General features: G+C 34.7%; 2 protein-coding genes and 2 long non-coding RNA genes across 5 annotated transcripts; 1 reads left to right on the top strand and 3 right to left on the bottom strand.

Moving 5' to 3' along the window:
* Positions 1–21,514: 21,514 nt before the first annotated feature.
* Positions 21,515–25,295, bottom strand: LOC110692905 (ankyrin repeat-containing protein ITN1-like). The gene is made up of 2 exons (XM_021869978.1): positions 24,462–25,295; positions 21,515–22,415 (listed from the first exon to the last, which is right to left on the bottom strand). The coding sequence occupies exons 1-2, from the start codon at positions 25,134–25,136 to the stop codon at positions 21,657–21,659; spliced, it is 1,434 nt and encodes a 477-aa protein (XP_021725670.1). The 5' UTR covers positions 25,137–25,295; the 3' UTR covers positions 21,515–21,656.
* A 3,036-nt stretch (positions 25,296–28,331) lies between these two features.
* Positions 28,332–30,571, bottom strand: LOC110692904. Of its 2 annotated transcripts, none has more exons than XR_002505540.1 (3): positions 29,834–30,571; positions 29,480–29,660; positions 28,332–28,677 (listed from the first exon to the last, which is right to left on the bottom strand). It is a non-coding gene; the product is annotated as an uncharacterized LOC110692904 (long non-coding RNA). The 2 variants fall into 2 exon arrangements; XR_002505541.1 differs by having other exon boundaries at positions 29,843–30,570.
* A 7,193-nt stretch (positions 30,572–37,764) lies between these two features.
* Positions 37,765–40,098, bottom strand: LOC110692906. Its single transcript, XM_021869979.1, has one exon. It carries the CDS (start codon positions 40,096–40,098, stop codon positions 37,765–37,767), a length of 2,334 nt encoding a protein of 777 aa, XP_021725671.1.
* A 5,427-nt stretch (positions 40,099–45,525) lies between these two features.
* Positions 45,526–46,624, top strand: LOC110692907. Its single transcript, XR_002505542.1, has 4 exons — positions 45,526–45,810; positions 46,067–46,175; positions 46,360–46,462; positions 46,602–46,624. It is a non-coding gene; the product is annotated as an uncharacterized LOC110692907 (long non-coding RNA).
* Positions 46,625–55,701: the final 9,077 nt, after the last annotated feature.

Genomic DNA, 55,701 nt, shown 5'->3' with positions numbered 1-55,701 from the left:
TAACAAAAATTTAAGACTTTGTAGTCTTTTTATCTACAAAAAAAAAATTTGATTTTAAAGTCTTTTTCAGTATGTAAGCAATAAAAAGACATCTAACATTTTTGCTAATTCTTATTTTCAATGAAGCAGACCCTGGGGGAAAAAAAAATTACAAGGGCGATAATTTTGAAATGTATTTCCTTACTAGTTCTTGTCAAAGAGAGCTCAATTAAAGAGTGGCGTAATATTTAGGGTTGTACACCGGTCCAAAATCGGACTGGACCTGGACCGGATCTGTTGGGACCGGGACCTGAATTAGTGAATTTTGAGGACCGGAGACCCGACCTGATTCAACAGGTCCGGTTTCGGGTCAGACCTGAACAATCAGGTCCGGTCCGGGTTTGGACCTGAACAGACCTGTTTTGTATTTTTTTCGTTTTTTTAATAACTAACCTGTTGGACCTGCATATGGACTTGTTATGATAATTTTAAACCTGTTGCATAATTTAATAATTACATAATCTCAAATTATCAATCACAAAATTACATAAATTCTATAAAATCCCAATTCTCAAACACAAAAAAATACTAAAAAATTAACAAATAATTCATAATTACATACTCTAAGTCTCAAATACTAGAAATACATAAATTCTCCAAAGACAACTTGAATTTTTACGAGTTGATTTCCCTTCTGTGTGATCCACACTAATATGAGTCCACGAAAACAACTTCATCGTATACATCGTTAGATTCGTCACGTTGCACCTCCAAATAAAAAACAATATAGGATATACTAGAATTTATTAATGAATGATAACAATGAAAATAAATTTGTACATAAAATTAATACTACCTTTCTCTATTTCCTCTAACTCTTTCAAAGTTAAAAACATCAACGATTGGCACTCCCTTAGCTCTAAGCCAATCTTGTGTGCAAAGTAGCGTTTGAACCATCTTCAATACAAAAGTATTACATAAATATGTATAAACAAAGTCATATTTAGATATAAACAAACTTGATTTTATAAAATAAAAAGATAAAGATGCATTACCTTAGGAGTTAAAGAACTCCGAAATGGATCTAGAGTACGACCTCCCGTACTAAAAGCAGATTCCGATGCAACGGTCGACAATGGGATGGCTAGTATGTCATGTGCCATGCGATTAACAATCAGATAACGCTGACCATTCTTACCCCACCAAGTCAATACATCTTGTTCTTCCTCCTCCGGCACTAATTGATCATTTAAGTACCTATCCAACTCACTTATCGCATACCCACTTGTCCCCTTCAATCGTTTTGCTCCTTCTTTTAGTTTTTTCACATAATTGGAACGCACTCCTATACTATTATCAACATCCATTGACATATTATCTCCACATTCTCTAGATTGGGTACTTTGAGGAATATTTAGAAGCATACATTTTTCTATATTCCTCAAATAAAGTGTAAGTGAACTCCTTCACATCATTAGCAAGTTTCACACCCTTTTCTGGTCTATGCATATCCGTAAATGTCAATTCAACAATGACCATCTTAGAGTGAGGGTCGAGAAGAAGAGCAACGTAAATGAACTTATTCATTTTATCCACATTCCCCCAATACTTATCAAACTTTTTTTTCATTGCAATGGCCATAGCTTGAAAATTCAAGTCCCTACTTTGTTCCCAATTATTCAACATATCATACATAGAAGCAATTTCACCTAAACCTTTATTAGCTGTCACATAATGGGAACCAGAAATTTGTTTAGTCAACACATAAAACCCCTCTAGAAACAATACCAACCTCTCCACTTTTTCCCAATCTTCGGGTTTAGGAGGCCTTTCATTGTCATTCAAATCCTCTCCATCAGGAAGAGATAACCCACTAAAAACATGTTGAAACTTCAAAGCCGTTTCTAACATTATGTATGTGGAGTTCCAACGAGTGGGGACATCAAAGGATAAAGAAGATTTTGAATCTATGTTCGCTTTTGCACAAGATCTTTGAATCCAAGTATTCTTGATGGGGAACTCTTAACATATTTCAAAGCATTTCTAACTCTATCAATGCACACACCATGCTGTCTAATACCATCCCACACAATTAAATTAATGGTATGAGCAATGCATCTAACATGAAGATTTTTTCCATCATTAACACATCCTGTTCTTCTAACCATTCTATTCAAGTGTGCACAAGCAACATCATTTGAAGAAGAATTATCAACAGTGACAGTAAAAAGTTTATCATCAATACCCCAATACTCTAAACATGCCTCAACTGCTTTTCCAATAGCCTCTCCTTTATGACTAGAAATTGGACAAAAATTTATGATCTTTTTATTCAATTTCTAGTTATTATCAATGAAATGAGCCGTAAGACACATACAATTAATTCTTTGTATTGAAGTCCAAGTATCAGTGGTCACATAAATTCTTTGACATGTCTTAAACATTTCTCTCAATTTCACTTTTTCACTATAATACAACTTTAAACAATCACGAGCAATGGTAACACGAGATGGAATGTGAAATTGTGGACATGCAACTTGCACAAAGTGCCTAAAACCAGATTTTTCCACATGCTTAAATGGTAACTCATCAACAATAATCATGTGAATCAATGTCTCTCTAACATCATTCAAGTTAATAATCCTACTCCCACGCTTTAATTCACCACTCTCATGTTCTTGATCAAAATACAATTTAGTTTGCTTTTCTTTGCCCTTTTCTTTCTCTATATTAACATGATTACCAAGAACATGATTCAGCATGGTTTTTAACATTTTTTGAACCATTAAGATTACCATCAGCAGCAAAAGTTTTAGGATAAAACTTACATTCAGCTCGTAGTTTTCCATTCTCGACATACTCTAAGTAATATTTCTAATACTCAGCTTTCCTCTTATTACTTTTTTTGCTCCATGTATATTCTCGCCCCGCTTTAGCTTCTAGTCGAGGCAAAGTAGATTGCAATTCTTCCATATCCTTTTCAAAAAGTGGCTGTGACATTTGTTGAGAAAAAGCAACAGACCTTTTAGATTGAGAGCTCTCCATCTACAATATAATTGTATACAATATAAGTAATTTTTAAGTAACAATTATAAACACATACCATTTTATAAAAAATTTGAGATCAACTTACATTGCAAGAATAAGAATCCGTGGTTCCTTGTTGATCCTAAACATATAAAAACAATAGAATTCAATAAACAATTCAAAAAAAAAAAAAATACATACACTGTAAAAAAAATAAAAACAGAAAAATCTTTCTTTTGAGGTTAATTATTTGTGATACATGACAATGAACAACAGGTTAAATTATTATATATATATATATATACAAGTTAAATTATTTACATCAAGTTAAATTATTATAAAAAAAAATTGATACAATGTAAAAAAAATAAAAACAGAAAAAACGGAAATTAAACTCACAATTCGAAAGAAACCAAAATTCAACAAGAATTCGAAACAAATGAACTAAAAGAATTCGAAAACAGTTATTTAAACTCAAAAAAAACCAAAAAAAAAAAAAATGAATTAGAAAGAAATGAACTAAAAAAAAAATAATTCAACATGCAAACATCAAACAATCATTATAAGCAATTAAAACATGAATAAACATATAAATTCTCACACTTAATTCATTAATTTCGAATACAAAAATACCCAAACATAATTAGATTTACATTAAAAAAAAAAAAAAAAAAAAAACAAACTTACAATGCCCGGAGTTTTCGCGCGCGGTGGCTGATGCAGCATGCAGAAAGGGTTTTCGCACTGGTGGGCGGTGGGCATCTGGTGTCTGGTGGTCGCCTGAGGGGAGCGTGCAGCCGGTGCAGGTGCAGGGTGCAACGTGAGGGTGTCGGCTGAAAGAGTGAGGGGTTAGGGTTAGAAATGAAAACTGATTACTTGTTTTGATTTTTGAAAAAAAAAAAAAAGCCACACAATTTTACCGGGTTTCAGGTCCGGACCTGAAAATCCCCGGTTTTAGACCGGATCTGGATTAGAACCGGAATCCCTGAATTTCATAGACCGGGACCGAACCTGAATCTACAGATCCGCTCCCAATAGGTCCGGTTTGGGTCGATTTTCAGGTCCGATCCTGTTTATGTACACCCCTAGTAATATTGATGAGTTTATTGACTGAGTCCCTAATACTATTAGCATTAGTTTAGACCTTGTAGTACTCTACTGTTGTCCTGCACTAAAAGTCTAAAATAAAATATTTTATTGTAATACAAAGGTTTTTTTACTTGCTATTTGGGCTTTATTAAAGGCTTTACTCTTAAATGGACCTGGTTCACACTAATTTATTGTAGACCACTAACATTAGAGACAATGTGGTTGTTTTATTAATAAAAACAGTCACAACATTAAAGTAAAAGTTATTATGTTCAAATAAAAGTCATTTTGTATTATAAAGGCTATAAGAGGGTTTTTTTAATGAAATATTTTATATACTGATTAATATGAATAATAAAAGTCATTGTGTTTTAAAATTAAGATCACCGTGTTAAAATTAAGATCATTATATTCAACGTAATGTCGTACTTCAGGTTTACAATAATATTAAGGATTTTTTGCAAAATAACACCACAAAATTGTCACGATTAGGATTATAACACCACAAAAAAAAAAAAACAAAAAAAACCTTTTATTATAACACCACAAAAAAAAAAAAAAATAAATAAAAAAAGAAATCCAAAAATTGATTCCACCACCACTTAACGGATTTTTGGATGGCTCCATTAGTCGGACCCACCACGTACACATGTCAGTATTGCATTGGTTTAAAAAAAATTAAAAAAAAAAAAAAGAAAAATATCCTAAAACCCTAACCCAGCTCCAACCTCAGTGCCACCACCGGCAACCCTTGACCCCCATCGTTAGCAGCCCCCGTCCCCAACCATCGGCACTTGTGAAACCCACCTGAGCCGACCAGCAGCATGAAGCACCACCCTAGCCCAACCTGAGACGCCACAATCCCAGCTAGTACCGAAAATCCGGCAACCTAAACCCATTTGACCCACCCCAAAAAACCACCCTCTGTTACCTTTTACCCTTAAAACGACCGAAATCGACCATGGCAGCCCTCGATTGGTCAATTCGGCCGCCGATTTCAATGGTCATTTAAGGGTTGGGGAAATGGGGGGTATATTTCGCGGCGGTTTTTGCGGCGGGCTGAATGGGTTTGAAGGGTTGAGTGGTTTTTGCGGTGGTTTGAAGGGCTTGGGGTGGTTTGAAGGGAGGGGGAAGGGGGGAAGAAGTGGAGTCGGCAGTTATAAGGGTGGTAGGTAGGCTGCTTTCGCCGGTTTTTGTGGAGGCAGGGATGCCGGCGGCAGTCGGACGGCTGGGGCAGGTGGTGCTGGTGGTGATGGGGCTGGCTGGTTAGGGGTTATGATTTTTTTTTTTTCTTATTTTTTTAATTTCTCTTTTTCTTTTTATTAATTTATTTATTCAAACCAATATACACTTGACACGTGTCTTCTAGGGGCCCCACTAACGGATTCCATCCAGGAATCAATTAAGTGATGGTGAAATCAGTTTTTGGAATTTTTTTGGGGTGTTATAATAAAAGTTTTTTTTTGTGGTGTTATAATCCAAATCGTGACAATTTTTTGGTGTTATTTTGCAAAATTCCATAATATTAAAGGCAGCACAAGTTTTAATAAAGGTTATTATGTTAAAAATAAGGTTACTATGTTAAAATTAATGTCAATATAATGTCAGTTGCGTGCGTATAAGCCTCAGGTTTACAATAATATTATTGTGAACCAGGTCCACGCAAGATTTTGAAGCTCAAGTAGGGGGAAATGAAAATGATAGATAATTATTTATTATAAACGCAAACCGTTTGACTACCAAACATAACCTCAAAGAATATTCTAAAATGGATGAAAAACGTAAAGTGTTAAAAAATTTTCAAATCCGAAGATAGTATACCTATAATCATTCATGCTCAAAATGAAGATATGAATAGTGCTAAAAGTCACAGATACAAAAATGAGCTTGGGCCACACCGTACCCATAACAACAAGAGTTCACTGAATTCATAAGTTTAACGGGCTTGGACACAACTTTTTTGATTGTTTTATTAATATGGGATACCCTCCCAACATTTCCCCCTCCCCCTACTTTTACATTCGATAACACTTCTACTCGCATGTGAGCACAACTATAGCTGGGTCAGGGCAGTCGGGGCGGTTGCGCAGGGCCCCAAATCAAAATCTCAGTTTCATTGAAAAATATTTAAGCTATATAAATAAATCTTCTCATATGTTAGACAAATTAATAAACTAGCTCAATGGTCATAGCAGGTTGTTATAGTGGAATTTTAGTTAGCTTTCTTGTTTTGGGCCTGGGTTGTCATTCATGTTTTTGTTTCATTTTTAGTTTTTTTTTTTTTTTTTTTTTTTTTTTTTTTTTTTGAAGCAATTTTTAGTTCTTTTCTTCTTCTTTCTCTATTTTTAACCTATTCTTCTTTCTAATTTAACCATTAGCATCTTTTTTTTTTTTTTTTTTTTTTTTTTTGGAAAATTTAAAAGAACATATAATTTCCTTATTTTGACCAAGTGCTTAATATTCTACTTTAATGAAGGGGTGGATGAAATTCAAACTTGTGACCTTTGTGTCACGTTGGCATCGATATCACATTAAAGAACCAATTCAAACAAAAACTTAAACTGATGGTTGAAGCTCATGATTGGTTTATTTGCTCTTATTTTAATTTTATAATTTTTTACGCCGCCATAGATATTAATGGAAACTTAAATTCCTAATTATATTCAATACATTTCTTGCAAGTGTTAAGACCTTTTCTTCATCCAAAATAATCCTTTTAGCTTTTAAAGCCCGAAATCTATACTTATCTATATCTATACTTTATATATTAAATAGCGTTCCTAAAGACGTTTATATGCCACATCATTCCCTATTTTTTGCAATAGCATTGTGTCATATCATCTAACTCTCAACAAGCATTGTGTCACATTATCACTTAACAATACGTCATCATCACTTAACATAGCATTCCAATTATTATTGATAAAAAAAAAAAAAAAAAAAAAAAAAAAAAACAAAAAAAAAATCCATGTCATGGGCTTTGAACACTAAACCTCAGGAAAACAAGATCAAACCCCTTACCATCTTAGCCAATAATAAATCATGTCATCGATATAAATAAATACAATTATAAATGACACGCACAAAATAAAAGGGAAAAACTAGATTTGCTACTCTACTTGGAAAAAAAAATTAAGTGGAAGAGATTCAACCTTTCCAAACAATAGATAGTTAAAAATTGTCTTTCTATACTCTTTGTTAATTAGTAACATTATGGTTAACATTTGTACACAACATACTCAAATAACCTATGTTTTATCAACTTATAATACCACAATTATAATACATAGTTGATGTCGTAAGTAAAAATAAAAAATAAAAAAATCAGGATGATAAAAAAAATCATATAAAAAAATTTAATCAAAGCGGTAACCCGATGGAACGCTCGGGCCGCACACTAGTTAAGAACTTAAAAAGAAATTGGAGAGAAAGAGGGGGTTGTCATTCTATTCAGCCAATAACTAGTTTAAGGCCCAGGCGATGCCCCAGGTTTTGTTTAAATTAAAATGAAAAAAATTACCTTAAGTTATAATAGTATCCTGAAACTTTATCTTACGTTAAAATAATAAAATAAAAGGTAGAAAAAAAATGGGGATAGAAAGAGAGATGCAGTAGTATATGTTTTACAATTAAGTAGGGAATTGCATAATATGTTTAAAAACATTTGGACTCCAATTTAATGAAAAGTTACAACTCATAAATGTTAATTAAGTGATAGAATGATATTAATTGTGGAGTACAATAAAGTAAAAAAATGAATTTATTTACGGGGAATCAATGTCGTTGTCCACTTGATAGAACAATAATGTTATAAAAGTTGGAAATTCTAAGGAATGTGAGGGATTAAATATGGTCCAAATATTTACATGTGGCGCCATGTCATCATCCATGTAGTGCCAGGTAATAAATCTCATTAAATTATGACATGGAGTAATACATGTCATCAACATGTTGTCCCTATGAGATTGAATAATATTATAGATTATTTGAGTTTATTGCAACTTATAAGTAAATTTTAATTTGTTGTCACACCTAAAAAAAGTGATAGCGCGTTTTTTGCGCGACTGACAACACTGTGTGACCGTTTGTAAAAAAAAAAAAAGGAAGTAACTTTTTAACACTGACAGATTAATCCTTATTATACTAACAGAGTAACCCCTTATTATACTTTTTTTTTACATGCCCTTATTATACTTATTAAGTAACCCTTATATAATAATAACAAAGTAACCCCTACAACACTGACAGATCAACCCCTATATTACTCACTAAGTAAACCGACCTATAATTGTAACAAGGTAACCCTTATAACACCAACTGGGTAATCCAATAGTGGTTGGCCATACCTTGTTGCTAGCCACATAAAAGTTAGTGTTTTTTTTATTAGTTTAACTGTTTTAAGGTTTTTTTTTTTATTTTTTTTTATATAAAATAAAGTGACTAAGGGGTGATTTGAGTAGTCTATAATTTAGACACCAACATTTCACTCCTCTCCTCCTTTGGTAACAATGGTACTAACGGCTATGTTGAGATAATATGGTTTTGATGATCATAAAACAAATGATGCTTATTAACTAACTTGTGTGTTGATGTGCATATTAAATAAGTCATGGAGGATTGATCCTTGTATATCATGAAGATGATTAGAGCAACAATCAGTGAAGTTCCCATGAGGGTACTTCTAAAGAGAAGCTCCTAATAAATATGGAACAAGTATTTAAAGTTATATTATTACTAATTTATTATTATTACTTAATTATGTTAGTTTAAGAACTTTATTTATATACTTCACTTCTGTTTGATGAAAGTGTGTTAAGTGTACAGGTTTTTAGCTTAGGCACGTTCTTGAAAAAGGAACAAGTTCTAGAGTTGAAACAAAAGGAAGTCCTTGATCTCTACATGAAATACAATACAGACTAATCAAAGGAAGAAAATAGAGAAGTTCAATATTCCTTTAGGAGTCTATATACAAGATCCTATGGGAAGCACTATCAAGTTCCGTAAGAGGAACAATCAACATGCAGAGTAGCATGGAGCATGAAGACAGAAGATATGAGTTTGTTTTCTAGGATTCATGTACGTATGTAGAAACTTGAAAGGTATTGGAACTCACGGTACTAAATGGAACGTGAAGGAAGTACAAAATTGATCTTCTCTAAATAAGCGTTCAATTATATTGAATTCTTATTTAGATATTTTTTCTTAGGAAAATACTTTTGGAAGAAAAGATTTTATTTCGTTTTTGGAAAATAAACCTAGGATATTATTTTACAAAAACTTATCTTTTTTCTAAAAATATCTTTTATTAATCATGTTATTTTGACCGGCTTTTTCAAGGAAAATCAGTTGAGATACTTTAGTACCGACTATCCAAAGGAACTTATAAAAGTTTGTAATTGGAATAAGTATTCTTATTACGTTTAAGTTGAAAATTATTTTACTGGAAATTATTCTTCTGATTAAATTGATTAAAGAAATATTTTGAAAAATAAATATCTTGGATACCTTATTTTACAAAACGTTTTCTTTTTCTCCAAGGATTGATTTAAGCACTCCCTATAATTTCTCTCCAAGAAAACAATTTTCAACTACTTACCCATATGTCACATTCATCACTTCATCCCCACGTTCATTCTCCACTAAACTGATCATATTGGTTGTTCCTAAAGTTTAGGAGCACTAACTGTTAGTTGTAGAGAATATGGAGAAAGTGGGTATGCTTGGGTACATTATAAATAAGAGGCTTTATCTTCACTTTCAAATTGTCTGGCTTTAGTGAGTCATTCCAAATGGGTCTAACTTAAGTGGAAAAGATTTTCATATAATATATATTTTGTTTTCACGTAAGTACTACAAGTTCCAAGTTCCTAAATGTTCTTGAGTTTCTATGTATTAAAGTTAAATCTATTATTGAGTTGTAATTTGAGAAAAAAGTTGAGTTATCTTTTGTAGAGACTTAGAATTGAGTCTTGAGTTTTCAAGTTTCGGGGTTGAAGCTGCAAAGACAGTGGCGGAGCCAGGATTTTCAAATTGGGGGGACAAAAAGCTTAACTTGACAATAAGCTTAATTAAAAAAAAAACAAAAAAAAAACTCAAAAACACAAATTGGTTTCATGTACTACGTCGTTTTTGCTGGAATGAGTGATGGGACCTGGATAGCAGAATGAATCAATAAGAATGATTTTGACACAAATGTGGAACATAAGAAATAGGACCAAAGATTTAAATTCTGCTATGGCAATCCCAAATTGTAAAATGATTTATATTTATCAAACATTCTTATAGGAACACTAGTTTTAAAGGCAATATGTTGCAAGGACAACCATTAAATGTTTCTCAGGCAAATTTGGTCCTAGCTAATATTTTTGATGAGGGACCAAAGGAGGCATTGTATTTTTCGGGAATTCCATAAGATCAAAATGAAAGTAGTGCCTATTTGCTACATTCTATGTCCAACAAACCTAGTATAATAAAACACTTGAAAGTTACTTTGACTATATGCAATTGTGTGAGCATTTATACCTCAACTTTAAAGGGTATTAATATTGCTGGTTTAGAAAAGAAAGGGATAGGCAGAGTAGAGATGAATGAACCTTTTCCTTTTCATGTCATTCTATATGTTCTTTTCTGGTTTCTTTGTGCTGTTCATCAATTTCCACAATCCACATCATTACATAATAAAAAAACCTAAGATTCTAAATTTCTAATTCAACTTACATTTCAATAATTTAAATTCACAAAAACAGGGGAAAAATTTATAAACTATAAAACAAATCTTCAATACCAATAATTCAGAGATTAAACATTTCAATTTTCAATAAGTTCAATACTTCAAAGTTCAAAACTTTAATACCCACAAATGACAAATCCACAATAAGAGTATAAACTATAAAACAATTAAACAAGTAATAAACTAATAATTCAGAGATGAAATTCAGATTTACATACCTCCATTGATTTGGGTGAATTGGATCTAGCGAAGACCGGAAGATCGAAGACAGCAAGACACGAACTGTTGAACTTCAAGAGTCCAAGTCTCCAACTTTCGAAGAATCGAAGAGATCGATAACGAACCGGCGACGGGAGAAGACGCGAACGGCGAACGAACCGACGAAGTGCCGCCGACGAGCCTGATAACAGAGAACTCCAACTTTCGAACTTCGAAGAGAGAGAAACTGAGAAAGTTAGGGTTTAGTTTTGCAATTTCTTTTCTTCTTCTTTCTGTCTCAACAGCGTGTTTCTTTCCCTTTTTTTTAAAAAAGATTTTTTTTTTTTTTTTTTTGAAAATGGGGGGACAAGTGTCCCCACATGTCCCCTTCTAGCTCAGCGAGCATTTAGGGTAGATTTAGGTTCTAAAGGAACTTAAATTCTTATCGAGTTCCTATAGGTTGTAATAGTATTGTCTATATAGTGAAGTCGATTTAGAAAATCCCAAGTGGTCGTGGTTTTTCTTCTTGTTGGGCACAAGAAGTTTCCACGCTAAAATCTCTCTTGCACTTTTATTTGATCCATAACATTAAACGTTTTTAATTTTCGCAAAATGTTGGAACACTACTTCCTACACAATTCACCCCCTTCTTGTGTGCTCCATCCAAATAACATGTGGTATCAGAGCGGGAACTCAATATGAAGCAGGCAACCCTGTTGAGTTATGTTCCTGGTGAAGAAAGAGCACCTACGAGAAACTTGAAGATTAGAACTCAATCAAATACTATCTTTAGGAATTGAACATATGAGGCTGACTATTCCTTGATTTTAAAAAGTCGTACAAAGATCAAAGATTATATTTTTGAGGTAAGTTCCTAATCGTTTGGATCTTTATATATATGCATGCATGACTTATTTATATTTAATACATGTTCTCTTGTAGTATTTCTATTTCATATGTTTAAATTTATTTGAATTTTTTTATCGATTTTGGATGTTCTTTAATCTGTTTTGTTTTACAAGACAAATTTTTAATTTTTGAAATGGATTTTATAAACAGTTAAATAGAATTTTTTTTAGGGAACATATCTTGTAGAACAATACACATATACAACTTTGGAACTTGAAAATGAATTCTTTTGGCAAAGATATTATTTCTTAATTTTATGTTGCCAACAAATTGATTTTAATTACATGCATTATGATCATTCTACATATTTATTTTGTATAGATGCATGTTGTTTCTTGTTAGTAATAATTGTATACATTTTGTTTGATTAAAAAAATGTTTATTTGTCTACTCTTACTAACAAGAAGGAACTCAAATTAATTTGGGTTCCCAAGACCAAGAAATGTTTAAATGAGCAGGCTATATGAGAAGAGACAACCTAATGGATAACGCATATTGATTGTTAGTATGTATTTTCAAAGTATATACGAGCCCTTTTCATTAAAAGTCTATATAAGATGCTTGTAGAAGGTTACTTATTTGTAAATATAAATGGGTAAGTCACTTTTACATCCTTATGCTAATCTTTCTCATATTATTATATACAGTGTGTATATAGTTTAATCTTTTCATTGATGCTACATACTTTTCTTGTGAGCACTAATGCATAATTGTAGAAGAGATGATTTACAGGTTTATGATTGGGTCAATATTTGAAGCAATGGTCAACATCAAATTTACACCAAGAAAAGAAGAGATGAAAACATCCTAGATTCGTTATATAAGAAAAGGAAATAACATTGGAACCAAGCTAATATGTTTATTAAGTTCCAATTCCATCAACAGGTATGTATACGTATGCTCCTTTCAAAGATATGTATGTTCCTTTCAAAGATAACAGTACATATCAACGAATCAACTCATATGGAATATATTAGTAGAAGTTCTTTAAGCATTTTATAGGAATTTTATCTTGTGTGATATGAGTAAGGATATGTGTAGACACCTGATTGTGTCTCCCCGAAAACCAAACCCAGTGATGAGTATCTTTCACATCTTTTTTTATCGAGTTAGGTGAAAAGTTGAAGAGTCTCGTGAATTTCCCATTAGAATTAACCATTTCTAACCATTTCTAAAGAGTTTTAATCCAAAATCATTTATTTCGTGCCTTTAAACCCAAAATCATTCATTTCGTGTCCTTAAAATCATTCTTTTCGTGTCCACTTTATAAAAACGTCCAAACCAGTTTATTTTGATTCATAATCATGGTTTAATTATTGCTTAGTTGGATGGGGCTTGAAAAGAGCTTTCCAACGATATATTATAAGCCCAAATCCGACTTAAAACGAATAAGTTATGGCCAAAATACTAAACTAAGCCCAAACCGAACCTAGGTCCACCTTACCTACGACCCAATGATCGTGTGGAGGGTCCAATACCTTAATCTCAATCCTAAACCAATTAGGATTCATTAGGAAATTCTGTAAGCCTCTAGAAGGTTCTAATCTATCCTTTTTGAAAGATAAAGATAAAGAGTTTGAAATTGAATAAAACTCCTCCTTTTGAAAGTGCTTCTTCTACTCGAATTCAAAGATATTCAGATATGATTTTCGTGTCTCATAATTTTTATTCAAATCTTAGATTTTTGTATAGCCCTTGAAATTATCTTTCCAACGGTATATCATAATCCTAATTCCAAGCTATAACAAAAAAGATATGAAAGAAATACCAAACTCTATCCAAAACTGACACCGTCCCACTATTTCGGCCATATCTTTTAATCTACAAAAGATTTTAATTTGATTCTAATTGGGTTGGAAAGAAGACTTCAAGAGCTTTTTAACGACATACTTCCTCCGTTTCTTTTTAGTTGACACGTTTCTTTAGTCACGTTTGCCAATGCACAACTTCAACCATTAATATCTTTAATTACTGGTAAATAAAAATTATGAAAAGTTGATATTTTGAAAATATATATCGCGACGAATCTAACAAGATCCCACATGACTATATTTTTCATTAGGTATAAAGCACAAAACACAGTCAAAGGGGAGTGAGTGAATAGTGCTAAAATCAAAACGTGTCAACTAAAAAAAACGGAGGTAATATTATTTATCTTATTCCGATATCTGGATCAAAAGATATGATAAAAACAAAAACCACAAAAACTATTGTCCATCGAAGGAGTTTTATTCCTATTCGAATTCAGATCTTTTGCTAATCCTTCAACCCTCTTTTTTCCTTATAAATAGAGGTCATGTCACCCCTTTTTCAATCATCAACAAGCTTGATCACCAACAATCATCATCTAATTTCTCTTTGAGCTTTTCTTTAAGGTTGTAATAGTATTGCCTATATAGTGAAGTCGATTTAGAAAATCTCAAGTGGTCGTGGTTTTTCTTCTTGTTGGGCACAAGAAATTTCCACGCTAAAGTCTCTCTTGCACTTTTATTTGATCCATATCATTAAACATTTTTAATTTCCGCAAAATGTTGGAACACTAGTTCCTACACAATTCACCCCCCCCCCCTTGTGTGCTCCATCCAAATAACAGGCTAGCCATCGATAAATGGTCATGAAATTTGCTCGTCGAAAATTACGAAATTACTGTTGGCTTGGCCTTTAGTAGCATTGTAACCAACACTTTTTTTATTTCTAGCGTTGACAATTTCCGACGTCTTTGGACATCCATCAGCCAATGTTGTCGGAAATTACTGACTGACAGGTCGTTTGTACTCATAAGAAAAAAAATCAATAACTACATATTAAAAGACTCGTTAACACTGACACGTGTCATCTTTTGGTGTGTCTTTTTTTTTTCAAAATAAAATTCTATTAAAACAATAAATCTTATACAAAAATAATTCCCTAATCTTATACAATATAATTACTTAAAATCTTATACAAAATTACTTAAAATAAAATATTTCACATATCTTGGACAAAAATATTTATAGCTTTAAAGTAAAAATTCTTAACATAAATTTGCAATTCATTCTACTACAAGAAAATATTCATATTTTTTTGCCTAATAAAATATATTTAGATATTTATTTATGTATTAAAAAAATTAGAATGATAATTTAATAATGGTTATTGAAAATTACCGTGCATGGCATGGGAACTAACCTATTTTAAATAATAAACCCTCCCCCCCACCAGTCTACCGCTCCCTATCCTTCACCACATCACCAATCCACACCGCTAGCCACCACCACACCAACAAACCCCCACTACCTCTACAACACCTCTTCCCCGGTTTACCCCTCACCCCTACCCCCCTCCCCCCCCACTGCATGCACCCATCACCTCAAACCGATTAAACCAACTGTGATTCACCCCCACCCACAACCAAATAACCCGAAACCACCCACAAAAACCATAACAAACAACACATTCTTCCAATTTAAAAGCTCTTTATGCTTATAAATGCACAAACATCAAGACATATTTATTTGCAAATACATAATATTGAAAATTTTATAGTGGTCGTTTACAATATGACTATCATATTGTTTTCATACTTATATACTCCTGTCGTTTTTTTAAGTGTCCCACTTCAATTCTCAAAAATGGCCGTTTTTTTTTAAGTGCCCCATTACCAAATTTAGAAACCTTACTCAACTTATATATTATTTCTCTCTTCCTTTTGACCCCACCATCATTTTATAATATTTCTCCCTCTCACATTATACCTAGTGGTCCCCCATTTATAATTTTTTTTTTTATCTTACTTTTCCAAATTTTTTTTATTTCTAACCATACTTATTATTTTACTCTTTTGCCTAAAAACTCCGCACACACCCCAATGGGGCCGGGCACTTAAATAATGGAGGGAGTAATTTATAGTTGACATAAATTATATTTTAGTATAAAATAGTATTATCAACATTTTTTTTTATTTATCAAATTTTTAGTTTCATTTATGTAATTTATATTCTTATTTTATAGTTTATCGAAAAATATTTATTTTATATTGGATTAAAATTTTCAAAAATTATATTTGCATTGTAGATATTAGAAGACTAATCATGTCCATATAATCATTGGCGGAGCCAGCGTGGGTCCTGGTGGGTCACGTGACCCACCAAGTCCAAAAATGAAAGTTGGTTATGTAACCCTAAGTGCATAACAATTCCAAATAAATCTCGTAGCTCAGTTGGTAATTCATGCGTATAGGGTTGTCTCCTTGTTAGGTCGTGGGTTCGATTCCCACGTTCAGCATTTTACCTTTTTAAACTTTTCTATCTCTTCCTCTTTTCTTTTACATTTGTTTTAAGTCTTTCATACAATACTTCCCTATGTTTCTAGTTGTTGTGCTTGCTTTTCTATTTTTCCCCCTATTCTTTTTCAATATTTTTTAATATTTCACACTTTCGTATATTTTTATTTTCGATCTATTTGTTTATTTAATTTCAACCCCTTTTTCTTTTAATTTCACTTCCCTATATTTCTATTTTGCCATTATGGACTTATGGTACATAGCCATTGTGAATTTGTGATTGGCTTCTTATTCAATCTTCTCCTTCTTTTCTTATCATTCGACCTTTTTACTTTTCCCTTTTTCTATAATTCTAGTTTCTATATTAATTAAATTTTAATTTTCAAGATTTTGTTGATAAAAGAATAACAACTTTTATAATACATTTCTAAACAAACAAAATTTTCACAATGCAATGGTTCCCTTGAATTATTGGTTATAATTGTAACTTGAATTATGACATTAAATTTTATCATACATAGTCATAATTGTCGTACATTTGAAGTTTTCAAACCCATATGTTAATATTTACAATTATAATTGTACGTTCAAATTATTTAAAACTTAGGAAATAAATTGCTCTTTAAAACATTATTCGCTATAATAGATGGTGACCCACCAACTTTGAATTTCTGGATCCGCCATTGCATATAATGTGAAAAAAATTCTTTATTCAAAAAAAAAAAAAATTTGGTAAATCGTAAAAGCACGTCAGGTATGGTCCAATTCTTAGGCTCTTGCATGGTTTCTTGGAGTTCCAAGAAACAAAACACTGTTGCTCTATCCACTGCCGAAGCAGAATATGTGGCTGCTGCTGCATGTTGCTCCCAATTGCTATGGATAAAACAACAGTTGCGTGACTATGGCATTATTTTAGAGTGCGTCCCTATTTATTGTGATAACACAAGTGCTATTTGCATCTCTAAAGATCCAGTACAACACTCTAAAGTTAAGCATATACATGTAAGGCATCACTTTTTGAAAGATAATGTGGAAAAGGGCTTAATTAAGCTAGAATTTATTTCTACTGAATGTCAAATTGCTGATATATTAACTAAGCCTTTAAGCAGAGACAAGTTTGAAAAGATGCGTGTGGAATTGGGGATGCTACGGCTCAAGTGATTTTTGTTTGAAACCCCTAAGGTAAAATCGGATGGAAATAACAATGCTATGCTCAATCTTGTGTGCATAACACAGCTGAAATTACCCAGGGGAAAGATTTGTGAAGTATTGAAAAGTCACTTATACATACTTTTAATATGTTAAAAATATTGAGCCATGTTGTTTCAAGTTCCCTTTTCATCATTCTTTATTCTCTGTATTATGATCACATAAATTATCATCATAATTTACGATCAATTTGCACTTATCTACTTTTTCAATTTTTTTTTTTTCTGTTTCCGTTTTGTTATTATCTTTTTTTTTTTTTCTATAATTTTATCTTTTATTCTTTATCTTTTATTCTTATCTTTTATTTTTTTCCCTCCTAACTTTTATTTCTCTATGATTTTTTTTTCTATTCCTCATATAATTCAAAAATACAAAAAGATTTGCTTTCGTAAGATAAGGAGCCAGTATATTTTCTACTCCTTACTTTTTGTATATTCCTAATCTTTTAAATTTTATCTATCACTGTGTCAAGTTTGAAGTTTGCAATTAAACCATCCTACTAAATCCTACTACTAGTAAAACTACCCCACTACCTCACCCTATAAACCGTCACTTTTTCTCACCCTTCCCAATTAAATTTTTTACACTCCACCCTCATCAATCACATCACATTAACCTTCCCATACACCCTCATAATAACCGGCCTCACTCTCTCTCCTTCCTATTCACACTATTCATCTTCTCCTTCCTTTCAACTCACCTTCATAACCATGAAAACCAACCTCAACTCCACACCGAAACCACAAAAAACCCGGACACCTTCATCCACCGAAACCACCAAACCCTCCTCTGCTGCCGGCTCCCCTGAACCAGTCCCAATTGCCGTCGTTCACCCACAAGCTCCACCAAAAAGAAAGGCTACAAACGTGAAAGGAGGCGACAGGAAGAGGCGAAGCTCTCAAAAGTTTCCATCTTGGAACTACACTCACGGCTATCACATCAATTATGACTGGTGTACGGCAAGTAAGTTCTCTGAATTCACCTCCTTAATTGATTATCAAGAATGGGTGCATTTGTTCCAAAATTGTTCTCACTACCCAATTTACCCTAAGCTTTTGTTTGAATTTAAAAATACCTTCAAACACAACAATGGTGTATGCACGGCTACAGTCAAAGATACTCACATTCATTTTGATGTTGCATATTTAGGGAACTTGTTTAAAGTCCCCACCTCTGGCTATAGTTCGTACCTAAAACACAAACAAATTGTACAAATTGGGCATTATGATGAGAATAGGATAATCAAATTTATAGGTGGAAACCCGAAAAGCAAGACCTCACATCATAACATACTCACTCCTCTTCACAAATTACTGTTCAATTTCACATGGAGAGGCATTGTTCCCCGTTTGCAAAAACGAAGCACAGTATCTCTACTAGATGCAACCATCATCTTTTGTCTTGCTCGAAAAATAAAAATAAACTTTCCAAAACTGATGATTGAACATTTGGTTTTCTATGCTGCTAAAACTACTATCCCATATGGATCTCTCCTTACCGTGTTATTTAAATCCTTTGGGATTGATGTTGAAAGTGAGTCACCCACTTATATTAAACCTGAAAACATTCTTTCGGAACAATCTTTACTTCGATTGAGCCTTAAACTTGAGAGTGGGATAATTACTTTCTTGACTAAAGGAGGAGAGGAGAAACATAGTGGCAAAGGGAAAGCACAGGTTGTAGAAGGTGATACGAGTGAGTCAGAAGAGGAGGAATGTGAGTCTGAAAAAGAAGAAAGTAAAGAAAAAGGAGAGGAAGACAAAGAGGGGGAAGAAATTTCTGAGGGGGAAACACAAGTGGCAGAATCTGAGAAAGAAGAGGAGACTCAGAGTGAGGGGGAAACTAGTACAGAAAGTGAGAGTCTTGACCTTCCTTATTTTAAAGGGGAACTCAGGAGGAGTAAGAGAAAAATTGCTCAACCCACTACTTCTACTCTAAAGCCTGTGATTATTGAAGACACTAGTTCTTCAGATCACTCTGACCCTGACTTTACCCCTACACAAGTTCCTTTTGCTTCGGAACCATCTTCTGTTCATGACTCACCCCCAAAACACACTAAACAGAACTCTCCTGTTCATGCCTCACCCCCAAAACCCTCTTCCCCTCCTGTCTCACCTCCAAAACAGAATTCTCCCTCTCCCTTCCCAGCTTTTCCTACATCACAGCCCACAGGCTTTGCTGCCTTCTCTGGAACAAATGTTTCTGTCTCTGATATTCAACAGGTGAAAACAGCAATGGAGCAGCTGACAAAGATAGTGAGCACAAAGCTGGAGGAAATGGCAAAGCAGTTGAATTCTCTTCAACGACAAGTGCAGGCTGTGGTAGATACTCAGGCAACTAGTTTTACTGGGATGGAGAACAAGGTTGATGCTGCTGAGAAGAACATACTGCACAGCACTCAGGAGATATTGGAGACGATTAACAGGGTAGCTTTTGAAGAAGTGGAGGAAGCCTCCAATGACCCCATAAACCCAGCTGATGAACCTACCTATTCCCCATGATTGCAATTTCGAACTTGTCACTTTTAATTTCTTTTGCTTGTTTCTTTTGGATTTCAGTTTGTAACTCTTAACTCTTGCTACTCTTTCATTTTGGATTTCAGTTTGGATTTCCTGCTTTTGATTTTCGTCTATGGGAACTTGGCTCGTATTTTTCATATGATTGTGTGTGTTTGTTGACAATTTAGTACCTAACTTATTTTTGCCTTGCATTATTTGAGTTCACTATTCCCTACGTAGTCTAGTGGGAGTATAGCAAAATGTTTTTTTCTTTTGATAATGCCAAAAGGGGGAAAAGACAAACTTCATGACGGCTAAGGTGTTTACCAAGGAACTCACACATCGAAGGTACAAACTTCTGCTAAGTTCCTTCTGCTAAGTCCAGTCAACTCAATAAAATACTAGTAGTCTAAGTGTCTCTTTAAAGTTTTCTTTTGCTCAGTCCTTTTAGTTTGTTTAATTAAATTCACTTAAGTATTTTTTTTTGTTTTGTTTTTTAATTACTCTGTTTTTTTTAAGTTCTCATGTTCTGTGTTAAGTTTTTGTTGCATGCTTGGATGATTTTATTTACCTAAGTTTGTCAATGTTTGTCATCATCAAAAAGGGGGAATTTGTTGACCCTTTTGGTTTTGATGGACAAATTGACAAACTCGACTAATGAACGTTTTAAGTCTTTGGTGAATAAAGGGTTCAAGCAAAGATCGTTCCGGAGTAGGAACTTGGATGCGGAGTAGCATTCTGTAAAAAGCCTCATGCAAATCTCACGTTCTAGTTTTAATTGTGAGCACTCAATAATATAAAGTCGGAAAGGAACTCAATGACTTATGTTATCAAAAGACTACTGGAATAAAAGTTAGTTTTAAAAAGATAATTTCTTAAGGAAAAAGATAATTTATAAAAGTTTTAACTAGTCATCCATTTTCGAATAAAGATAATTATCTAAGATAATTATCTAGTTGTTTTAATAATTAATTTATCTTTTCAAATAAAATCCTTTTAAATAAAATCTTTTTAAACAACTTTTGATAAAGTTAATAAAATAGTTTCTTTGTTGTAAATATCTCTGAGTATACGGTTTTACAAAAGATAATGGGTATCAAGTTGTTGAGATTATGGATTAATGAGATAAGGCTAGGAAACCTCCTTCATGATCACCATCTGTCAAGATAACTCCACAAGTTATTAGTGGAGTGTTGACATGTGGACGTGATAATAGTGGAGGTTAATGACTAAGCCTTCTCTATAAATACTCATGCAAACTATCTCAGCGAAATAGAACTCTTGAGCATAAAAATTCCAGTAGTCAACTAACAACATAAAGAGAGTTATTATCCTTCATATATTCTTGAGTGCAATAGGTATTTGTAATCTCTGATTGTATTCAAGTACTCTGGGTTTGGGATTGTGAGTTTGTATAAGGTGAGGTTAAGGAAGCTTCGTTGCTGAAGTCTTCTGTGAGAGTTGGGAACAAGTTCCTAACATGTGGAACTTGTTAACGGGTTTGAATCTTCACTTGTAAAGAGTTTGATTACATAGTGGAAATTTAGAAAAGCCTATATCTTCTCTTGTCATTATTTCATTTAGTTAAATTCCGCAAAAAGTTTTTAGATTTCACCTCAAATACAATTCACCCCCCCTCTTGTATTAGCCAGTTAGACTTTCACATAAACAGAATGCTCTCATTGCTATTCAAACACATACATAATTGGAAATCTAAACATGAATACCGAAATGTAACTAGTTCTTATGACAACCACTAAACTGGTGGGGGTCTTGTGCTCCTTCCATTGCTCGTATCCCACATATTTATCGCTGCTTGTACCATTTCCTTGACGAGCTTGATTATGGTGCGCATAAAATGTGCAAGGACCAAAATTACTAAAAAGCAGACCCAAATTATAACAGATATATTTAATACTTTAATAACTGGTTTGTATTTCTTTGGGTCCAGGTCGTTTTGATTATAATCAGTCAAAAAAAGAAGATCACCAACATTTGCTTGAAAGATTATTGAGATAGAGTAAGTCAATGCTGTTGCTATTACGGCAATCCACATGGTTATCATCAAAATACCCACAGAAAGTCGCTTACAAGGAAGGCCGCTTATAAGGAGAAGAATGACAAATAGAGATGAAAACAGTCCGATTGTGTTATAAATTAGCATTCTATTATACCTCTGACTATCCTTGTCTTGCATTATGGAATTGCCTGCTTTGTAGTTATTTTCATTATCATCCTCTTGCCAAACACCTCCTGGAGGATTCACTCCGGTTTGAAAAGCCATTGTTGCTATCAGGGAGGCTACCACCATTAGAGCATTACGCTGCTTCTCTAACCAATCTCGGTGTCTATTTACTGTATTCTTTCTTCTTGATGCTTTGGCACGCTTTAGGGATTTCCAAATCTTAATATCAACCTCTTCTTTCGTACTCCGACTACAAAGATCCTTCGCTGTAAAGCCATTTCTATTGATAGCATTTTTATCCATCTTTGTTTCTAGTAAGATGTCTACTACCTGCATGCATAACAATGAGGAGAAAACATAAGAGAGGGCATGTTAACATTCTTATGCAATCAAACTATTTTTTTGTATGTCCCTGGTTAGGATTTTACAAAGACTCTTTCCGTGTTTTTATAGGTGTTACAATTTGACCAAACACGTATGTTGAGACACGATTTTTTAACCATAATTTTATCTTACTATATGCTAGGAAAATTATTAATACGGAGTATTATGAACGTATACATTGTAACGAATCCAACAATGTATTATACTCCCTCCGTGTTTTAATAAGTGTTACACTTGCTAAATCCGGCCGTTTTTTAATAAGTGTTACACTTCCATTTTTGGCAAAAAACTACATTTAAATATTATATCCCTCTCCTCATGGTCCCCACCTAAACCTACAACTACTTTTTTTATTATATATTTCTTCTCACATCCATTATTTTTCAATAAACTATTAACCCCACTATCTTTCTTTTATAATTTTTTAATACTCTAACTACCCCACTTATCTCTTATTTAATTTAAGTCAATTAAATCACCTAAAACTATGTGCCGGTCAAACTGTAACACTTATTAAAACACGGAGGGAGTACAATTGTTTTTTTTTTTTTTTTTTTTTTTTAATAATTAGTAAAATAATCAAGTCAAAATCATTATATAAATATTGGAAAAAGTCAAAGTGTAACATTTATTAAAACAAGGAGGAAGTATTCACTACGAGTATATAAAGATTTGAAAGATTTGGGAAAATGATTTCCTTGATGAGTTGTATTCACAGTAAGCAGGAGTAACATAAACATAGGTGTAACACACACACACGCCTAAGCCCACAATTAGAAGACTAATTACACAAAATAAATCAAGCCAATAGAGTACATCATTATACATGAAATACTCTTAACAAAATATTATAGAAAATAAAATAGGCATGTGGAACCTTGTTGGATTAGTCTCAATTATGGATGCCAATGTGTTGAATCCAGTTTGGGTCTAATAAGATTTGGGTGAAGACCTATATCTTAGGAGGTGGATCCGAACCTAAATTTGTTCGGTCTAGAAAAATTAAACCTACATTTAGATCCATTAAGTATAAAGTTTGAAATGGGTCATAAAGGTTGTTGACATGATTATAATCTTCAATTTTCAAATTTTCATCCTTTGTATATTTTTACATATCAAGCTAGATCGGGTTAGGTGGAAACCATATATATATTTTTTTTTAATTTATAGATCGGATCTGGGGTTGTAATTGTAATTATTATACCTAACTAAGAGCAAATAGACCGATTTGATGACCTAGATTCATTGGGTCTTAAATTTTTGGATCCAAATCTAGGATCGGCTCTAGAACTCCTTGTCATCCCTACTCTCAACAATTGATGTAAGAGTGTCATATTTTAATAATATGTAATTAGAACGTTAAGAGTCAAATATGTGTATGTATTAATAGATCTGCATGGTCAAACTAGAATACTAGATTCATTAAACGGAAACACTTGGAGTACATGCTTTTCAACATTATTTTGCTTTAACAATGGTCATAATAACCTTAAGTAAATAATTTTTAAATAAACTGATAATTGTTTGAAAGCACATATTTCACAACCGTATGTTTCTTGTTTCTTTTTTTTTTTTTTATTATTTATTTAAACACTTAGAAAATTTTGTTAGATTCATCTCGATCACAATGTTTACTTCAACTTATAGTACCTCCGATCCTGAAAGTTCGACTCACTTACTATTCATATAAAATAAAATAACTTTAACCACATTTTATGAGCTATACAATATAAATGAATTAGCATGTGAGACTTTATTAGATTCCCCTTATTATAAATAATCCAAATATCAACTTTTTATAATTTTTACTTATACACAACTCGAGTTATTCATGGTCAAAAATGTTCATTGGAGACCGCACAATTGCAAAGTGAGTCGAATTTTCAGAAACGGAGGTAGTATTTATAGTAAAATAACTGTGTCCGGAAATTGTAAAAATAAAATGATGCAATGATAAACAGGAAGAATGAAGTAGAAAGAATTTATGAGTACCCCATGTTGTTTAGCAGCCACTGCTAAGTGTAAGACGGTATTGTCACCACTGTCCTTGGAGTTGAGCAGTTTATCATTATCTGTGAAAGCTATCAAAAACTGAAGAGCCTCTGGCCGATTGTGTTTCACACACAAGTGAAAAACAGTTTCGCCGGCATTAGTCAGCTCCAAAGCTGTCTGTGGCTTCGCCCGAAGAAGCACTGCAAGAACACCAGTATGTCCATATATGGCGGAAATATGGACTGCGTTCCTACCATCAATATCCCGAGCAAAACACATTTTAGGATTTGCTTCTAACAACACATTGACTATCTCCAAGTGCCCTTTTGCCGAGGCCATGTGTAGTGGTGACCATCGTTTTGATTGATCAAGCTCTTCTGCTAAATCTGGCTTGTGTTGTAGAATCATTTGCACAAATCCTAGGTGACCAGCTTTTGCGGATACATGTAATGGAGAGCAACCATTTTGAGCCATGTACCGGTTGCGATCTAGGATGTGTGGATCTTCTAGGAGCAAATCGTTCAACAAAGTTACTTCTCCTTCGAGTGCAGCATCTTGTAATCGTATATCACGATTAGCAGCTTCATGTAATGGGGTTACCTTGTCTGTTAACTTTTTAATCATGTAAGAGGGTAGGTTTTCCTGAAGAACACTCTGTTTAGGTTGTCCTTCCATCTTAACTTTGTTTGGTTTTTTGAAAGGTTAAGGGGTTGAAATTTTAAAATGAGATTGAAGAGATAAATTATCTTGAACTTTATGAATATGTACATATATATAAACACTCAAGTTGCAAGATAGTTGTCTCTGTACAACTAACCTTGTACTCTTCACCATTAATTATACCACTCTTTTAAGTGCATCAGTGTGACATCTACATAATTTTAAAAAGACGAGCTGAATAGAGTAAAATAAATGTGTGACTGGGATACCTGAAATATTGAAAAATACTCCGTAATTAAAAAAAAAAAAAAAAAAAAAAGGTGAGATATTGAGTAAATAATAATAATAAAAAAAAAAAGTAGTGAAAGTGGGGTTGGTAGGAGAGAGAAATAAAAAGTAGTAGTAGGTCCTTACTAAATGAGGAAATGTTGTAATTATTTTGAAAATTTTTGTCCAATATAAAATAATAATATCTACAATGCATACATAATTTTGGAAATTTTTATTCAATATAAAATAATTATATTTTGTGAAACTAGAAAATAAAAAAAATTATGCAAATGAAACTAAAAATATAATAAATAAAAATAAATGTTTATTATACTATTTTATACCCAAAATAAAGTAATATAATTTATTACTTGGAGGAAAAAATATATAATTATTAAAAATTATGATAGTCATATTTCAAACTATTACTATAAAATATTAAAGAGATAATAGTTTATTGAATGTTAATATAAATGTAATGAATGTGGATGGAAAGAAATACAAGTACTTTGTAATAATAATAATAATAATAATAATAAAAAAGTTGTAGTAGATTTGACTAGGAACCTAAGAGAAGAGATATATATAATATTAAAATGTAACCTCAACAAATAAGTTTAACACTTAAAATATGGCTGCGTTTGAGAAGTGTAATAATTAAAAAAACACAATATGTATTACGGAGTACCCGTTGTTTTGTTTGGAGCATGCGGTATTGTGGTGTACGGAGATATACATGCATCATGACTTGGTGGTTGTAGTACGTTCGTCCGGTAGGGACATGTATTAATGTAATAATACAAACAAACAAAGCAGCCAATGTAGAAACATTGGACTGATCAACTAAATTTTCGGGATAAATGGTGGACGTACTGTCTTTTGGAGTGAGTGGTCGGTCTATCACTCATGAATTATAAATTACAGTACTGATCGTTGGACTCAACTTATCCCATGCGTATGGTGGTCACTGGTTCAAGGTCAAACCACTTTAGATCAGATCGTAGACAAAAAAATTACGAGCCTATATTACTTGAGAGTGTCTTCAGGCCACTACATTTTTGTTGCACACTTGCACAAAATATGAAATGAAGGTAGTAATCCTGTAATTTTCTTTTCTTCCTACAAGATGATATGGAGTAGTGGAGTACCATGCTATCAATTCACAAGTTTTAAGATGTATGAAATGAATACGTTGATGATAGAGCTTCCGACAGGCAATTAGTGCGTAGTAGTATAGTACGCATCTTAGTCGATGGTGGAGCCTTGTTCATACAGGTCAAAGTCGTCTTATTTGCTGAGGAACAATTGCTCTTTGTACATAGTACGTCTCATTTATAAATGCAAGGGAGTGTCTGTTAAACGTCTCATTTAGCAATATGGAGTGTCGTTACGTTGAAAGGTCTTGGATAATAATATAGCAGTATGGAGTGTCGTCAGGGGCGGAACTAGCTTAGGTCCAAAAAAAATAGAAAAAAAAATTCAAAATCTGGTTTTTTTACTTAAATAAATCAATATAAAGTGTAAAACTATATTTTAGTTTATAAATTCTTAAATAGACCTGGTTCACAATAATTTATTGTGGATCACTAACATTAGAGACACTATGATGTTTATTAATAAATAAAAAAAAGTCACTATTTTAAATTAAAGGATACAATATTGAAATAAAAGTCATTGTGACATTATAAAAGTTATATGAGGTTACTTTTTTTATGAAATTTTTAATATATTGGTCAATATGAATAATAGAGGTCAATATGTTAAAATTTAGGTCACTATTGTTCAACATAACTCGCAATTTAGGTTCACAATAACATTAAAGGTCACACAAGTTTTAATATAGGTTACTATTTTAAAAATAAGTAATATATATGTGTATATATATATATATATATATATATATATATATATATATATATATATATATATATATATATATATATATATATATATATATATATATATATATATATATATATATATATATATATATATATATATATATAAAGGTCACATAAGTTTTAAAAATAAGTAATAACATTAAAAGTCACACAAGTAATAATAAGTAATAACAAGTTTTAAAAATAAGTAATAACATTAAAGGTCACACAAGTTTTAATATAGGTTACTATTTTAAAAATAAGTAATAATATTAAAGGTCACACAAGTTTTAATATATATACATGAAGAATGTAAAGCAACAAACTTGCTAAAGCTAAGGATATAAAGATTGGACGACACACATTAGTGAGTTTTGACTATAATACATGATTGCTTGTATTTGATACATTTGTAGTGGTTTTTGACCATGGATAGCACCTCTTGAAAAACTTTATTATTGATTGCCTCTTTCGCCAACTAATCTTCTTCCATATAAATTGCACAACATGTCCAACGAGTATAAACACCATCACTAGTAGAGAAATGGTCATTTGCGTCGCACTTTTAGAGTGTATTTGCGTCGGTTCTAGGTGCGAAGCAAGTGTTCGCGACGCAAATGACTTTTAAGTCATTTGCGTCGCACATTGGTGCGACGCAAATAACTCTTATTTGCTCCGCACTTTTATAAAAGTGCGACGCAAATAACTCTTATTTGCTTCACACATTTATAAAAGTGCGACGCAAATGATTGTTATTTGCGTTGCTTATTTACAAAAAAGCGACGCAAAGGAGTGTTATTTGCGTCGTTTATTTATAAATTAGCGACGCAAATGATATTTATTTGCGTCTTTTTTTAATAAAAACGCGACGCAAATAGTGTTAAATGGTGAAGCGAATTCTAGTTATTTGCATCGCTTTTTTACAATATTGTGACGCAAATGAATCTTGTTTGACAATTCAAACAGCGAATTATTTGCGTTGCTTGTTTGTTTAATGATCAGCGATGCAAATGATATATAAACATATATATAATACAAAATAAAAAGTAAGAAGCAATAATAAAGAATTCAAATATAAATTTTGGCAGAGTTTCCTTTGTAATTTGGCCTACCCATAAAATTGGGAATGACGGCATCATATCAAAAACCTGTCCAATAAATTTACAACTCAATTCCATTGACATTATAGTCATCATTCAACACAATCACCAACACCAACCCAAATTGTTGGTAAACAAAATACATACATTCATGTCAATCCTAACAAATAGAACAAGAGTCTAACAAGTAAATGGAGTTTTGTAAGTGTAGATCTAAAGTTCAACATTGCATACAAAATAGTCTGCCCAAATATCTCAAACCTCGTTTATCTCCTCATTTGTGTACGGTGTAGATCTTGAAAAATCCTATTAGCACAACACAAACAAAAGATCAAAAGTTTAATCCAAGTGTAAGTACTTCAAATTGTATTTATTAAGTTAAAATGAAATTTTTGACACCTCATACCGTAATAAGGTCCTCACTATTATGATGATATTGCATTATTTCGAGGGCACATAAGTTTCTTAGATCCAAAAACACTTCAAGTAGTTACAACCTAAATGAGATAGAACATTCAAGAACAGTCCCAAATCGGGGACTATTCAGAACTTACTCCTAATGAGTAAGCCCTGAACGGGTATCTAAGCCAATGATGCAAACATTATTACAATTTCAATCAATTATATCACAATTAGAAATCCACTATAATTCACAATCATTATTCCAACCACAAAAAGTAAGTTAAAACTACATAATAAAATGGTTAGAGTATATACCACAAGTGAAGACAATATCGTATGTGTACTATCGCCTCAAACTAGGCAAAATTAACAAGAACTCACTTGAATATATTTTTAGTTATATACTATTGTTAATGAATAACTTTATACCAGGAAAAATTAACAAGAGGGTATTATGAAAAACAGTGGTCAAATTCAATAATTATAACACCCAAACTTTTTGAACATCAATTGGAAATACCTCTTCACTAATTAAGAGGTAAGGCAACATACCTATCAAAAAAAATATATATATTTAGCAATCTCTCCAAATCACTTATCCCAAAAGCCAAAAGCATTATGAATTCTATTTTAATTTCACTTGCTTGAATATATAGCAAATAAAACATGGACAAAGCATCCTATCAATGGCAACATTAATAATTACCTCGAGTTTCTCGAGCAGATGATGTATGGTGGAATCCGCTAGCCGATGAAACTCGTCTTCCTGAAGCACAGAACTATTCACGGGGCGGATGGTCTGGGTAACCAAAACTTTTCTCCTCCAAATGGAAAGGCAATTGAGCAATCAGCAGCTGCTTTTCTTGTTGATCAGGCTAGCAAGTATCCTGGACAAAGCATCAGGCACATATCACCCAAAAGTAAAAACTAAACAAAGCTAAAAATAAAAAAATTAAGGTTGCTAGTGAATTTAGTCCAGAGATGAATTATCAGTCAGTTCAAGCACCTTGTGCTGACTTTTCAATTCCTGACTGTCCAAAAAATCTGAAGTTGAAAATACCAGCTATACCTTGTCCCTTTGCTAGCTTCTCAATTTCTACGAGTTTGTGCTTAAGTTGCTCCACTTCCTTATACAGAGCTTCGTTTTTTTGTCTCAATGCCTGTAAAATTAACCAAAAAATATCCTGAGAAGCTTGAACAATGAGTGCAACATAGTGGAAGCAATGAGAGAAGAGACAAGGAAATTTACAAGGGCTTCTGAAAATAAATAATCTCAAAATGCTTAAGCAACGCCCAAATCATAAAATTTGGTCTCAGGAAAGGAAGATGCAATCTAATTAAAAAAAATATGTGCAGATTTTTGCCAGCATTTCTGTACAAAGAAACTTCATCTTAATTAGAAGTAACAAAGCTGTAAAGCAGCCATCACAGAACTTTAATCTTAGCAGTTCCATGGTAGCACATTTGCGCTAAAAAAAAAAAAAAAACAATAAAAACAAACAAACAAACAAGCTTATGTATCCAAATCTTTTCCTCATCTTTTTGCTCTATTGATAATAAAATTGATTTTTAAGCTAATACATACTCGGTTTCAGGTCTATCGTCATGTGTCAATGGTTAAGGAAGTTTCCTTAATGCCTTAACCATTCAATCATGCAGATTTATCACAAACTATGACCAATAAAGAAAGAACCTAAACCATCCCTTTGTATCATATAATCAAGGCCAAGCAAACCAGTATAAGAAACGAATAAAGAGTCCCCCCCCTCTCCCCCCACTAAATAGAATCACATTATTCTCTATTCTTCTTCGACACACCGATTCGTAATTAGAATTTTAAGTTGTATGCCCATCATTCAGTATACTTCGTACTATGACAATGTATACGCTATTTGTCACTTACTCACATATATGTCGGATTTAGTTCTCTAATCAAACTATGACCAATAATTCATCAAAAAGTAAGTTCCTCTGACCCTCATGGCAACAGATAATTCAATTTACAAGGGGCAACTCTCTGAATTCCATTTCACACTACACTTTTTCCTCAAGCACTATGAATGAATTGGGAGGCACAGTCCTAGCACTACATATCAAGTAAAACCTCAGTGTTAGCGTGTAGCAATATCAAGCTAATGGATACAATAAGGTTAACAGAGAAAGCATAAGAAACAAAAACAATGAAATAATCGCAAACTTATAACTCAAATCAAACCGCCGGTGAATGGCAACAATGAAAAGGGTTTCAAATTCAAACTAACCCAAATCAAAATTCTAAACCAGCAACTTCCTAATTCACTTAAAATTCAAAAACAATACCCAATTCAATTCTCCCCAATTCCAGACTAATTAACTAGATTTGGCCCCAAAAAAACCTAAATTCTGAAGCAAATTGAACAAAACAAAAATAACAATCAATTAAAAACGGAAAAAAAAACCAAGAAAAAAGAATACCTCAAAATAAACCTTCGAATTTGCTCGTTTATGCTCTAAATTAGGGTTCAAATTAAACCTTCGAATTTGCTGCATAAATTTACATACATTAACCAACAAAATCAATACATGTTGCTCGAAAATTAGGGTTCGAATACGCTGCACTAGTTTAGGGTTCGTTACCTGTGCGTTTGTTGCTCGAAAATTTGTCTTATGCTGCTGCTGGGAACGAATAAGGAGGTAGCTTAATTACCTTCGAATTTTTGCTCGAATTCAGTTGCTGGGAACGAATTGTTGCGGGGAACGAATTGTTGCTGAGAAGAACGAATGAAGAAAAGTTTTGGGAACGAATGAAGAAAAGTTTTGGGAACGTTGATGATAAATTCTAGCGAAAAGAAGAAAAGTTAGAAAGGTTTTTTTTATTTTTTTTTAGTTTTGGAATAGTTATTTGCGTCTCACTTTTAGTAACAAGTGACGCAAATAATTACGCAAATAATTCACAAAATCATTTGCGTCACTTGTTACTAAAAGAGAGACGCAAATGACTTAATTATTTGCGTCGCTTATTTATTAAAAAGCGACGCAAATAACCAATATCAGTGTTCTGCGTCACACTTTTAATAAATAAGCGACGCAAATAACGTAAACTGAACTTAAATTATATCATTTGCTTCGTTTGTTTCTACAAGCGACGCAAATAAGGCGACGCAAATGAGCATTTCTCTACTAGTGCATTAACCCTAGCCATGCTAAGAGAGAGATCGTTATAGCAGCCTAAATTCCGCCGTCATCGTGAGTTAGATTAGATACCGAGAACATGTATGTAAATGTTGTTGCCGTGACAGAAATCCACAAGGTTATCCTTAAAAATGTCAAGAAATTTCGCTTGCATGGAAGGCCGCTGATAAGGAGGAGGATGACACTTAGCGATGATATTAGTCCTATTGTGTTACTAATTAGTGCAAAACTATAAGCAGTATATTTACTACTAGAAAACAGTCAATCAACGACGGAAAAAATACGTCGGAAAACCCTGAAATTCTGTCGGAAATGCCCATTTCCGACGGAATTTCGTCGGAACGCACCCTCGGAATACACTTTGTAGGAATATCGTGATATTCCTTCGGAAATTCCGTCGGAAAGGTCTATTCCGACGAATTATGTTCTCTCGGCGCTTTTGTTGACTTTAAGTGAAAATCCGTCGTAAGGTTCCGACGGAATTTCCCGTCGGAGTGGAGTATGTTCCGACGGAAATTTTCCGTCGAACGAGGAATATTCCGACGGAAAAATTTCGTCGGAAAAGTAAATAAAAAAAATTTAAAAAAAACCACCACTTTCCCCACCCAGATCCACCCCGCCACCAACCCACACCAGCCCACACCACCCACCACCCATTTTCCCACACCTAGATACCTAACCCCACCCAGACACCCCACCCAGACCCAGACCCACCAAACCAAACCCAGACCCATCTCCCCACCCAGACACCCTACCCAACCTAGACACCCCACCCAACCCAGACACCTAATCCTACCCAGACACCCCACCCAACCCAGACACCCCACCCAGACACCCTACCCCACCCTCACCTCACGGACCCTACACCACCTATACCCCCCTTCCAAACCTCCCATATCCACCAGTCCAAACCTCCCCCACGCCACCCACCCACCCTGTCTAGCCACCAGCAACAGCCCAACCCAAATAAAATAAAAAAATCAATTCGAAAAATAAAAATCGAAAAAATACAAATCGATTCGAAAAAATGAAATCGAAAAATACAAATAAAAAAAGTACAAATTGTGATCCAAAAAAAATACAAATAAAAAAATGAAATCAAATAAAACAACTATGTAAACATTTAAATTATCTTCTGAAATTAATAAAGATCCGAAAAAAATATTAAAAAAAACCTAGATCTTGATGTCGGTCGTTGTCGCTGGTTATCGTTGATGTTGGCCTTTGCTGCTGGTTGTCATTGATGTCGGTCGAAGAAGACGAAGATGTTGTTGGTGTCGTTGATGTGGTGGCAATCGTGTTGTTGCGCCGTTCTTGATGTCGTTGAGAAGGGAAAGAGAAGGAAGGAATGAAGGAGATAAGGAGAGAGAAAGAAAAAGGGGATGTTACGGGAAAGAGAAGGAGATAAGAAGAAGGGAAAGAGAAGGAGAAAGGGAAGATGCAGGGAAGATGCAGGAAAGAGAAAAGGGGAAAGACAGAGAAGGAAGGAAGGAGATAAGGGGAGAGAAAGAAAAAGGGGAAAGAGAAGGAAGTTACTAGAAAAGAGGCGGAATTTAGAAGGAAGGAGATTAGGGTTTCAATGTTTAAGGATTTTTTTTTTCTTTGAATAAGGTTTCGACGGAAATTTCCGACGGAATATTAATCCGTCGGCATGATTGGGATTTCCTAAGGAATATTCCGTCGAAATTTAATTCCGTTGATAACTTAACTTTCCAACGGAATATTCCGTTGGAAGCCTATTTTTCCGAGGGAATTAATTTTCGTCGCAAGTATTCCGACGGATTTTCCGTCGTAACGTACGGAAATTTCTGACAGATCCTAATTCCATCGAAAATTACAAATATTCCGATGGAATATAGGTCCGTCGGAACGATTCCATCGGAAAACGGCCTATTTCTAGTAGTAACCTGCATCATGGCCAATATACATTCCTGTCCTTTTATCGAATGTACCTGAATAGGCTAAATCATCCTGCCAAACGCCTCCTAGGGGATTAATTCCGGCTTAGAAGGCCATGGTTGCGATCAAGGATGCCACCACCATTAGGGATGTCCGCTGGTCCTCCAACCAAGCGCGATCTTTCTTGGGTTTTAGTGCTTCCTTTGCGGGTTATGCATTGGCGCGATTGAGGTGTTGCCATATCTTGTCATCTTATATCACATCCTTCCGACTTCGCTTATGAATATCCATAGCTGACAATCCTTTTTTGCTTATAGCATATTTGTTTTTTTTTTTGGGTGTCCAAGTAAAAATTCTACCATCTGCATATCAAATTGATAAGCTTTAAATTGTATCAATTTACTTCCTCCGTTGAATATTATCTGCAACTAAAGTACATTTCACGGTTACCAAAGCAATTTTTAAAGGGCAAAGATTAGAGGGAGTGGGGGAAGATAATTAAAGGTAACTAGGAGAGAGAAAGTAGGAACCCCACACAAAATTTCTGGTGGGAAATTTAGGAAGTGGAGGGCCCTAACATTTTCCCTCCCAAAAATTCACCAAAATTTGTATTTTGGTGCATTTGAATTGTCAGCCAAAAAACAGAAAGCTGCCAAGGGGGAATGTACAACTCCCCTATTTCATTTATGAGGCCTTTAAAACCAGCCTCCATAACATTTTGCAATTAAAGCTTACATCCGAAATGTTTTTTCCAAAAACCGACAAAGTTTAACCACATATTCAAGCACTTCCTAATCTGAATTGTTCACGAAAAATTTCCCTAAACTACAATTAGTGTTGCACAGCTTGAATCTTCATTAGCCACCACCCACCACTGACTTCATATGCACACAAGACAACATGTTCTCCTATAAAAAAACTAGAGTCTGTCCTTTTGCATCTTCTAAAATCTGAACACACACATACAACACAGAAAAAATGGCTCATTCTGATGAAGACTTTTTAGATGTTGACCAACAACTTATATCAGAGGAAGCACTGACAAAACTTTACTATGATGAACATGAAGAAATGCAAGATGCTGATTTCGAGGAATATGAATCAGAAAATGAAACAATGCAAGAAGAAGAACCACAACCAGACAATGGACAACAGGGCACATATGGAAATGATCCAAACCAGAACATTGAACATGGGGCACAACAAGGGACTCCAGCTGCCAGTAGAAAGCAGCTTACTTTGCAAAAGAAAAGGCAAATTGTTGATGCAATGCTTGTCACAATGCAAAATGGCATGTTACCTAAGGGATTCATGAAACATTTATTAATGCCATTCAGTGTACACAAGTCAACAATCACCAAAGTTTTTGCTGACATTACAAAACAGATGGCAATGGGGAATACAATTGATGTCAGGACTAAGAAGTATGGCAGAACAGGTCCTAAGCCAAGGGAATTTTCAAACGCATTCCTACAATCAATCCCTTTGTATCTTAGGCAGACAGAGAGGAGTTATGCAGCTTCCCTGAAGATTTCTCATGTAACTCTACACAATCTACAGAAAAAGGGAAGGCTAAGAACACATACATGCAGCACCAAGCCTGCACTCACATCAGACCACAAGGTTGCTAGACTGAAATAGGTGCTATCACATATAAATCCAGTCACAGCCAATGAGGACCCCAATTTTGTTAGTATGAACCATGTCATACGCATAGATGAGAAATGGTTCTATCTCAATCCTGACAGGAGAAGATTTTATCTCCTGCCAGGTGAGGAAGACCCACATATGGCATAACAGTAAAAAAGATTCAAGTTAATGGCTTTGTTTATGGCTATAATTGGGAAGTCATTATATGACACGGATGGGGGACTCATACATGATGGGGAGTATGGGATATTCCCATTCACTGTGAAAGAGGTAGCAAAGAAATCAAGCAAAAACAGAGCAGCAGGCACTTTGGTCACCAAGGCACTGCAGAATGTGAATAGAGATGTTATTAGGGAGATGCTGCTGACAAAAGTCATTCCAGCAATTCAGCCAAAATGGCCAGAAACTCTGCCCAAAAATGTTATCATATAAATGGACAATGCAAGGCCTCACCAAGTTCCTCAAGATGAAGAGTTCATGGCAGCAACCACAACAAATGGGTTTAATATTGAACTTGTATTCCAACCAGCACAATCACCTGATCTAAATGTGTTGGATCTAGGCTTATTTAGGCCAATGTAGTCATTATAACCATGAATCACAAGGGAGGAGAAAGACAACTTCTCAAACCATCATAATGTGCTATCAATTTGAAATTACGAGGAAAACAAAAATAAGAGTCAATATGCATAAAACCACCATAAACCTCTTAAACTTGGAATCGACAAACATCTTACCACACATCTCCCCATACCAACTCACACAAACATAAATAGCTCTCACTTTAGTTGTGAAAAATAAAAACAATAAACGCTCATGTGTTTATGGGGTGAAATATGATATCACTCAACCTAAGCATAGAATGCATGTCAACTTCACATAAATCGGCCTCTTTAGGCTTGCAATGTGACTTTCTCCACTTCTAATGATTGATGCAATTACGAAAATCATGAAATCCATTAGGGGTAAGCTCGGTAAATAAGGGTTGGACGACGTAATTTGGGAATGTGGTGCTCAAAGTATAACAAATCCTAATCCCACTACACATTCAAATGTCGGGTTCAAGCCAACCTTATTTCCTCCAACTTCATACAATATAAACATAGCCCTTTTATTTCTTTCTTTCTTTTTTTTTTTTTTTTTCATACTCTTTTTTTTTTCTTTTCTTTTTTTTTTCTTTTTTTTTCACAAAAAGAAAGGGACTCATAGCAAACTAGGAATTAGGAAGACCCTTAAAGGCTTTTAAAACTCTTTTTCTTTCTTTCTTTCTTTTCCTTTCTTCCTTCCTTGCTTCTAATAAATCAATTCCCTTCTTTCTCTTTTTCTTTTTCTTTTTTTTTTCAAATTTTTTTTTTCCTTTTTTTTTCATATATCACTCATAGGGCTTTAACAAGTGTAATGCTCCTTCAAAATAAACCTAGGAAAATAGCTCTATGGCTTTAAACGTAGGGTATCAAGAAGGGGTTAAAACACGGCTCAAATTGGCTCAACCTACGGGTGAATGAAAAATAAAAAAAATTATGTAGGCCTAGAATGTGGAGGCTCTATTCTCTACAAGGAAATTTCAATCATTTTTTCGCAACATGCATCATTCAAGTCTCAAACAGTCAAAGAGCAAGACCAAGAATTCGATTATGTGAAGGACAACTAATCACACATGAAAAAAAAAACACGACTGAGATAGAGTGAAATCAGTCAAATATGGCTCAAAACTCTCACCGGGTACACAAGCTATTCACATAAGTAGAGCGGGGAGACCATCCTGGCCACAAACCAACTCAATTCCAAGCAAATCGGTGAATGGGTTTTCGAAAACTATTTTCGCAAAGCATACATATATGATTGTTATCAAAGAAGTATAGGCATGTAAAGGGATATCAATCAATACTAAAAAGAAATAAACTACCCAAATACTAAAAGAAAACTAAAATATACATGGTGAAAAGTGGATCCTCCCCCAAGCTAAACCATACATTGTCCTCAATGTATGCAAAAATCAGTGTAAAATGGTCAAGGGGAGAGGGAAACAATCTACTGATCGGAAGGGGGAAAACCATACCTCGGGTCGGAGCTAGGTTGGAAGCACGGACGTGCCTTATTTCGTGGGGACTCCATCTTCATAGAATTTGCTCTTTTCACCTATTTAGATAGAGAAAATGATAAAAATTAGAACACTAATAACCACATCAAGAATCAAAAATAAAAATAAAAAAAAAAGAATAAAAGAAAAGTAAAGGATCGAGAATGGGTTGCCTCCCATTTAGCGCTTGTTTATAAGGTCTTTAGCTTGACCGTAGTGATACTCATTGGCTCAACCGGGATCACCCACGAAGGGGGAACTCCGCAATGTTGCCCATGGGAATGATTGCCTCCAAGTGACTCCTTCATTTTATTGTTTACCTGCCTTATATCCGAACTCACCTTCATGTGGCCAAGCACATCATCGGGTGGAATTTTGTCCTTGCTTCTCACGAAATTTCTATCAAATACATACTTATCAAACAAAGGGTTAGTAGCATCGATTCTTAAGCAAGTACCACCATCAAATATAGAATTATGTTCATCAAAGAGCTTGAACATGACTTGTTTATCCTGGGCCCTAATGGTCACTTGTCCTTTAGGAACATCTATTAAAGCTTGACTTGTGGCAAGGAATGGACGACCAAATATAATCGGGATCTTATGGTCTTCTTTAATGTCCATAACAACAAAATCAACAGGAAAAACAAGTTCACCAACCGTAACTAATACATCTTCAACCACACCCTCAGGGAGTCTAGAGGTTCTATCAGCCAATTGAAGAGAGATAGGGGAAGGTTTAAGTCCTTGCAAGCCTAAACTCTCATATAATGAATAAGGCATTAAGTTAACACTATCACCTAAATCGCACAAAACCCTATCGAAAAATTTCTCGTTTATCGTGCAGGGAATAGTGAAACTACCCGGATCATGCATCTTAGGTGGTAGGTTATCATATAAGAGAGTAGGGCCCTTCTTATTTACTACTTCCTTATCCTTTTGTTGATCTTTTATAGTCTTCACAAAATTTGCAAATTGAGGCATTTGAATTAAAAGATCGGAAAAGGGAGTAGAAGCGTGTACCTTCTCAAGGGCTTCGCAATATTTCCCAAAATGTCTATCGAGTACGGCTTTTGACAACCTTTGCGGGAAAGGCAATGGTTCCTCATAAGCCGGTGGAGCAACATATTTGGGGCCTTGGATATCTTTGCCCCTTTCATCTTTCCTAGACTCCACACTGCACACCTTCTCACCTATTTGCCTCGGAGATGGTCCATCTCTTCTCAAGAAAACTGCATTGCATTGTTCTTTCTGGACCTTTGCTTGATCATGAAGAGTTGATAGGCGACTCACCTGTTGTGAAAGATGACTTATTTGGGTTTCCATGAGCTTACTCTGGGCTTGCAACTGTTGGATGGAGCTACCTTGTTGTTGGATGGCACTATTGGTTGTGGTAATGAAGCTCTCCATCATCAACTCAAGGCTAGATTTTTGGGGAAGTAGTTGCGTTGGTTGTTGGTTCATAGGTGTTCTTTGTTGGAAACCGGGTGGTGAGTTGTAGTTGTTGGATAGGGATGGTTGTGATGGTGGATTCTGTTGTCCTTGGGTGTTCTTATAAGAGAAGTTGGGATGTTGTTTCCAACCTTCGTTGTAAGAATTGGAGTAAGGATCAAAAGGCTGTTTGGGGTTCGAAGAGTAGAAAGCATTGGCTTGTTCAATAGACATCTCACTCATATTCTGCGGGCAATCCGGTGTGATGTGGCCCTGCACATTGCACATTGCACATTGCACATTGCACATTTGACAAACCTCCAGTGGGCTAGTAGAAGTTCCAGCTTGGAACTTATCAAACCTGCTTGTTAGTGCCTGCACAGAACTAGCTAACATAGTCAAAGCATCTACATCAAGCTTACCTCCCTTTTTCACAGTATGTTGGCCTCTTGGATGGTAGTTGTCGTTGGCCGCCATCTTCTCAATCAGCTCCTTTGCCTCAGTTGGGTTCTTTATCAAGAGAGAACCCCCTGATGCAGCATCAATGTAGATTCGGAACTCATGGGTTAGGCCATTATAGAAGGTTTGAATCAACAGCCACTCTGGGATACCGTGATGAGGGCATTGTCTCTGTAACCTCTTGAACCTTCTCCAAGCCTCATAGAGAGACTCGTCATCTGACTGTCGGAAAGTGGATAGCTCGTTCCTCAACCTGGCAGTCTTCTCATGTCCCAAAAACTTCACTAAGAAGGGCTTCACTAGCTTGTCCCATGTATCGAACGAGCCAGTGCCTTCATCTCTCAACCACTCTTTCGCCCTATCCCGTAGTGAAAAAGGGAAAAGGCGAAGTCTGATGGCATCATCTGTAACACCATTCATTTTCATAGTATCACATTTCTCCAAGAAACTATCAATTTGACTTACTGGGCAATCATGTGGTGTGCCTGCAAATGAATCATTAGAGATGAATTGAATGAACTGTGGTTTCAATTCGAAGTGCTGAGCAGTGACAGGTGGCCTGACAATGCTAGAGAGGAGTCCGGTTGTCGTATCAAGGATACCGTACTCCAAAAGAGACTTCGTGGCATCTTCCATGTTTCTGTTGGCTTGATTTCTCCTTCTTCTTCTACCTGCTCTTCTTCTTGCGGTCGCTTCGATTTCAGAATCAAAAGGGATTAAATCGTCTGATCCTGAACCTCGAGTTTGCATGCAACAAGGAACTAAGAGAAGAGTATCAAAAACACAAGAAACAATAGCCGAAGCAACGAATGAGGCTTAGTAAAACGAATCACAAATAATCAAATGAAACCGTTAGTCCCCGGCAACGGCGCCAAAATTTGGTAGGCGTGTCGCGTACCTAACAAAATATAACCTAACTGACCACTACTATGTAGCAGGGCAAGCAAGGGTCGAATCCCAAGAGACTAAGGTTCAAAAATAATTAAATAGACTCAAATTTCTACTAAGCAAGAATCAATAATAATCGATTAACTAAGGAACTAATGTATGGAAAATTCGAAAATAAACTAAAGAATATGAAGAAATCAAGTAATTAAAACATCCAAGATCAAGTATCACCACAATTACGCTTGATGCAATTATATTTCTACCCCTAACATACGACTCCAATTGAACGGGGAAAAGTAAACCCTAATCAATACCAAGGACCTCTCTCGAGTATCAATGGCTTCCCTAACATACAATCAAGCCTATTCTCATGGTATCATGCACATTAGAGACATTAAACACATTACTCTAACTTCCCAATTATCAACCCAACTACTCTCGTGTTGAATATCAAACCCTAAATTGATCTACTCAAATCCGTTTAAACCCGACTCTCGCTGTGATAGAGACAATGGAATAATCACAATACTAAGATTACGCCTAATCTAGCATTGGCATAATCACAATCAATTTAGCATAGCAATTGCAAAAGTCATTAGAAAATTTAAAGATTTAATTCATGCATCAATCATAATTGGGCTACCCTAGATCTTGGAATAGGGAATCTACTCACTCATAATTAAATAAACAATAACAAAAATAATTAAAGAAAACATAATTAAGAAATAAAAGATGAAAATAAAATACCGAATCTTGAATTGAATTGAAGGCAGAAAGTGGAAATCTTGAATCTTGAATTACAAAAGTAAAGAAAATAAAATAGAGAGAACTAGTTCTTAATAACGTGAATTAAAAGGCTAGAATAAAACTTAATGAAGAAATAAAACACTACTTAATATATATATAGCCCTAGAAAGATAAGAAGATAACAAAGTTTCTTGGCGCTTAATCCTCCCAGGAGGCACGGACGTGCCCCTCAATAGGCACGGACGTGCCTCTGTGCGAGTGAAATCTTCCTTGGCTACTGAATTTCAGGCACGGACGTGCCTGGTGCTAGGCACGGACGTGCCTCTTGACGAGTGTAATTCTGCAGTCTTGGGCACGGACGTGCCCCTGCTAGGCACGGACGTGCCTAATGTCGAAGCTCATAGCTGTGTAAACTGACTTGGAGGCAGGGACGTGCCTCTGCTAGGCACGGACGTGCCTCCCCTGCTGCGCGTATCACTCATCTTAAATCATTCATAACTTCATATCCGAAGCTTCATTTGAGACGTGTAATATATTGTTGGAAAGGTCTTCAAGTCTACTTTCCAATGCAATTTGAATCACTCCATTATCATTTGTATATCAAAAGTTATGAGCATAATAGTGAACAGGTGTCGTATTTGTCAAGTATTTCATCAACGTTTTGCTTCATTTTCACTCAATTAGCTCCGTTAATCCTGAAATACATCAAAAACAACGAAACTACCCATAAAAGCATCGAATCATCGAAACTAAACCAAATTACACCAAAATGGACTAAAACACTCGACTAAGCTAATAAAATCAACTAAAAATAAGCTAATAAATACGCACAAAACACGACTTATCACATTGCAATATCAATCTTTCCCTAAGGACCTAGATGAGCTAGTTGATAAGGTTATTGAATGTTATAACACATTCAAGCCCCAAGTGAACAAGTACATTTGGGTGACCTTACAAAGATGCATGATCAAAATTCTCAAGGCACAAAGGGGGAAACAAGTAATAATAAATACCACACATGAACAAGAAGAAACTTGAAAATGTAGGAATTTTACCAGATCAAGTGACAGTGAGGAAGGAAGTTGGGTTGGATGCTGTGGAATACCTAGACACCATGTTTAGGCCAGCCAGTCAAGGGACTCAAGGTGCAGCAGAAGACATTGAGGTAGATGCAGATTAGGGGAATCATCAAACCACATACAAGGAAGGTGAACTACATTGACTGCCACACATAACCACTTACTTAGATGTTTTTGTGTTTTGTTTCTTTTTTTAAGCTTTTATGTGCATGAATAGGTGGTTAGGTGTCTTTTGTTTATTATGATGAAGGAACCATGTAAGGCAGTCAAATGTATGTTCTAGTTTACCCCCCTTTTTAATGGAATGATAATGAAATTGTGTTATTATGTGTGGCCAAGTAATCCATCAGTAGAGCTAACCACATTGTTGAATACACACTAGTAGAAAAAATGAAATAGGCACCCCCCCCCTTTAGCACCGGTTCTTGAAAACCGGTGCCAAAAGAAATGGGCGGGATTGAAAAATTCAGAGTTGGCACCGGTTCCAACCAAAACCGGTGCCAATCATTTAATTAGCACCGGTTCAAACCGGTGCCAACTTATTATAAAAAAAAAAATAAGTATGACATAGAGTTGGCACCGATTCGCCTTAAACCGGTGTCAACTATGTTAATTAGCACCGGTTCAAACCGGTACCATATTTGAGAAAAAAAAACCCGGGTTAGGTTATTGCGTCTTTCTTTTTCAATTTCTTTTCCTTTCTCCTTCTACCTTTCCCCATTTCCCTCTTGACTCCACTACTTCCACCACTACGCACCCCTTTCCACCGCCACCACACTTTATCTTCATTCTTCACGGCATCAAGGCAATGTGACGGTGGTCGCGATTGGTTGTTGGATTTTTAGAGTTCCAGGTGGAAATTTGGTTAAGTTTTTAAATTTGTTATTTTAGTTTTGAAATTAGGGCTTTGGTTGATTGTGGTTAGATGGATTTTTGGTTGTTTTTAGATGGATTTTTGGTTGTTTTTAGATGGATTTGTTGTGGGATGCAATTCGTTGGTATTTTTGTTGTGGTTTTGAATACTTGATTGGTTGAACTCTTCACTCTGGTCTACGCCTCCTCCGCCCATCGTCCGCCCTCCGTCGCCGGTTCGACCTCCATCGCCACCTCCTCCGCCGCCGAACTCCAATGGCACTTCCACTTCCTCTGCTTCTCCTTCTCCTTCTCCTATCCCCGAGGAGATCTCTCGCCATGCTCAGCTCTCACTCGAGGTTCCTCTCTCTCTTCTTTCTTTTTCAATTCAATTCATCACCAACAACTCCTAACCTAACCTAATTTGTTGAATTTGTAAAGCTGTCGAAGAATATCATCAACATCAGAGAAATCAGGAGGTTAGCATCCATGGGTCTTCCTAATGCTCCTGCCATCCGCTCTACTGTCTGGAAGGTTTCTGTCTCACTTTCTATTCATTTCATACTTTAAGTTGATTACTTACTTAATCGGAATTGAAATACCTAAAAATATAAATTTCAATTGCAATTGGCAGCTTCTGCTGGGGTATTTGCCCAGTGATCGAGCAATGTGGCCCTCTGATTTAGTCAACAAGAGGTCTCAATACAACCATTTCAAGGATGATCTCTTGATGTCTCCCGTATGTCCTCTTCTCTCTTTTTTTTTTCTTTTTTTTTTGTCTTTGTTTCCTTTCACTTTTGATTTTGCTTCACACTTCTTTCATGTTAATTATTAGTTTAATGATCAAATTTAGGGTGCATAAAAAACCACCTCTAATAGAACCTCTTAACAGATTATGTTTATGAAATTTGGTTTACCGTTTACCCAATTGTAGATAGTAGATATAGTCTCATAAGAGGAATCGCGGTGATGTTGTATTATGATATTATATGCATATATGGCTTTCTGTTGAGGTTGAGCATAGGATATTAGGATCACTGTTCTAATGCTTTAGGTGATTCTAGTTGCTATGTTGATCATGCAGAAAAGTATACGCAACTTGTTGCTAAGCATTTTTAAGTTTGTGTTATGTTGTTATTGATTGACTGTTGTCTTATTTATGCGCCCTCTGCCATTGTTTGAGGCTCTTGGGAGAATAAGTTAAGTGGCCTAATATTGTAATGTCAGGTTCTTGCTGAAAAAGCTTATCTTGTGGGTGTGGAGTAAAAAGGTATTAAAGTGGATTCGTTTGGAATAGAAGAATCTCTGAAAGAATTGGCTCAACTAGTTGACACAGCAGGTCTTCAGGTTGTTGGCTCTACTTATCAAAATTGAGTATGTCGTGGGTTTTTCTATTGCATAATGTGGTTACGCTATAAGTTGCAATGTGCATATACTTAAGACAGTACAATTAGCTAATTAGAGATTTATATTATCTGTGCATGCCCTAAATCTTCCAGTTAACATGTTATGTATCTCTGTCACTCTGTGTGTGACTGTGAAAGTTGGGGAAGGGTTGGAGAATTGAATGGGGGAGTGTCGCTTAAAACGATAATGTAACTCTTTTAATTAGAACTTAAAGGGTTTCAATGAGTTGATTTTGTATCCGTTGTAATTCTTTGCAAGTGAAAAGCACTTGTAACTTAAGGCATGTTATGTGTCATCTAGGAACATGGCCTCCAAAGCAGCTACAGTTCAATTAAAAGCTTTAGTACCTCCGTTTTAACTTGTTAAGATAGAGATTGTAAAACAAAACTCGGATTACTTTACCAAGTGTGTATTGACTTATGAGTTTTTGTCATATAGTTTACATATGTCTTCTATCAAATACATTTCTCCTTTATTTTTGCTTTGTGAGAACTGCTGGTCTGCATGGTAAATAACTTCAACACCTGCTGTATGAATTAGGCTTGCTGCTCCAAATCCAAGAACATATATTGGCTCAGGCAAGGTTTTTGAGATCAAGAGTGCAATTCATGCATTTGATGTTGAAACAGTGATATTTGATGATGAGCTCTCACCAGGGTAAGAGTGAAACACTTTTTTATTCAAAAACTGACAATTGGTGTACATCCATTGTCTAGCTATTAACATTTACTCATATGAATTTATTGCTGATTGTGAAACACATCATATGCACGTGACGGATATGATGTGTTTGTAGCAGCTGTTTCTAGTTTGTTCATCTTGCAAAACTTTCCTTGTGGTTAGTTTTCCTTGCCAATTGTCGTCTGGTTTATCTCTCAGTATCTCTTAGCAACAACTAAATTCTTGTTTTGGTAAACAACTTTGTGTAAGGTTCTTTTCCCCTCTTGATTATGCTCAAAGTATGTGTTCTATTACTTTTATATATGTCTGGTAATTTATGATGTTTTGGTTCCTTCCCTTGGTTGCTTTGTGAGCCAGAGGTGAAGAGCTGTAATTGCAGTATTTGGTTTCCTATAGATTACGCTCCCCTGCTTATCATCTTTTGATGGTTTCATTGATTGTTGATAAGCTGTAAAATTTGGTACATGCCTAGTGTGTGCAACTGTAATTGTTTTCAGAATTCTGGTGCCTGCTGTGACTGTTAGTTGTCACTTTTGTTTTTTCGATTAGATTTGGCTCACCTGAATCAAATTACTGGTCCTTGTTTGATCTTGCTTTTGTGATTTTTATGTGCCCAGGAGCTCTTGTGCTTCGTTCTGATCTCCATATCAGCATATTGTGTAAGTGAAGTTGTCTCTCATCCATGATCAAGGTTAAGGCCTTTTTTTTTTTTTTTTATTATTATTATTATTATTATTATTATTATTATTATTATTATTATTATTATTATTATTATTAATTTTTTTTTAAAATTATTAATTTTTTTTTTAAAAAAATATCATCTTAATGGCCTTGTGGAGTTTTGAACTTGCAAATTATAATATCTTTCTTAATCATTGTAGGTCCTGGCACATGCTGATGCTTACTGTAGCATATCTTTTTTTTTTTTTAATCTAATTATGCTGCAGGCCACCATAGCCTTCTGGCTCTCATGACCAGTCCCAAGCTGGAGTTCTAGTGGTCATGTGACTCAAAACTTGTAGGGTATGCCAAGAAAACTTGTTTGTCAACATCAAGGTTAGCCTGTTGGGCAATTTTTTTGTTTCCCTTTAATTGGTGCCCACACCTAGGTTTTCTGTCACTGACAAAGAATCTTCTCTACATAATTGCATTGCTTTCTTAGTTATTGAGTTTTGTTTTATGCGTTTTCTTTGTTGGTTGGGTGGGTATGTTAATTAGTTCTTGCTTTAATTGCATGCAGTTGATATATTGGATCGATTGCGATTTCCATTTGGGTTAGTTTGTCCTGGTGTTTCTCCTGATCATCCTAAAACTAACATTGCAATTCAAGGGAGTATTCAAAGGTAAATTTTGTTTGTTAATAGTTTTCTATATTTTTCAATTTTGTTTCTGAATTTCATTTTTGATTTTTAAAATTATATTTAAAATCCCCGTTTGAATTTTTTTTCTAATCTCGTTGTAATTTCGTTTTCAATTGTAAAGACCTTCAGGCACTGTTGGACATTTTGCACCATTGTTGTCAAGAAGTTCTGAGAATTCTGCTGCTGGTAAATTCTCTTTGCCTAAGATAGCATCCCCATTACCTACTCCTCCTCGAATAGGTTACTACTCCATGCCCCTAAGTGGTGCTTCTGGAACAGAAAGAAAATCACCACCTTCCAAACTTCACCTGGCTCAGAGAAGTGGGGTGATATTTTCTCACCTCCTTTGACACCAGTGATGTTAGAAAATCAGCATCCAACAAAAAGTTGATTTGGACCATCTTGTAGGCTGCTTTACCAGAGGTAAACTTTATCTTGTTTTCCTGTCTGAAAGTTGTGCTCCAAACATTAATAGTTGATATTAGATTGCATTGTTGCTTGGATATTCTTGAAGTTCTGCCTATCAAGTTTACACTTTGGTTGTTGGCTATTTCCATACTGTCGTTTGTAATGCACAGGCGTTTCAAAACACAACTGTTAATACTGATCTCCATTTATTGATCAGACTATTGGAATTCATCTGTGATTATTGTTCATGTATTTACTCAGTTTATTCATCATTGCATTATCATAATGCGCGTAATACTCATGTTTGGGGTGCTGTTTCTTTCTGTGTAGCAGAAGCAGCTAAAGGAGGAGGAGAAACTCTCGAAACAGCAAGTTGAGACTCTGAATGCCCATTATCAGAAGTTAGAGATGGTGGCAAATTTTCTGGAACCAATTTGATGAAGCTCATAAACTTGTAAGGTATTTGATCTCATTCAATTTCTCTGAATTTACATCGGTTTCAGATAACTATTGGTAAAAAATAAAAAAGACACAAATGAGTTTATAAGAGATAATGGATGATTATTAATAATAAACTTGTAAGGTATTTTGGCTTGTAGTAGTTTCTGCCAATAGATCTCATACGTTGTTAATACAATAATTGTCTAGCCTTAAAACTATAATCCCATCTTGATACGACAAGACTACTCGAACTAGATACCAAAAGTTAAAAACTGCATGTTAGTGTTGAAAAATTTCTACGCTAATTATGAGTCAGTGTTACTCGATTTAAATGGGGTGGTTTGATGTCCTAAACTGAAGGTCTTTTTGACCTGTTTGCTAGTTCATACTAATTTATTAAAATCCCTAAATCCCTAAAACCCTAAACCCTAGCAACTCATAATCTTTGAAAATAAAATTCAGATAAGTACGGCAATCAACAATTCATAGCATGAAATCCCCACCTCTAAGATTAGCATTTGGAGAACGCAAACAGATAAATAAAAAATTTCAACAATTCATGCAAATTATAAGCTTATAAGAGCATCAATGGGTATAAAAGAAAGAAGAAAAAATATTATTCATACTTGGAATAATTTTTAAGGTGGGTTACCTTTGAAGATGTTTGTTTGTTTGATAATCTGGTGAGTCTATATGTTGTGAGTTTGATTGATAATCTGGTCATAGGCATCCAAGTCCCTTTGCTTCTGATGACTTCATGATCCGAAGCCTTTTGCAGGAGGTGATGAACATCTCCCATGGTACATCTCCAACCAGCATCCAGTCACCATCCTTGTCTTTGTAAGTGGGTGCAACATCAGATCCATTATATCCATCTCTTTCGGAGTATTGTCCGATACATTTCTTGAACATAATTTCCATAGCCTTTAACAGCTCTGGATAACTCTGGGGTACATCTTTTGATGCTTCTGTTTTTCCTGTCCTTGCTGGTTTGTTATGGTCTGTCTTTCTGCGTTCCTGAGCTTGGTTCTGATGTGGTGGCTACTGTGCTTTGCTCTGGTGCAGTTTGTGTTTCTGTGACCCTGGGACTGTTCTGCTATGGTTCAGATTGCTATGATGCTGTTTGCATTTGGTCTGACTGCTGTTCTTCAAGGACCTACTAGTGCCTGCTCTGCACTGGTTGGGCTGCTGGTTTGGGTATTGTACAGTAGTGGTGTGGTTTGGTGTTGATGTTTTGGTGGGCTGCGAGGTTATAATATTATTTAATTCTTTTTGGACGAAAATTTTAATATTACAGCATTTTTTAATGAAAATATGTAACTTTATATATATGTTAATGTTTCTATATCAATTTAGGTGAAAAAAAATGCAAAAAAAATTTTTTTTTTTATTTTTTTGGGGTATTTCTGGCACCGGTTTGGACCAGAACCGGTGCCAAAAGTTTTTTTTAAATTTTTTTTTTTGAGACTATTGGCACCGGTTTAAGCAAGAACCAGTGCCTAAAGTTGGGTTTTATGCACCGGTTCTTGCTTAAACCGGTGCTAATAGTGTTGATAATAAAAAATAAAAAAATCGCGCCTTTGAAGTTGGCACCGGTTAACCGGTGCCAAATTTTTGAGGATTTGGCATCCCTCAAATCCCCAACGGTTCAAAACCGATGCCTTAGGGGGGGTTTGAACCGGTGCCAAATTACCTTTTTCGTCTAGTGACAACACTTCATAGCAAAGGTACCTCAGCAACAAAATCCACCAGGAAAATGTGGGAGCAAAACTCTACTATGAAGTGACATTCAATGGAGTCCCTTCATCATTCGGATTACAAAACATAACTCAAGTTGTATGAAAACATAGATGGGGGACTCACAACTTGAGTGCATCAACAGAAGACCAAAAGGGACTCCACAAATGAAACACAAAAACTCACTGAAAATGTAGCCCTTGCTAACCATATGACATAGTAGCCTCATCATTCATCAATCATATTCCCCTAATCAAGAAGCTTAGCCAACATGCCAACTACAATTACTTTCACTGACCAACATTCAACCTAACTACCCAATCAAAAACCAACCAACATAAATCAGGAAACAACAGCACCAACCAACATAAACTAGGAAACAATAACAGCTACCAACTTAAACAAGGACACAACAGCAGCAACCAACATAAACCAGTAAACAACAGCAGCAATAAACATAAACCAGGAAACAGCAGCGGCAACCAACATAAACCAATCAACAACAGCAGTAACCAACATAAACCAACCAAAACAGCAGCAACCAACATAAACCAACCAACAACAGTAGCAACCAACATAAACCAACGTAAACCAAAAGGCCACCAACATAAACCAACAGCAGCAACCAACATAAACCAACAACAACAAAAAAACCCACCATTGTACACCACCAACCACCAGTATCCTACATAAACCAGGAAACAACACTAGCAACCAACATAAACTAACCAACATAAACCAACAGAAGCAACCAACAAAAACCAACGAAACCCACAAACCCACAATTGTACACCAGCACCCACCAGTAACCAACATTAAATAACTACACAAACAAAAATTAATTCCAAAATTCATGCAAAAATGAACACAGATCCACCAACCAACCAGTAATTATGGGACTCGTATTGAACATAACACACAACAAAACCATGGGACTCAAAGTAAAAAATGCACAAGTTAGGGTTAGGGTTAGGAGGCGTTACACAAGTAGTCAGTTGGAGGGTTGAACCCTAAGGTTCAACCGCCTCTCTTCGTCAGTAAGAACAGGAGGGACACCATTGTCAGCCTCATCATCTAAGGACAAAATCACCCAATCCTCATCAGGTAAGCCACAGATCCGCCTCAAGGCCACCCTCGCCGCCTTCCTGGTTGCCCAGATCTTCGTTGGTGGCCTAGCCCTCTTAGATTTGGGGTCTAGGAGGCCACAGCACTGTCGTCGTTGCTTTCACAAGCTGGATCTACAGCCACAGCAGTGAAATCCAGCGATTTCTTCCCACGAGACTCACCCTCCCCTCAATCTTCTCCTTGCGTCCATCCTCCTCCACGCTTTGAAGTACTTTGCCCAAAGCTTTGTACATGGTTTCGCAACAGAACTGAAGGGCTTCACCAGATTCATAAAATTCGCAAGTAGAAGGAGATCCATTCTCAATAGAGTTAATGATGGAGAGAATCAAATTCTCCTCACCCTTGTCGTTGTTTGCTATATAGGCATCATGAAGTGGATACATGTTAACCATGGTGTTAAGGGACTCAAATGTTGAAAGATCTGGGTTAGGAATTTCAGATCTAATGAGTGAGTTTGGGGAAGATGAAGTACGAAGAGGAGAGAGGAATACGAAAAAGGATGAACTAAGGTTCATGTTCAAAGATCTGAACATATCAACAAATCCCAGCCACATTAATTGATGGTGGTTCGGAAAGTGAGTGAATGCGAGGAGTTGCAAATAATAAATGGAGGGAGCAGTTATATTAACGTAATCTGATTTTATTAACCTAAATGAGATTAAGCAAATATAAGGGCAACAATTAAGAAAATCAGAATTTTTAAGTGAGGGTAAAAAAGTAATTTTAAGGGTTTTTTTTTTACTAAAAATGGAAACAAAACAGACAGTTACACATAACCCTGATCGGACAATAATGGCAAAAATTGCAGATAATATTTAACGGAGGGAGTATAACATTTACTAGGTGTGTTAGGTCCAAAGTCCAAATGGGTTTTAGATTAATCCATAACATCTTACTTTCCAACTATTTTGCATGGCCATTTTTATTCCTTTTATTTTACCCTGGTTGCACATGTCATATGATGTACAAATTAAAATACACCTTGGAAACAATATTGAAAGTTGCAGGAAGTTATAGTTAATAAAAAAAATGATAAGTTAGGGTCTCAAGGGTTGTGACTTGTGGTTAATAGACAAAAAGGAAAAAAAAAAAAAACATTTATATTATTTTTTTATTTTTATGATGGATAGAAAGTTAAAACAATATATAGTCCTTAAATGATGGGCAAAACAATATTTTGATGTTAAAATATTTAATTTGTAAGTAGTGCATTATAATTTAGAGTCAAAAATCATATGAAGTACATAAAATGGCTACATAAAATACAAAATATATACATAGTATGATATAACATACTTCGTAGTTATAAAAAATAATTTGAGAAAAAATATGTACGGTTCAAGGGACAAACATATGTCGAGTTTTGGTCTAATCAAACCTAAACCAAGTATATTTGAACTGAAATCTAATCCTATCCATCGATCTCGTAGGGTTTAAAAATTTGGTCCCATATCCTCAAATTTGAAGTTGGGGCTGGGTCTAGCATGGTCTTGATCAGGGGCGGATCTTCTAAGAGGTTGGCCTGGGCTTGGCCCCCCTTAGATTTGATCCAATTTTTATTAGAAGCAAATTAAAAATTAAAAAAAAAGCTCAATTTGTAGCCCATTGGACTTAAAATTCAGAAATACCTTATATATATCATGTAGTATTTCTCTATATGTTTTTACTTGGCACAAACTCCTATGTGAGTTTGCCATATGACAAATTGGCTCATCTTCCAATACATAAATCATAAATCGCAGTATTATTGGTAGTCAAGTACAAATTTTTAATTTTATTTCAAAAAAAAAAAAAAAAAAAATACTACATAAACAATAATACAGTACTACGTTATTCATTTTTAAAGAATTAGACAATTAGCAATGATATTTATGTCCTGTACTTGCTATTCATGATTCTTTTTTTTAATAGCTACTTTAAAAAAAAAATAAGATTAAACTATTTTACATTGTTATTAGTATCTACTATGGTTTAAATTTAGAAATTAAACTTTAATTTGCCCCCGCCCCCTAAAAAAAAATGTCAAGATCCGCCACTGGTCTTGATCCTCCTTACTTTGATTTTCTCGTGCATATATGGTTCTACTATTGTTGGTTACTACTTTCATTGTCTCTTTATTTTTGTCTCATTGTCAATTTTTGGATCAAACTTTGTAACTTTGACTATAAATTATTGTTAATCTATAGGAGATAATATAGTCATGTATGATCTTGTTAGATTGAGCTCATGAGTTGCATATTTCATTAATATCACATATTTATAATTTTTACGTAGATGAAAATGGAGATATATATATGCGTTCTAAGACGCATCTTGGAGCTGTGAAATATAAAGTTCTGGCTTTTGCTTTATTATTTCCTCGGTAAAGTTTACATGCACAAAATTAGCCGCTACATGTAATGGTGACTGCATAAAGCTTCCCGATTTTCCAATGATGCATCGATCAGGGATAACTGGATAAGTGGATCTTCACCGAGCAAGTGGAGCAATGGAGGTACGTCTCCCTTGAGTGCTGCAACATATAGTCTTGTAATAGCAAGTAACTGACCTCTTTCTATATGTGCTTCCATATTTTGTGACGTTTAATTTATGGGAAAGAATTCTTGCATTACAAGTTTGTTAGTAATAATTGTGCAAGTCTTCATTTCTTTTATACCAATGATTAATTAAGAATGTAAGACCAATCAATAAAGGCAAAATACAAGTTGATCTTGTTGATCAATTTATTTTGTCAATCAACAGGGTAAAAGTGTCTTTTTCATCATTAAACCTGAGGTAAAAGTGTCTTTTCTATCATTAAACCTGGGACAAAAATGTCTTTTTCATCATTAAATCTGGGTCAAAATGGTAATAGCATATATTTGGTAAGGGTAAAAGTGTTTTTTCCATCATTAAACCTGGGACAAAATGGTAATAGCATATGACAACTGTTCACGTTATTTACAAATTTGTTATTTTGATTTGTTTGGTAAATTAATCAAGAAGATCAACTGGGACGGCTTCATAAATAAAGAGGGACATGGACATATTTTTCTTGGAAGCTCACTCCAAAGTCCAAATTAAACAACCTTTTTCTAGCAAGGGTTGACAAGTCAATAGTGGGAATGGGATGTATACTGTATATGACTAATAATTTGTAGTGACATTCAGCAATAATGGAAGTCGTGGCATTTGGTATCCAGCTAATAATCTTGTACAGAAGTAAAGTAGGTAGAATAGCCAATTAATAGCCTAGATCTAAAGTGAAAAGACACAAAGTAGGAACTTTAAAAATTCAAAGTAACACACCATTAACTCGTTAAGCAAATTTTATAATCAAAGGAACAAAGGGAGTATGGAAAAGATGTTGTAATCAAATTATAAATAAAGATGAGGGGGAGAGAAAGAAGAACTGTTAAATAATCAATTAATGAATACACAGCAACATCTTTACCCATGATGAAAGTGCAAGGAAGGGGATCAACCAGGCTGCTACATCCTATGAAAGTGCAATTGCAAACTCTTGCCCTTTTTTCTGTGTCATATGCTGCCTAAAATATGTGTGTTAAAAACGGGTATGTGATTTTATAGTGCTAGTCATATTTACATATTGTAGCCTAGGAAAAAAAGGATATGTACGTAAACGAAATATAAAATAAATTGATTAAAAGATCATTAAAGGCCGGTAAAAAGATCGGACCTACATTTAGTTTATGATTAGAACAAGAGAGAAAATAAAGATACACTTGAGGGGACAAAATTATGTGATGAGTTGTACGAATTGAATAAAAATTTCAATTAACTACATGAAGATTTATTTGTGTTGAAAGATTTTATGTATTCCTAGGTGCAAGATGTAGATGCTTTTGGACATAAAAAAAAAAAAAAAAAAAAAAAAAAAAAAAAAAAAAAAAAAAAAAAATTCATTAATGAAACAAATTTGTGAATGGAAGGAGTAAAGCTTTATATATATGATGATGTTCAGATAAATTTCATTATTCATGCTATCAGAAAGACTAAATCTAACATAACATGGTTTTAGAATTTGTACAAAATGAGATGGACAAAGTAAATCTCTTACAAAAATAGACAAATATATAAGAATATTATATTCTAGTTAGGACACGAGCTTAAGTAATTTTGTAGTAGATTAGAGCATTCTCATTAAAAATGAAGATAGGCCAATTATATTTGATGTTTGCTTATATATTACACTTAAAATGTAAAGCAACAAACTTTGACAAACAAGACAAGCTACTAATGAAGATGGTACATAAATAAAATCAAAGTACTCCTTCAAAAAAAAAAAAGTTTACTCGTACATTATTGTTGAACAGCTGGGAAACAAACATGGCCGGAGTAGAACGCAATGAACGTGAAGACAACGCACCTTGTGTAGAGACTATCATACGTTGTCGATCAAATTTGATTCTTTTGTAGTGTTTTTTGACTTTATCGAATAACACATCATTATTGATTGCCTCCTTAGCCAACTAATAAGCTTCCATATGAATCGCAAACAATGTCCCACGAGTATAAATCCAATTAACCCTAGCCAAGCTACGAGAGAATCCCATAATGCAGTCCAAATTCCGCCATCTCCATAAGTTAGATTGGATACCGAGAACATGTATGTCAATGTTGTTGCCGTGACAGAAATCCATAGGATTATCCTCAAAACCGTTAATAAATGTCGCTTGCATGGAAGGCCGCTTATAAGGAGAAGGATGACACTTAGGGATGATATTAGTCCAATGGTGTTAGTAACTAATACATTATTGTAATCAAAATGATGACCATATGACCATACAGAAGTACCCGCATATGCGATGTGGTCCTTATGTAATCCTAATTCTTTTATATCTTGTTGGCTAGTATATGTTTTTGTATCCTGCCAAACGCCTCCCGGGGGATTAATTCCAACTTGGAAAGCCATGGTTGCGATCAAGGATGCCACCACCATTAGAGATGTGCGATGGTCTTCCAACCAAGCACGGTCTTTTGTCGTTTTCAGTGCTTTCTTTGCGGGTAACACATTGGCACAAGTAAGGAGTTTCCATATCTTTGTATCTTGTGTCGAATCCTTCCGACTTTGCTTATGAGTATCCACAACTGTCAATCCATTTTTGTTAACCGCATTCTTTTTAATCTTTGGATGTGCTAGTATAATTTCTACCATCTGCATATTATCAAATTGAAGTATAAAATTGTAAGTTATGTAATAATCTGTTACAATTTCAACATCCCAAATGACTATTTTATTCATTACATATTGATAGAGTATAAAACATATTCCTAAACTTCAACTATATAAGATTAAGCTTTTAGTTGAGTTGGTCTTCACATTCATCACGTTGGCTCTATGCCTATTATTCCTGAAACTGGTGATGTACCAGCTGCTAGTCTGCTACCGTTATGTATGTATTAAATAATTTTAAGTTATTAATTTAGCATCCTTCTCGTCAGAGAAAAAAAAGAGCTATTTATTATATTCATGCATCTTTGTATTCTCGTTGAGTAGAGCAGTGTGT

Source organism: Chenopodium quinoa, unplaced genomic scaffold (genome assembly GCF_001683475.1).
Source record: "Chenopodium quinoa cultivar QQ74 unplaced genomic scaffold, ASM168347v1, whole genome shotgun sequence".
NCBI lineage: Eukaryota > Viridiplantae > Streptophyta > Magnoliopsida > Caryophyllales > Amaranthaceae > Chenopodium > Chenopodium quinoa.
The sequence above is the reverse complement of the archived record's forward strand: the minus strand, read 5'-3'. Positions and strand labels throughout refer to the sequence as shown.

What these genes read in the sequence shown, in the direction of transcription:
- LOC110692906 (XM_021869979.1), bottom strand. Translation starts at nt 40,098, where the DNA reads ATGGAAGATGCCACGAAGTCTCTTTTGGAGTACGGTATCCTTGATACG.
- LOC110692905 (XM_021869978.1), bottom strand. Translation starts at nt 25,136, where the DNA reads ATGGAAGGACAACCTAAACAGAGTGTTCTTCAGGAAAACCTACCCTCT. An exon ending in TGGCTGCTAAACAACATGGG is followed by an intron (nt 22,416 to 24,461) that starts GTACTCATAAAT and finishes TTATGCATGCAG; the next exon opens with GTAGTAGACATCTTACTAGA.